The following is a 72,089-nucleotide window of genomic DNA, read 5'->3' on the forward strand; positions in this document are numbered from 1 at the left end:
GAAGCATCGCACTGGGGAGTGTCACCTTCTCAACTTAATGGCTCTGACATGCATCCTGGTTGGGGTGGGAGGTAGGTGGAGAGGAGCCAAAACACTTTGAGAGAAGTCCGAGGATCTATCTTGCTTTCTGAAATCAAAACTGAAGCTGATGGGCTTCCCTGGTGGCGCAGTGGTTGGGAGTCCGCCTGCTGATGCAGGGGACATGGGTTCGTGCCCCGGTCTGGGAAGATCCCGCATGCCGCGGAGCGGCTGGGCCCGTGAGCCATGGCGGCTGGGCCTGCACGTCCGGAGTCTGTGCTCCGCAACGGGAGAGGCCACAAAAAAAAAAAAAAAAAAAAAAACTGAAGCTGACAACATTCAGTTAAGAGAAAAAAAAAAAAAAAAAGGAACATGGCTGTTAAGTGATTTCTTCTGAATCGCTGACGAGTCACAGGTTCTCTCTCACCCCTCCTCGCCTTCAGTTTTCTGGAGGCTGTCTGCTTGTGTCTTATCTCTTCTCCCTGCATCCAGAGACAGTGCTTGCTTTGCGCAATTCTTGACTCCTGACCAAAGCTGGGTGGAATGCATACTGCTGAGAAAAGCCCCTCTTTGGACCTAGGACAAAGCCCTGCACCGGGGATAGGCTCCTCCCCCGGCCCCTGCTACCTGCCCCCGCAAGCCTGAGATGACACTGTCAGCCCCTCACGCAAGTGAGGCCAGCCTGACGGTCCCTTGCTGCCTGCTCCATGGGCCAGTTCTCTTTGCTCTTTCTTCAAACTGCCTCACGAGGTTTGCTATTAAACTCTCCATGATTTTAGTACCACCTGTTGCCAACAAATGTGAGACAGGAATAAAGTTGACCAACAGTTCCAGCCTTTGTCACTGAATTTCAACCAGGAGTTGGTCCCAAGTCCGATGAGAGGTGTCCTTCTAAAAGACACAGAGGAGAGACGGGCACAGAGAAGAGGAGGAGGAAATGTGACCATGGAGGCAGTGATTGGAGTGATACAACTGCAGATCCAAGAAACCACCAGACACTGGAAGAGACAAGGAATGGAATCTCCCCTAGAAGCCTCTGGAGGAAGCGTAATCCTACTTTTTCCTTATTTCCAACTTCTGGCCTCCAGGACTATAAGGGAATCAATCTCTGTTGTTTTAAGCCACCCAGATTGTGGTAATCGGTTGTTCTGATAAACTACAAGTAAAAGATGGTACCGTTGCCCAATCTGAATCCAAGGTTTGAGAAGCTGTGTGGTGCCCCACAGATGCACACATCTCACTAGTAAGTGATGGTAGTTATTTAAGAATGAAATAAGAGTATCTTTATTTGTATTGGTTTTTCAGGTGGTGTCTACATTGTTAGGACCTAAGTACATATTAAATTATTTGGATACAACTACTTAATAAATAGAATTTTTAAGCCTTTCTTTCTGGCCTAGGGATACTGTGAAGAAATCCCTGAGACAGTGTGCTGTGAAACAAGGGGAAGTGTAGGACACTGGGTGCTGGTGTCAGAAACCCAGGTTCCCTGGATTTTGCTGCTTTGCATCCCTAGCAGATTGCCTTCTTACAAATAGTCCAAGGGGTCCTCTACCATGAAAGGGAAAGGGGCAAAGGAGGGCATACTCCTTCCCTTTAAGGGCACATCCTGGCAGATGGACTCATCACATTTGTTCCCAATGCATTGGCCAGAACGAAGTCACATGGCCATGCCTAGCTGCAAGGGAAGCAGGGACATGCAAACTGTCCCCTAGGGGCCATGTGCCAGATAACAATGGGGGGTTTATTAAGGTGCACAAGAAGCAGAGAATGAGTATAGGGGATAAACTTGCAGCCTCTGGCTCTGACATGAATGGAAAGTACGGAGCTGTATTCCTTCTCTCTCAATAAGCGGTGATGTTACCCACAGTAATATTCATCGCTCACTGGTCTGAAAGAGAGCGGGAGACTCTGGGAGCAAGGAAGGGCACAATAAAACAGGTTGGAACCCTGGCAACACCAACAAAGAAGGCACACGGCGTGCAGGTGCAAGTAGTAGGTGCCGTGTAGAGACAGCACAGTAAGAGTTTTATTGCTTTAGTTTTGTTTTTTGTCTTTTAGAAGTTATCAACAGTCTTCCATCTACAGAGGTAAGAACATTTTGGAGAACAGCCCTTTGTTCTCATAAGAGCTACTCTCTTTTTTAGGGCAAGACAGTAATAGATTGTATCTTTGGTTTGACCAGGCTTGTTATTACTATTAACTGCTTCCCTAACCACTTGTTTACACGCCAATTTTAACATAAGAACCAACAATTCCCTTCTTTTCTTTTTTGAGACTTAAAATTATTAAAAATATTGGATGGACTACGATAGCCTAGACCAAAACTTGATGACAGGGTAAGGCAGTGGGTTATCAGATTTTAAAAATTCACTATGAGAGTAGAGGTTGACTGGATGAGTAGGTTGGCTGTTCCACTAGCATTTGGATACCCAAGGGGACCATTTGTCTGGATGGGGGAGGCTTCAACCCTACCACCTGGAACAGGCTTCTCCACTAGAAGAAGCGCTTCAGTCAAAATAGTTGGCCATCACCTTACAAAGTCCCCTCCTTTTTCCCCAGCAAGGGTCCCTTCCTCTGCTCTATTTGTGCCACATGCATATATGTCTGTTCACGTGCCACACCGCTATGCTTCTATATCATAGGCTCCTTCCAGCCTTGGCTTCCCCTGGATTTGCTGCTGGCCTCACAGACGGGTGACATGGGCAAGCTGTGCCCCGTGACCAGCTCTGTCCCTTATTTCCCCACAGCCAGACTGTAGATGTACATAGTTACTAGTGAAGGGTTTGGGAGTGGCTGAAGGACATTACAGTGTAAAAGAACTTACAGCCTGACACAAAACTTGGCCATTTCCAGAGTCCCAGGTCATGAGACCTTTGTTTATGCTCCTGCTACACTCACATCCTTACTAAATAATTTGTCCCTCACTCTAGGGACACTCTCCTACCAATCCCTCACAAGCTTGGCTCAGCAAATCACTCACAGTGGTCATCTAACCCAGGGGAAGTCCCATGTCCCTTTTTTAAATATATATATTTATTTATTTACTTTTGGTTGTGTTGGGTCTTCATTGCTGCACATGGGCTTTCTCCAGTTGCGGCAAGCAGGGGCTACTCTTCGTTGCAGTGCACAGGCTTCTCATTGCGATGGCTTCTCTTGTTGCAGAGCACGGGCTCTAGGCACGCAGGCTTAGTTGCTCCACGGCATGTGGGATCTCCCCAGATCAGGGCTCGAACCCATGTCCCCCGCATTGGCAGGCGGATTCTTAACCACTGTGCCACCAGGGAAGCCTCCATGTCCCTTTTATTTAAGATCACAGAGGCTAGTGTGACAGAAGACCAAGAGGGTGGGACGAGGCCTCTGGCTCCCACCCCACCTCACCCACCCAGCACAAAAGGATGCACAACCTTTGAGCCTTTCTGCTGCCTGATCCTGTGTGGCCAATTCCCCAGGCAGTCCTCCCAAGTAGAAAGCAGGAAGCTCGTCAGGAAATGTAGATCATCATATGACTGTTTTACCTTCTTACAAAGGCTTCAGGTACATAGTCGAAGAAATGTGCCAGCCTCCCAGACTGGCCTGTCTGGCCCAGGAAATACGGTCTCAAGTAACTGAGGCATTTCCACAGCACAGCCTGGGATGGGTCTTAGTACTTGGGGTTTGGTCACCTTCCAAAACAACCCACTCGTGTGAGGAAAAGCTGGGCACCCTCGTTCTTCTGGTGGTTAGCTACTGGAGCACACACATAAACCTCCCAGTTCTAAAGAAGAGAAACATTTTTCCTAAGTGCCATATAATCTGTAACGATTCCCCTACCTGTGAAAAAGCTAGGGACAGCTTTTTATTGTTGTTCTTGCTGTTTTTGTTGATATTTCTGTATCCCAAACCAGCCCCCATAGGCCCTCAGTGCTCAAGAAGCTGGCCCATTATTTTTTTTTAATTTTATTTTATTAACTTTTTATACAGCAGGTTCTTATTAGTTATCTGTTTTATACACATTAGTGTACATATGTAAATCCCAATCTCCCAATTCATTCCACCACCACCCCGGCCCTGGCCACCTTCCCCCGCTTTGTGTCCATACATTTGTTCTCTACATCTGTGTCTCTATTTCTGCCCTGCAAACCGGTTCATCTGTACCATTTTTCTAGGTTCCACATATATGCATTAATATACGATATTTGTTTTTCTCTTTCTGACTTACTTCACTCTGTATGACAGTCTCTAGATCCATCCACGTCTCTACAAATGACCCAATTTCCTTTTTATGGCTGAGTAATATTCCATTATATATATATGTACCACATCTTCTTTATCCATTCATCTGTCAGTGGGCATTTAGGTTGCTTCCATGACCTGGCTATTGTAAGTGGTGCTGCAATGAACATTGAGGTGCATGTGTCTTTTTGAATTATGGTTTTCTCAGGGTATATGCCCAGTAGTGGGATTTGCTGGGTCATATGGTAATTCTATTTTTAGTTTTTTAAGGAACATCCATACTGTTCTCCATAGTGGCTCTATCAATTTACATTCCCACCAACAGTGCAAGAGGGTTCCCTTTTCTCCACACCCTCTCCAGCATTTGTTGTTTGTAGATTTTCTGATGATGCCCATTCTGACTGGTGTGAGGTGACACCTCATTGTAGTTTTGATTTGCATTTCTCTAATAATTAGTGATGTTGAACAGCTTTTCATGTGCTTCTTGGCCATCTGTATGTCTTCTTTGAAGAAATGTCTATTTAGGTCTTCTGCCCACTTTTGGATTGGGTTGTTTGTTTTTTTAATATTGAGCTGCATGAGCTGTTTATATATTTTGGAGATTGATCCTTTGTCCATTGATTCATTAACAAATATTTTCTCCCATTCTGAGGGTTGCCTTTTTGTCTTGTTTGTAGTTTCCTTTGCTTTGCAAAAGATTTGAAGTTTCATTAGGTCCCATTTGTTTATTTTTGTTTTTATTTCCATTACTCTAGGAGGTGGATCAAAAAAAATCTTGCTGTGATTTATGTTCTTCCTATGTTTTCCTCTAAGAGTTTTATAGTGTCCGGTCTTACATTTAGGTCTCTAATCCGTTTTGAGTTTATTTTTGTATATGGGGTTAGGGAGTGTTCTAATTTCATTCTTTTACATGTAGCTGTCCATTTTCCTAGCACCACTTATTGAAGAGACTGTCTTTTCTCCATTGTATATCCTTGCTTCCTTTGTCAATGATTAGTTGACCATAGGTGTGTGGATTTATCTCTGCTTTCTATCCTGTTCCATTGATCTATATTTCTGTTTCTGTGCCAGTACCATATTGTCTTGATTATTGTAGCTTTGTAGTACAGTCTGAAGTCAGGGAGTCTGATTCCTACAGCTCTGGTTTTTTTTCCCTCAAGACTGCTTTGGCTATTCAAGGTCTTTTGTGTCAACATACAAATTTTAAGGTTGTTTGTTCTAGTTCTGTAAAAAAATGCCACTGGTAATTTGATAGGGATTGCATTGAATCTGTAGATTGCTTTGGGTAGTATAGTCATTTTCACAATATTGATTCTTCCAATCCAAGAACATGGTGGCTGGCCCATTATTAATCCTTTCAAATAACAAGGCCACAAACCCCTATGGCCAGGCTCCAGCTACACAAAGACTTGATTGAAACTGAAATCATGGCTTTTTTTACCTTAGGCCAGATGAAACTTTTAGGTGAAGTATCCTCCTCTCTTAGCTCCATAAGCCATTGGGGGTTATATATGGATTGATTATTCCCCTTGATCCAGAGTAAACTCCAGCAATTAGGGGAAGTTCTATTAAAAAATTGTAACATCAGGAAACCAGAAACAGCCTCCCTCCTAGTTGAGAAGGGAGGACAGCTGCTCTGGATCGCCCAGGTTGCAATGGGTTGCCATCATCATGCTTTGGCAGCAGCATGGCTACAGATGAGGTCATCTGAAGCCTGGAACCCCAGCAAGGTGAGTAGATCCAGGGCTAGCCCTTGAGACAAAGTAGGCACTTCTGTATCTCCAGGCTGGTCATTGGAAGTGGGTCCACAGGGAAGGAATAGGAGTATGAATCTCCCTAATCTGGACATGTGGGCCCTCAAGTGGCATATTCAGAGGCAGTGGGTGGAATTGCATTACCTACATACCAACTGGTGAAGTGGGACATATGGTTCTACATAATTTATTTTATTCCTGAAAAATGTTATGAGGTGGTACTATTTTTATTCCCGTCTTACACACAAGGAAAGTACAATTTAGTAAAGTAGCTTGTCCACTGCCACACAGCTAATAAGTGAGCAAAATTAGATCTGAGCCTATGTTGCTGACGGTTCTTAACCAGTATGCCCCCCTGCAGGGTCGTGGCTGTCAACAAGGAATGATTGACATCATCATGACCTACCCCCGCATGTCCAGCTGGACCACACTGAGCCCGTGCAGTAAAGGGAAGACCCAGAGCCAGACCTGCCTCCTGAAATGAGCCCCACTTAGATGCTCAATAGTATTTTCTTTCAATAAGTGCTGATCAAATACACTGAGTGCTGATGCACTCAGGAACATGCTCAGCTTTTAGGAAATAACAAGAAGCCTAACAGGATCCATGCTTTCTAAAATACCTTGCCATCTGGTTGGAGGAAACAGGAGCAGCACATATAATGGTAAATGACACAGTTTACAAGGAAGGACTAAATTGTATGGTACTGACTATAATTTTTATAGCTGTTCAGAAAAGAAAGAGGTGAATTTGGCTGTTTTAGAAAAGGCTTTATAAAGAAGAGACTTGAACCAAACTCTCAAGGACAGATGAGATTTGGAAGGATTGGAAACATAAGCACCGTTACTAACCCTCTCCCCTACAACCAGATATCGTGGCTGGTTTTTTTCTTTTAAAGCCAGTGCTAATAAGTTATGTATTTTGCTTTTCTTTTTTTCAACTTCTAAATAGATTCTACATTTAGAACAAAATGATATAAACACAAAATTTTTAAAAAACACGTTACCATTGAAACCACATAACCTTGTGTCCTGAACTTTTCTAGTTAATGCTCGTGGGATGTCTTGTGATTTCTGACCCGGTCACAAATAATTTCAATTTAAGACACAGGCAACTGCTGCCTTGCCTTCTAAGAGATTTTTGAAAACATAATAAATGATACAGGATTAAGGTGTCTAGTTCCAGGGGCCTGTTCACTTTCCTAATTTTTAACAAGAAGACCAGAAGCTTTGAAAGCTTTGAAAGCAGAGTTTTAGCCATGACCCGAGTTTTACTCCACAAAGCCCTCTACTTCCCATTTCTATGGAGGCCCTGTGCCCAGGCCTCGGCAAACTCTCACAGGCAACCTGAACAATGTGTTGGCTTCCTTGGCTCTCAGATCCCTGAATGATGCCCTACAAAGAGCCGGAAATGGCACTGCCTTGGCAAAGGCCCTGAGCTCAGTCTGGTGAGTAAGTGCTGGCTGGAGGTGATTGTGGTGGTGTCTCTGGGTTTGTCTCTTAACACAGCATGCTCTGCATCTTTAGATCCAAACAGGCATTGACAGTTGGATGTTTTGCTATGTTGGCGATAGTAACTGAACAGAGATTGGGTTAAATAAAACCACGACCACCCGGGCCTTCCCTGGTGGTGCAGTGGGTAACACTCCAAGCTCCCAATGCAGGGGCCCCGGGTTCAATCCCTGGTCAGGGAACTAGATCCCACATGCATGCTGCAGCTAAGAGTTTGCACGCCACAACTAAGAAGCCCACATGCCGCAACTAAGACCTGGCGGAGCATAAACAAATAAATGAATATTTTAAAAATAAATAAATAAAACCACCACCACCCGCATGGAGGACTTTGATAGGGAAGATGGACAACAGATCTGTCTGGAAAAGAGATCCCCAGATGGCCAGCTGCCCACAAGTCTTGCTAGCCTTTACCAGACTTTTTTTGTTGATTGTTGATTGGTGTAAGCAGGAAGCTGCCCATGCACCCCAGTCCCCTGTACAAGGGAGGGAGAAGGGAGCCCTGGGAGCAGGGGGTAAGCCCACAACGCAGAGGAGAGCCTGGCAAGAAGCAGACGAGACATTCATCCTCATTTACACCCAAGTGGACCCAGGCCAGGCCATATTCTTTAAATCTCCCCTTTCAGCATGATGTTATTTTGGAATCTATAACCCCAGAGTGAGAAAGCAATCCGCCAAATTCCTAAAACACTCACTCCTTTCCTAGACAATTGCTCCTAAATGGTCCCCACCGCCCACCTCTAGTGTCTTTCTCACTCTGATCTTCCCTACACAGCGAAACCAGATTCGTCTTCCAAAATATAACTCTATTTATTCGGCGTTTATTCACATTACACCTCGGCACAGAGAGGATATAGAAGAGGACTGAAGTGGACTCTAGGCCATGGAATACAAAGATACAACACAACCTTCATTGGCCGAACAGGCCGCTCTAATCTGGTCTCCCACAATACTCTTTAAACAACCCTCTGCTTCCTTGGGACTAGGGGGTCAGCTTTTTTGATAGGCCTTTACCCTTTCTCTCTGCTTTTCTAGCTCCAATGCTTCCTCAGCATCCTTTCTGAGTTCCACCTCCTCCATTAAGCCCCCTGCATGGCCCTTTCCTGGGGAACTGCTGGCCCCAGCTTCATACCGCTTAGGACAGTCAGTACTCACTTTTGAGCAAAGTTTCCCCCAAAGCAAAAGTCAAAAGTTCTAAGCTATCTTCTACTGTGTCATGGGAAACTGGTTTTTGAATGTCCCCAAGAGACATGTCATACTTCTACCTTGTCAGAATGCTCTGCTCATGAGTTCCCTGCAGTCAGAAGTGCTTGGCTCTAGGAGCTTCAAAATCATTAACATGGGGCTTCCCTGGTGGTGCAGTGGTTGAGAGTCCACCTGCCGATGCAGGGGACGTGGGTTCGTGTCCCGGTCCGGCAGGATCCCACGTGCCGCGGAGCGGCTGGGCCCGTGAGCCATGGCCTCTGGGCCTGCGCGTCTGGAGCCTGTGTTCCGCAGTGGGAGAGGCTGCAGCAGTGAGAGGCCTGCGTACCACAAAAACAAAATAAAGCACACAAAAAAATCATGAACATAAATCATAAATTGTAAAAGTAAGCTCCTAAGAAAAATGAGAGAGCAAGAGAGCAAGTGCAGTCCCGCTGAAAAGCCAATTAGCCCATCACTTTCTTAATCTATAAATTCAGACTTTTTTTATAAGTACCATCCAAAAAAACCCTTTTGAGACCTTCTGCTAAATGTGGCAATCCTTCAAAAATGAATATAAAATTCAAATGTAAGTCCAAGCTTAAGAAGGGGAAATGACAGAGGCTAGCATTTGTTAAAGCTGTACTTTGCAGAGCTGTTCTGTAAATGCTTTTTATTTTATTGACCAGTTTTATAATCCCCATCAGGCAAATGCCTCCCTTGGAACACTGTGTGTGTGTGGTATGTGTGTGTGTGTTTTGTGTGTATGTGTGTTCTAGCCAGTGTAACCTGAGCCAGACTGTATGAACTCGTTAAATAATTAAATGTGTCTACATGTAGACAAACAAATGCATTATTGACAGATGACTATTGAGCCCATCTGGCAAATGCAAAATCATATCTTGTTCAGAAGGACAACATATTTCTTTTGTTCAACTCCTATAGTTAGAAACTACTCTTTCTTTGTTTTTCAAGAAAAATAATTTCTTGAAAGGGAGGAAAATGCACTTTGCAATACTCCTAAGGCCAGCCACACACACACCCTAGCCACACCCAGGACCTTGTCAGTGAGTCCTCTTGGGAACAATCTAAGATTGTTCCCCATCTTTGATTAATTTTCCTTTCCAATCCAGAATCCCTCTAGTTTCTCAGTATCATTGATTGCACTCCTAAAATCCTCACATGGGGACCTTCCTCTGCATCCTAACCAGACCCTTATATCACCTTCCATTTGGGGAGTTGCAGGAAGCTTGAATCGGTTTAGCTTCTCCCAAGCTCTCCAACTCCAAGCCACTCAAACCAGATGGATTAAGTGAACCAGTGACTGATAAATGGATGGATGAAGGAGGGAATAAGTGAAATTTGCATTTATTAAATAACTGGATTGGCTCTTGATTCTGTAATCACTTTCTTTGCTATTTAAGCAAAAAAAAAAAAAAGTTAAAAGTTATTATAATTATTGGCTAAAATATGTCTGATACTGTCCCAGTCACCATTAGGGGGTGCAAAAATTATATATGACATGGTTTTTGACATCAGGCCATTTTCAGTCCAGTTAGAGAGTAACGATGAACAAACTTTGAATAATTAGTAAATAATAAACTGGTTAAATGATATGGTAAGTGAAACAGGACGGGAGATAAGTGTGGGTGTACTTATGAAAGAACAAAAGACATGGAGGTTATTTCAAAGGGATCAATTAGCTACCTTATGTTGATCATTCTTTTTTTTTTTTTTTTTTGCGGTACACGGGCCTCTCACTGTTGTGGCCTCTCCCGTTGTAGAGCACAGGCTCGGGACGCGCAGGCTCAGCGGCCATGGCTCACGGGCCCAGCCGCTCCGTGGCATGTGGGATCTTCCCGGACCGGGGCACGAACCCATGTCCCCTGCATCGGCAGGCGGACTCTCAACCACCGCGCCACCAGGGAAGCCCGATGTTGATCATTCTTGACTCTCTCCAGAGAGCCTGGAATTGCACACAGTCGGCATCAGTAAAGAAAAACATTTGGTTGCAGGAGATAGAAACCTCTCAAGCTCATAGGAATGAGGAGGAAATTATTCTAAGGGTTCAGGGACATCTTGCAGGACCAGAGCAGGAAGTACAGCAAGCCTCACGCAGACAGCAGGGGAGCATCTGCAACCAGGTAACTTCTCTCCATCACCATCTCTCTCCCTGGGGCAGTAGCACCTCTCACTGCTGCTGTACAACGGATTCATTCTGGTCTCTCCGGAGATCAGTCAAAAATGCAGCTTCAGCTCCTTGGCCTACATGGCTTTCAGTTCACTGCTTATCGCTTCCTATTCCCAAGTACACACACAGCTGGAGAATCGGCTGGGCTCCCCAAGGGCTGACCAGCTGCTGCTTTGGAGGCAGGGTGGTCAGGGCCTTGGGGCCTCTGCTGTGGGTCCTGGGAGCAGAGAAGAAATGATTGGCATCTCCAGCACAGAAGCCAGTCAACGCTCTCAGATCCTATCTTCTGTCTCCGGTTTTACAAGGGAGAATGTTTCTGTTTAGAGAAAGGCTTAATTCTCCTTTCTTCTCTGGGCTAACTCCCCTGGCACTTGGGAGGTGGAAATGTTTGTGATGTATCACTGTGCAACGGATGTGTTTGTTCCTAAAGTAAATTAAGTCATCAGACTTGATTAATGAGCTTAGGTTGAAGAGTTGAGAGGCATGGGGCTCACCTGACATCCAGAAATACCGCATTGATTTTCCACCAGCCATAGACCCAGCCCCTCCTGAAGAGCTTTAATTACAGATGGGAAGGAGGTGGGACCCAGCGAGCCTGGGAGCAAAACAGGGCATTTTGTGTAACAACTTGCAGATCTGTGGCATTCTTTCTGCTTTGTGTCAGGCTTGGATCTGACCTAGTTTACTTCACACCATGGGCTCTCAAAATTCATGGGAGTTTCAACAAGCACACATGGTGTTGTAGCTGCTTGCTCAGTTCCTGCACACAAAACCCAGAAGGAGACAACTACGTGTAACTCCTTCCCCTTCCTCCTGGCCTTTCCAGAACTTCAGCCACCCTGTCTCAGTTTTGCACTTGCCTTCAGGAAGGCCAAGCCCTCAGCCCTTACAGGATCCCACTTCATCCCTACATTGCTTTAACCTCTTGCATCCCTTTTCCTGAGTTACTTTGTGCAGCTTAATGTGGCTGAAAGAACAACAAGGACTTAAATACAAATCCTAGCCCCCCCATAAATTAGCTGTGTGACTATGGGCAAGTTGCTTAATCTCTCTGGGCTCCAATTTTCTTCTCCATAAAAATGAGGCCCTACCAAAAGCAAAGTCCTAGCCCTAGGATTCTGCTCTGTCTCCCCTGAGCTAGTTTCGATTTGCCCTTTCCAGAATACATTGCCTCTTAAGTTTTCTCCTGCCATTGCTAGAGCAGTAGGAGGTGGGAGAGGGGCAGAGTCTATTTTAATATGGATTCACGAAACATCTAAATGTTCCTCATCCTCATACTAATTCTGTGCATGGGTTTTCTCATCTCCCTTCTTACAGATGGGAAACACTTTCTGAGAAGATGAATGACTTGCCAAGGTGTCCTGGCTTAGCCTTGATGGCGTTAGAGGACTGAGGTTTAAAATCAAGCTCAGAATCGAATCCTCATTTAGAACAACACAGATATTTGCTCCACACCAAATAAACACCAGGCTCCAGGGCTGCTGTGGCCCCATTAGGAGGAAGGGGAATGATCCTTGCATCGTTCAGCCATGGTTTGAAGTTCATGCTGCTACTCTGATGAATTAGATGCTACTCTGAGGATCAGAAAGGGAGGATGGCGCTGAAGCAGCCAGAAGTCGTCAACAAACTGTTCTGTCCTTGGTCCTCACCAGTACCATCAGGGCAAAGGCTAATGATCCCAGCGGGCTGAGGTCTATTCTGATTGAACCCAGCTACCTAGTCCAGATGGGGAATCAGAGGCTGTGAAACTCTCCAGGGACTTCATTCCCACTGGCCACTCTGCTGAGAGGAGTCCAAACCACTACATCCCAAGGACTCCAAGCCTCAGGGATACCTGCAACCCACAGTTGCCTTGTGTTCCAGTCACTATGGTTACATAACCCATCCCCACAGAACTTAGTGGCATGGGCCAACCACTCATGAGGCCCATGGATTCCATGGGTCAGGACTATACACGTGAGGAGGTGGCTTGTCTCTGATGTACCTTGTTTACAGCCTCGACTGGCAGCCTCGAAGCAGGGGGGTGGGTGGCTGGAATCATCCTAGGACTCGTCCACTCAGATATTCAGCACCAGGACTAGGGAGACTCAGACAGCTGGGTTCACTGGGCACCCCTCTCTTTCCCCCAAGCACAGCGGCTGCAGGGTGGCTGGACCGCTCACAGGACACCTCGGGACTCCAAAGGCATGTGTCCCAGGAGAACCAGAGCCAGGTGGCAGCCAGAGCACCTTTCATGACCCTGCCCCAGGAGTCATACAGGATCATGTCCACCGCATTCAACTCATCGAGCAGTGACAAAGTTGGAGGGGCGGCGGCGGTGAGGGGCTTGAGGAGCAGATAGGGCTGAAACTGTTGCTGAGACCAGTCTTATAAACTACAATCTGCTTTCCTTAAGATCAAGATTCTTCTGAACAGTTACATGGCCACCTCTACAGGAGACTGGCAACATGAATAAATCAATCACCTAGGGCTGAACAGGTTGTCATCTCCATCCACCCACACACACATAAATTAGGGCTCTATTAGCAAAGAAAGGAAACTAGATCTTGGGGAGGCACTTAGTGACTTCCCTCCAGCTGGCTTGGTTATCTGTTTGATCCTAGGATGTGATACAGAGTAGGGGCCCAACAAACACTCAGCTATCATTTGCAGGGGAGTAGAAAGGGCAAGTGTGCAGCACCCAGTCTCCCTCCTCACCCTCCCACCCCACCCAAACACGGCCTCACAAGGAGGGACTTCCGGCCTGCTGGGAGCCAGCACAGTGGTGAGCCACAGGAGAGGCCCTGCCCATCCAGACACAGAACTCAGCCTCCGGGAGTAGCAAAAAGAACCCTCCATCCAGGTAGCAGATACGTTTCCATTTGCCCCGAGGGAAATGGGGAGGTCTCTCTGGGGGCATTTCCCGAGGACACCACCCCCCAGATATTCAGAAAATGTGAACATTTCAACCCATTCCAATCAGGTAGCCCTCAATGAGCACCTACGTGTGCAGCACGATTTTCTTTGGATTTCCATACTGAGCTAAGGATTCAGGGCAGTTTTTGTTGCGCTCCAAACAGTTGTCCAGACCGTTGTGTTCAGAGAAGCTAAAGACTTTTGGAAAATAGCAAAAGCACTGCCAAGCATCTTAGAGTTAAAACAGGCTTTATTTTTTTTTTCCCTACAGGCACTTTTGCAGAAGACTCGTGGTCTATGGAAGAAAAGAAAAGAGGAGCTTGGAAGGGCCTGCAGCCTCGTAATTTACAGAAATAAGCACTCCACCTGCTGCTCTGACTTGACACCGTGAGGGACAAGGAGGGTCACCGTGGTTCCCTTCCAAGTTTGCCCCGTGCCCGCCCTTCTGCGTAGAGGAAGTCACAAATGGAGCTAAGAAACAAACAGAGAACTGAACTCGAGAAGGAAAACACAGGAGGCCTCATCCAACCCAGAAGTCATAAAGAAGCAGCAGAAAAGGTCTAGAATGCACAGGGTACCTTTCTTTAGTCGTCTGCCAGGATTACATTTGAGTCATTTCTTAACACTTGGCAAAGAGGCTTAGATGTTTAAAACTCCTTTTGTGGCTGGGGAACTGGAAGGATCACATCAGTAAAGAGCAATGGGATTTAACCTTTTCGTACTACAATCACTTTCACTTTAAAATATTTGATGTTTTATAGGAGTGCTCTGTTAGGTTGAAGCTTTAACCTGTTCCTCCAGTCACCTAACCAAGCAGTTTTCCAGAAGGGACAGGACTTTCCTGAAATCCTTAATATCCTTAATATTTGGAATCCTTTAATATAATACTTGTAGGTGATCAAACTTTGTATTTTCTGGTACTCTCTTGCTGGTGATTACAAATTAATTGATATGTATTGAATGCTAGGCCCCTGTGGAGGAAACAAAGTAAGTCTGTGAGAGAGATTATGTCACCCACTTATTTGCATAGACTATAATCTCATGCTAATTATTATTATTATTTTTTAACTTCATTGGGTTTTTTTTTTTCTATTTTTATTTATTTTTGGCTGCGTTGGGTCTTTGTTGCTGCAGGCGAGCTTTCTCTAGTTGCAGCGAGCAGGGGCTACTCTTCATTGCGGTGGCTTCTCTTGTTGCAGAGCACAGGCTCCAGAGCACAGGCTCAGTAGTTGTGGCGCACGGGCTTAGTTGCTCCGCAGCATGTGGGACCTTCCCAGACCAGGGCTCAAACCTGTGTCCCCTGTACTGGCAGGCGGATTCTTAACCGCTGCGCCACCAGGGAAGCCCCATGCTAATTACTGAACGAAATTTCTTAGACCTATCAAAGATTGATTAAGTAAACGATGATTAAGCGTTCTATGGTTACTGTGCAACTATGAAATTATGATGCAGATTTATGTCGATATGGGTAACTGCGTTTTCTTCCTAGGGCTGTTGTAACAAAGTACTTGTCATAAACTTTGGTGGCTTAAAACAACAGACATTTATTCTCTTACAGCTCTAGAGGACAGAAATCCAAAATCAAGGTGTCAGCAGGAGCTTGTTCTCTCTGAAGGTTCTAGGGGACGGTCGTTCCTGGGCTCTTTCCAGCTTTTGGTGGTTGCTGGCAATCCGTGATATTCCTTGGCTTATAGATATATCACCCCCATCTTTGCCTCCATCTTAACATGGCATACTCCCCCTGTGGCTGTGTGCCTGGGTCCAAATTTCTCTCTTCTCATAAGGGCATCAATCATTAGATTAGTCATTCGCTTCAACTACCCTGCATCTATCATGTTGTGAGGAAGCGCAAGCCACATGGAAAAGTCACATGTACGTACTTTTGTCAACAATTGCAGCTGAGTTCAAAATCTCACTGAGCCCAAACCAGGTGCTAGCTCTGTGAGCGAAGAAAGAAGCCTCTAGGTATTTCCAGACCCCAGATGTTCCAGTTACCCCCAGCCATTTGAGTTTTCCCAGCTGATGCCCTGGACTTCATGGAGCAGAGGCAAGATATCCCAGCTATGTCCTCTCCAAACTCCTCACCTAGAGAATTCATGAGCTGTAATAAAATGGTTGCTCTTTTATACCTCTAAGTTTTAGGCTGGTTTTGTGTGGCAATAGATCAGATGGTTTACAAAACATCATGAATGGTACAGTCACATTTTTTTTTAAGTATGAATGTATGTGCATGCATAGGAAGAGCCTAGAAAGTTTGACGCCAAACTGTTAACCAAGACTATTTGAGGGCAGGGGTGGGGATGGATACCCTCTTCTTTACACCCTTCTGTATTTTCTCAATTCTTTTTACGATGAGTTCATATTACTTAGACAATCAGGAAAAAAGAAGACACTTTTTGTTTAGAAAAAATGTACCACTTAAATATGGGGGTTGTGTTTCCAGCCACAAGTAATGAAGGTGGAGGCCTCTCTGTACCATAACCATAATCAACACCCAAATTATTTTGCAAGCAAAGCTCGTTTTAGCTAAGTCACTTGGCACTCCCACGGCTAAGTCTAGTCTCTTCAGGGCTGGGTTATACAGAAGTAGCAGGAACTAAAAAAGAGGTTTGGGCACTTTTGTGGGCACTGTCCTCCTTCAGACCCAGAGCTCCCCCTCCTTTGGGAGTGGGGAGGGCAGTGGTTGTGCAGAAGTTTGGGGTGGAGAGAAGGTGGAAAGGACAACAAGAGAAGTGGGAGTGTCCACTGAGGGCCTGCCGATGGAGACCAGGTGATGTGGCAAGGGCACAGCTCATGCATCTCCATGGCTCGGCATGGGGTTGCCCACACATGCCACGGAACTGGGCCTGTGTACTGCTGTTATTTCTACCACTGCCAACAAAGTCTCTAACATAAAGTGTGTCACTAGAGCACATCCATTTCCTTCAGAGATGTAGTATTGAAAGGTTAACAAGAAGTCCTGCCAAGAGCACAGACACAAATCTTGGCTTGACAAATGAGGCCTTGGCCCTCTTGAATGGTCACACTTTGGAGACCGAGGGAATGTGGGGAGAAGCAAAAGGCCACAATTAAAAAGAACAGTTCTTGTGACTTCCACAAAAAATGTGTCAGGATGGGGCCAAGGGTGAGTTCAGTATTATATGCATGGTTTCTAAGGAAACTTTAAAAGCAAATAGTACATTAGGGAGGAAGGCACTCATTACACACAGGAGAAGTTCCCAAACCGAGGGACCAACACTCCCTTCCAGCAGCAACTCCCCACTTCCACAGAATATTCCACGCAGAGATCCCAGGCATAACTGGCACCCAGAGGCCTCCACAGAGCTGGAGGGAGCCCCAAGACACCAGGCAAGAAGTGGGTGCCAAGGTGCTCTGAGAGGCTGGGCCAGCATGGGATACTTCCTGAGTATCCTCCAGGGTGCCATCATTCTGTTTACAGCCAATAGCCGCTTCTGCTAAATCTGTGATCTTGTCTGTACTCACTTGCCTATTAGCAGATACTCTGGTGGTTTAGAGTGAACTACTTAAGTGGCTCTGGTTTCTATAAAGAAAGTAGGACATGCAGTGCAAAGCAAAACACATCCTCCCAGCACCTTCCTTTTGTTCTTCCCTGCCTTTCCTTTTGTTCATCACATTGCCCTGATGTTTTCATAAGAACAAAGGGAAACATCCTCATCTCCCAGCCAAGGCAGTTTAGGGCTGGGGAAAGCCCTAAATCTGCCTACTTCAAAATTTATATGATACTCTCTGCCTGCTTCAGGTCTCCCTCTGTTTGGCCTTCACTGTACATACAGCTCCGACAGGATCCTTCACACTCTACTCTTCCCCAACCTTTCCTGGGCCAGAAAAACCTCACTCTAGTTCATTTCCCAGTGACCTTTGTCCTCACACACAATTCCTGAGGACCAAAGCACACCATACACACACACACACACAAACACACACACACTAAAATCCATGCTTCTGCTTAAAAAAGGCTAAGTCACCTTTGTTCCCAAGTCAGCAAAATTGGATTGTACTTGCCCAAGTTTGACAAATCTAAAGAAAGAGTGTGGGGTGGAATGGAATGTTTTGTCAAATCCTAGAGAAGAAAACTAGAGAAGCAAAATTATTTCTTTTCCCAAGAGTATAACAACATTCCAGTAAATGTTCATCTTAAATGTTGATGGTTTATGTTTTGTAAATAAATCTGATCGTAAGGATTTATAATTTTTTAAGGATTATAATTTGGTTTTTTTCAAACAGGAAGCAAATTGGTCCCAATTTATTTATGAATAATGATATCTTTTCTGCAATGATTTGAGGACCTTCTTTTGCATCTACATGTTTCCTTTAAAATTAAAATCTATTTCTAGACTTCATATTCTGTTCCATTGATCTGTTTAGTCCTGTCTCCGTATCATACTATTGTAATTAGTGTAACTTTATAATAAGGCTCGATATCTAGAAGTAGAAGAAATTTCTTTTGTACTCTTTTTCTCTAGGATAGCACACTTTAATTACTAGATAAAGTTTAGCATCACTTTAATAATTTTCTTCAAAAATTTACTGGAGTTTTGATTGTGTTTATATTAAATGTAGAGATCAGAGGAAAGTTGTATTATTTTTAAGAGTCTATACTTTAAAAAAATTATATCTCTCCATTTATTCACCCTCTTTAATAGTCTCATAAAACTTCATAGCTTATTTTTATGTGTTTAATGTTTTTTCCTATGTGTTCAATTTTTGCTACTATTGTGAATGCTGTATTTTTTCTCTCTGTTTTATAACTGATTATTATTTGAATATAAGGAAGCTGTGTTGAATTTCTTTGATAATAGGTTTTTTTCTATCACAACTGTTATCTTCCAAACCACAGTTGGGGAATGCTACAGAGAGTTTCAGAAAGAGATTATTAGATGTGATGACAGTATAATTCTTTATAAAAATATGAATTCATAGTAGAAAAATCTGCTTTATTACACATTTTGATACATTACACTATAAGTTTCTCTGAGCTTGAAACAGCTACTGTTTTCTTATTACAGAACACACCATCCATTTTCATAGTGTAAACACAACATTAAGATCTAATAATGGAGTTGCATATCTCTTTAGAGACTGAACTTCTTTCAGTATGCCTTTGCACCTACAAAAAACGGAATCCTAATGCACTCATGCTTGTAAGTAAAAAAAGAGAGGGTCTCTATATGGTCCATAATTCACTAAAATAAAATAAATCTTAATTGTGGCTATTTTAGAACATATAGAACTTCTAGATCAGAGATAGTATATTTATTTACCCACACCAATCCTATTTCAAAAACCTATGAGGAGATCAGAAGAACGTGCATAGTATACTACCATTTATGTAAAAAGGAGGGACACATCTGCACATGTGCTTATAAATGTATGGAATATCTCTACAATGATATATAAAAAACTGGCATCAGTGGTTGCCGCTGGAGGATACAGGTAAGCAGGAGACTATTTTGCACTGTGTACTCTTTTGTACCGTTTGAATTTTCTATCACATGCGGGTGTTGTATTTATTAATCTCCGATGTTGGAAAGACATTGAGGAACAGTAATACTCCATGCTAGCAATACTGTGGTGAGAATGAGATGGGAATTTTTTAAATTTGTAAATGGGATATAAGTTGGTACAATTATATTCGACATGTCAGAAGCTTTAACATTTTCCTTTATCTGCATCTCTGCTTCTTTCTGCTGGATGGACTCCTCAAAGCAGAATTACTGCATGTGGTAGGCGGAATCATGTTTCTCCCAAATGGTCCCCGCACATCCTAATTCCTAGAACCTGTGAATATGTTATGTTACATGGCAGGGAGTCAGGCTGCAGGTGGAACTGAGGTTGCTGATCAGATGACTTTGAGACAGAGAGATTATCAAAGGTTACCTAGGTAGACCCAGTGTAATCACTAGGGTCTTATAAGTGAAAGAAGGGGACAGGAGAGTCAGTGTCAGAGTTATGCAGTGTAAGAAGGATTCAATCAGCCATTGTTGTCTTTGAAGATGGAAGGGTCCAGAAGCCAATGAATGTGGGCAGCCTCAAGAAGCTGGAAAAGGCAAAGAAATAGATCCTCCCCTAGAACCTCCAGCATGAATGCAGTCCTGCCAACACCTAGAATTCAGCCCAGTGAGGGTCATTTTGGACTTCTGGCTTCCCAGACTTCAAGGTAAGTTTGTGTTGTGTTAAGCCATCAGGTCTATAGCCATCTGTTACACCAGCAATAGAAAACTAATGCACTATGTCAAAAAAAGTACTCATTTATAAGTGTAAAAATATGAAAAGAATCTAAATGTCCATTAATAAAGGAATAGAAGATAAATGATGCTACATTTATATGAAGGAATATCATACAACTAGTAAACACTTAATTGTAAAATTTGTTAAAAGTTATGAGAAAACAGTAAGTTGAAAAAAGCAATTTGTAAACCTGTATCTGCTTTCAAGTATAAAAATTATATATGCATATAACAGATATGTCACATAAGTCCAGGGTTCAGCTCCAGAAAAGAGAATTTATTCAAGCTATTTCAAACAGAAAGGGAAATATAAAGAATCAGACCCATACAAAATCATGGGGGAAACTGTAGGAGTGGACTTGCAAGGGGTCTCCTAAAAGGTCAAACCAGCCCTGCCAGGGTTAGAGCTACCTCGACATGGATCACAAAGGGGGAGCATCAGGTGGAGTCCTAGCCTGAGATCCTGCAGCCAGAAGACAGGGGAGGGACTTCCCTGGTGGTCCAGGGGTTAAGAATCTGCCTTCCAATGCAGGAGACATGAGTTCAATCCCTGGTCAGGGAACTAAGATCCCACATGCCGCGGGCAACTAGGCCCACGTGCCACAGCTAGAGAGAAGCCCACACGCCACAACTAGAGAGGAGCCCACGCACCACAACGAAAGATCCCACGTGCCACAACTAAGACCTCCTGACACAGCCATAAATAAATAAATAAATAAATATTTTTTAAAAAGGCAGGGGAGAGGAGATGGTCCCTTTTCTTATCGCTCCCTTTCTCATGACCATTCTACTCAAATGGTATAAAGAATATTTAAATCTAACACAAAATTTTTCTGACTTTATAATATTTTTAGAAGACAAGCCAGAAAGAAACACCAGAGACTCTATTATCATTAAGAACACAGGTTCTGGAGTTAGATGACCTGGATTTAAATCCCTCTGGCCAGTTACCTCACTCATGGTGCCTGAGCACCTTTGCCAGTAAATGGAGTAATATTAGTGCCTACCCCGCAGGGCCGTCAGGATGGAATGAGCTCATTGTTGCCAAGCACTTAGCAGGGAGCTTCATCTGTAAAGGAAAACTGCTCAATAAATGGGAGCGATTGTCTTTATAATACTTATACTTATCAGGTATTACTTATCATGTATTAATTTTATCATCAGAAAAACAAAAACCTCATTTCAGAAAAATCCAAGCTGGATGTTAAGCTTCCCCAAATAATCATGGTCTGATGAAAAAAATACATAAATTTTAAAACTTGTTGCCTTGTATCAGGTTCTTTCCTTTGTATATCTGCTTCCTGTTGATAAGGGGAAAAATAAAGACCCACAAGGTCTATTTAAAAGTCAAGAGTCAAAAGACCCTGAGTATTTTCATTCTCAAGGCCATTAATTCTATCCAACAAATGTCACTCTATTTGTTGCATTAAAAGCACCCTATTTCAGCATTTGACAATGAATGAATAAGTTTTGGGGGACAAAGGGAAAATTTCTGATAATCAAAGGGGGTAAAGGCGATGATCGGTTTTCAGTGAAGGTTGATTTACTAGTTTGACTCTTGATCATAGAGCCATCTAACTATGGACATTTATAACTGATTAAATGTAAACTTCTTAGAGGCCACCCTCTTGGTAGTGGCTACTGAATAACCAGCCTGGTCTCCTAATGAAGAGCACAAATTCGGGCACCACTATCCCTCCTTATGGGACAGGGACCCTGAAGGAATATGCTTGATGGTTTACACTTTCACATAGAGATTTGTCACTTGGTGCCACGGCCTCCCTTTGGGAGAGGCAGCTCCAGATTCATGAGTAAGTAATCCATGATTCTCACTGAATTTCAGCATGTCATGTTTAATGGCTTGTTCTTTTTCTACATCACACAATCTCATGGTCCCCAGGGACAAAAAAAGCGTCCAAGTACATGAACTTTAAGGGACCTAAGCGTAAACTCCAATAGGAAGTGATTTTACTTTTATTCCTAAATTCCATTACACACAAGTAAAGGAAGTAAGGCTAATAATTTAGTCAGAATTAGAGATAAGGACCAAGCAGGAAATGACTTTTTATGTGATGTCATCCAGGGCCCACATTAGGGGAGGAATGGGCAGGGCAAGCCCTTTGTCCCTTACAGATATTTCCAGCCCTCTCTGAATGAAAGAATGGTACAGGCAGGGGCAACTTTAATGATAAGTTACCTCAACATAGGTTGTACTGCTCTGTGTGACCGTGATATAGACATTACTCTAATACTGAAACAAAAAAAGAATGAAAAGAGGGAAGGAGGGAAGAAAGGAAGGGAATTAAAATCCTAATCGTTTAGTAAGATAAACCTCAGCTGGGGAAGCCAGTGAATGTTTCTAGGAATTTTATATTCCAGTTAAGTAATTGTGTCCTTGTGTCACTTTTAATATGGGCATGTCTACCTTAGAGAATATTTGGGATGGTGTTCACAGTGCAAAACACTTTCATCTCACTCACGCATCTTTAATTATTGGGCATGAGGGCGCAGGAGAAAGATAAATCTGGCTCAAATCCCAGCTTGTGTGACTTTGGGCAAGTTACTTAGTCTTTTCCCCTATGAAATAGATCAATTAATACCTACCACAGAGGGCTGTTGGGAGGATTAAACAAGGTGATGCATGGAAGTGCCCAACAGAGTTGGCACTCAATAAATGTTTGCAGTAACTTTCTCCTATGACTGCTTAGTAGATAACTATTTTTTAGATTTTTTAAAGTTGTGGTAAAATACACATAACATAAAATTTACTGTCTCGGTAATTTTGGAGCGTACAGTTTAGTAGTATTTAGTACCTTCCCCTTGTTCTACAGCTGTTCTCCAGAACTCTATTCATCTAGCAAAACTGAAACTCTATAACCATTAAACAAGTCCTATTTCCCCCTCTCCCCAGCCCAGCAACCACCATTCTACTTTCTGTCTCTATGAATCTGACTACTCTAGGTACCTCCTATAAGTGGAATTTGTCTTTTTGTGACCGGCTTATATTAGAAAATCAAGTTTTTAGATTATTTTTTGAGACAACAAATTTTTAAGAAACAGAAGTTTTGGCAACTGCATGTAATATTATATATTGCCTGAATATCTATTTAGGTAAAATCATAAAGTTTTCCAAAATAAAGGTGATCTCTTATAATGTTAAATCATAAATTGCAATGGATGAATTTTACACAAGTACAGTCAATTCTCAAATCGTCTACCATGTACTGGCACTTGTGTCTTATCCTTTTTACTGTTTTGGAAATTCTTGGAAGTCAGGTAGTACCTGGCATGCATTAAGAGTATATTAAATACTAATGGACTAATTAATAAATTAATAAACCAATGGCTTCAGATCCTATTTTATGAATTGCTAGCAAGAAAATGTCCATCATAGGGTATTTCCCTTCCCATTGATTCTGTGCCACATCTTTACTCACTGACTGATGGTACTTAGAGAATGCAAAATTATTTAAATATTAACCTAAGTAAAACACAGTTTCAAAGATGAAGTAGATGAAAACACCTGCATTAGTCCTTTGAAATGCAAACTCAATCAACTTTTGGATCAAAAACACTTTTGTGTCCCATCAGCTTCTTTTCATTAAAAAAATTTTTTTATTTGTTGGCTGTGTTGGGTCTTCGTTGCTGCATACAGGCTTTCTCTAGTTGTGGCGAGCAGGGGCTACTGTTCACGCAGTGCACAGGCTTCTCACTGCAGTGGCTTCTCTTGTTGCAGAGCACAGACTCTAGGTGTGCGGGCTTCAGTAGTTGTGGCATACGGGCTCAGTAGTTGTGGCTCGCAGGCTCTAGAGCGCAGGCTCAGTAGTTGTGGCACACAGGCTTAGTTGCTCGGTGGCATGTGGGATCTTCCCAGACCAGGGCTCGAATCTGTGTCCCCTGCATTGGCAGGTGGATTCTTAACCACTGCACCACCAGGGAACTCCCCATCAGCTTCTTAATGTCAATGCACATGCCAGATATGCTCAGTTTTCAAATTCTGGAGTACTAATTGATTTTTAACAGTAGGATTGGCAAATATTTAAAACAAAATATTCAGGCCTTGGGAATTCCCTGGCGGTCCAGTGGTTAGGACTCCAGGCTTTCACTACCAAGAGCCCAGGTTCAATCCCTGGTCAGGGAACTAAGATCCCACAAGCTACATGGCACACAGCCAAAAAAAAAAAAAAAAAAAAAACAGTACTGGTTAGAGTGAGGGAAATAAGGGCATGCTAGGTGAAATCTAAACCTTTAAGAGGGCAATTAAAAATTTTTGTGCATTCTCCCCCCACCCTGCTCCCCCCAGCCCTGCAAGTTCATTTCTAGTTAATTTATTCCACAAAGACAGTCATACAAATGTTCAAAGATATGTAGCTGTAGTAAGGTAAACAATGGTCACCCAAAGATGCCTACAATTTAATCCCCAGAACCTGAGTACCTGTGAATATCTCATGTTCATGGCAGGAGGTGATAAAGACTGCACATGGAATGAAGGTTGCTAATCAGCTGACCTTAATATAAGATGCTCCTGGATGATACCAGACGGGCCCAGTGAAATCCCAAAGGTCATTTAAATGTGGATGAGCGGCAGCAGCAGAGTCAGTGTAGGAGTGAGTCGATGCTGGTGTGGGAAAGACTCAATCAACATTTGCTGGTTTTGAAGAATGGAAGAGAGCCAGGAGCCAAGGAAGGAAGCAACTTTTAGAAGCTGGAAAAGGCAAGAGAAAGGATTCTCCCCTAGAGTCTCCAGAAAAATGCAGCCCAGCTGATACCTTAATTTTAGCTCAATGAAATCTGTTTTGGGTTTCTGATCCCCAGAACTGTAAGGTAATATATTTATGTTTCAAGCCACCAAGTTTGCAATAAATTTGTTACAGCAACAATAGGAAACTAATGCAATGACTAAAGAAGCTCACTGCAGCATCATTTGTGACTACCCCCCCCCCAAATTGTAAACAACCTAAACACCCATTAATAAAAGCCTGACAAAATATTGCATCATTACCACGGATGTTGAAAACTTTAGGCTTTCATAAAAGAGAGAGCTGCGGGAGATAACCTCTCTTTCTGCTTTCGTGAGGGCTTGCCAATCAATTTAAAGTAAAAGGGAGGGAAAATATAGCAAAGAGATTCCAGTCAATAAATTATAAAGGCATAGCAAATAGAACACAACACTGAGATTATAGTACTTTGGGGTCACCCAGTCTTATTTCCTTCTCACCATCAACCTATAAATATGCCAAGCACTGTGCTAAACATTGGAAAATATAGAGAAAAGCAGCTCACTGACTAGAGAAGAAGAAGCAAGAGAAGTATACCAAGTGCAAGACATGGCAAAGCAGAGGAAAGCATGGGTACCTCGCACAGGGAGCTTCTCATGCGGGAAGTCAGGGTGGGAAGGCGGGACAGGACAGGTGCCAGGAGGAAATGCCTGAACCCAGTCTCAGGGGAGAAGCGGGATATTCAGCCAGACAAAGAAGTCTTGGAAGGCCGTCGGGGGGAGGAAACAGCTTACACAAGGCTAGTTGGTATGATGTCCAATGTGGGTGGGGTAGCATCTGAAAAAACCAGAAAACTTTAAAACCCTACACAAGGACTTTTACGTAATTAGCTTTTTTACATTCTCTGAACCTCAGTTTCCCCACCTTCATCATAGAATCATAACATCTTCTTTTCAGGAGAGAATGAAGGGATCAGCGTCTCAGGGCCAGAAAAGGAAGACCTGGCTCCTGGAAGTCCCTGCCCTGTCCTCTTCCCTCCAGGCCGAAGCCCCTCGGCCTCAGGTAGGCTGGAGCCACTTCTGGTTCTTTAAAGCCCTGATGCATTAAAGAAGGAAAACCATTTTGTGGTATATTTTAATCATTTATATTTAACAGATCGTTCCTTTTAACACATACAAAATACAATGAAATAAAATTATGTATTCATTCAAAGTTCAGGACAGAGTATGTGTTCTGGGACTGGAACAGAGATTTGAATTTATATAATGAAGGTTTTCTTCTTTCAATCCCTTCCCTGGTTATGACTCTGTAAGACCTCATGTAGAGGGAAACTTTGAGTGCCTTGGTGAATGAGAAGCTGCAACAGCCTGCCGATGCCAGGCCCTGTTTATGTTGACGGGAAGAAAGAAAGCCAAGTTGTGCATCAAAATCATCTGGGGAGCTTTTAAAACAGGCCGAAGCCTGTGCCCCACTCTCTAGATTCTGATTCATTTGGTCTAGAGTGGGTCCAGGCTTCTTAACATTTTTCAAAGTTCCTCAAGTGATGATAATGTAAAACCAGGGTCAAAAAATACCATAAATGAAAGTAGGAGAGACTGAGACAGGAATCCCTTAAAGTTTTATCAACTCATTTACAGATATTTATTAAAAGACAAACAATGGTAAAAAACGAAAACAAAAGACAAAGGAACAAATGGGAGCCAAAGGAAGCTTCAGTAAAAAGGCTCACCAAGGACAGACAGTGGTACTGCAGGGGCACCCTGGGCACCCAGTGGGCAGAACACAGAGCACGGTGCAGGCCCAAACATGAAGAGCAATGCATCTAGTGTTTGCACATAGTTGCATAGTGGGAAGGAATCCAAAAGAATTGTGAACAGTCTGTTAAAGTTTGTCAATTCAGTTTGCAAATATCATGTAGACAGCATCCTGACCAGGCAGTTAGGAGATCCCCAGGGTAGATGGAGAGGCAAGCGCTGGGTCCTCAACCCCTATGTTGGAGACACCAGCAGTGGTCAGAGGTAGCCACCATGGTGACCAGGCAGACAGCACGGTACCAAGAAAGAGACAAGATTCTCAGGCCGTGACCAGGATAGCCAACCTACTGCTGTAATACAGATGCATGCACCCAGAATCATGGAAGTCAATTTTCTGTGTCAGACCTCTAGTCAGGTTCTTATACCTGGGGACAGTGATGGAGGGGCCCCTAGGGACTTAAATAAGAGTGTTCTCTGAGAGCTGAGTTACAAAATCAATGCTTAATAGAAGAGCCATGCTAAGGAGAATGAACGGTCCTGAAATCAGAGCAAGGCAGATGGTGAAATTATAGAGTAAGCAGTTATCTAATTAGGAGGGGTCGTCATCCGCCATATGGGGGCATAGGAAACAAGGAAGACACTGTTCCTGGGCTTGCTAAGCTCTGTACTGGGGATGTGGCGCCCTGGTCAGGAGACTCAACCCAACTGTCCTCAGCCTCCGCTGCCTCCACTTTACTGTGGCCCCCAGTGTGTCTGGATTATCACAAAGCCTCCTAACTGGCCTCTCTGCTTCTGCTTTTGCTGGCCCCAGCGAGCAGCTAAGTTACCCTGTCAAAACATGAGGCGGATCATGCTCTCTTCCCCTCAAACCCTTCATTGGCTCCCATCTCACTCAGAGTAAAAGCCAAAGTCCTCCCAACAGGGCTTCCCTGGTGGCGCAGTGGTTGGGAGTCCGCCTGCCGATGCAGGGGACACGGGTTCGTGTCCCGGTCCAGGAAGATCCCACATGCCGCGGAGCGGCTGGGCCCGTGAGCCATGGCCGCTGAGCCTGCGCGTCCAGAGCCTGTGCTCCGCAACGGGAGAGGCCACAACAGTGAGAGGCCCTGTTGATGCTCTGGAATGTTCTTCCCCTGCGTATCCACAGGGCTCACTCTCAAGTCCTTCAGGTCTTTGTTTCAGGTTGGGAGGTCTGTCCTGACCACCCATATTTAAAATAACAAATTCTCCCACCTCTCACGACTCATTCCCAACCCCACTTTTTCTTTCTCCATGCCACTTATAAACATCTAAATATCCTATATTTCACTAATACATTTGATTATTATGTCTCCCCCACTAGAATGTAAATTCATGAGCACAGGGATTTTGGATGGTTTTTGTTAACTGCTGTATTCCCAGTGCCTAGAACAGTGCCTGGAAAATAGGCATTCAGTAAATATTTGTTCAAACAAATGAATAAGCATCCAGGATATCTCTATTGTACCAATGGCTTCATCAAGTTTTCGAAGGTAAGTGACTCAAAGGTGTGTTGATGTTGGGGTAACTACCTTTTTCACAGCAATCTTTTGATGATGATTTGGTTTCCCACAGAGTAAAGGAGAGAGGATGTGCTGGTCAGAAGGCATGTGGTCTGGCTCCATTCAAAATTTTCGTATTGAAGGAGTGAAAGAAACAGCATGGCAACTGGTGACTTGTTCATCTTATTTAGGGCTTCAGACTCCCAACAGCTTCCATGATGGTGAGTTCCTGGTCTTGACCTGTGAGACCCCCTTGGCCATCCACTCGGAGGCCAGCTTTCCTCTTGATTCCTGGAGCTCAGCTTGTGCCTTTCAAACTCTGCCAGTTGTGTTTAGGGAGAACACACAGCAGCAACCTGGCATATGTGGATTTGACAGTCAAAACGATGGCTGATCACAAAGGGCTGGGTAGGGAGTGACGTGTGACCGTGGGTCCTGCTGCCCAGGTGCTGATTTGAATTGGGCGGGCTGCGTGGAAGCAGGCCCGCAGCTGAGCAGAGCCGGTCCTCCTGCAGCCGACACTTCTGTTCTCCTGGAACCAGAACACAGGTCTGTCTTTGTGGAAAACAGCCCTCACAAGAAGGCCCACTGCTTGTGCTGGTGGTGCGAACGCAGAGTCTTGGCCTTTCGTTTCTTTCATAAGATGAAATTTAGTGTGATTCACAAACCTGGCGAGTCCCAGAGGTCCTGTTCTCCAAGCACAGTCCTCCTGCACTTACTTCCCAGGCCTCGATCACGGCCGGGTCCCGAGGCAGTGAGGACAGGGGACAGGGCTGGTCCTCAGAGGGAATATCACCGCCACCTCCTCCTCGGCTCAAGCACTTGTGCCTCTGTTCTCAAATAGGAGTAACCCAAGCTGTGGGGTCAGTTGACCTGGGTTCAAATCCCAACTCTGCCTCTTTCTGGCTGTTGCGACTGTCACGGAATGTCTGGAAGCCTCAGTTTCCTTGTTTGTAAAGTGGTTTTGTAATTGAGTTCTGTAGATAAAATAATGTACGTAACGGCCAGTTATAGTACCATACCTAGAGCAGAATACACACTTGAAATCTAAGTGGTAGGAAAAAGAAATCCATCTCAGCCCAGGATCCATGCGTGCTTAGTTGCTAAATGTCATCACAGAAGTGACAGGGGTGCAGAGAAGGGAACAGACACAGGGATCAGAGCATTGTGGAAGGTTTCACAGGGCAGGGAGGAAGACAAAAGAGTAACCTGTACCACAGAAAACAAGACTATGGTTTGGTCATACATTTCTCGACAGTCAACTTTACCCATTCTGGTAACAGTACACTTCCTAATAATGCTGTTGGATTTCAACAAGGAATAACACAATGAAGATTGATTTGCTCACTACTGTGAGTCCACTGTTCACATGAGATCGTTCGTTCTACGTTTGGATAACCTGCTTCCGGGTCTCAGAGGCGCTGACACAGAGCTATGGCTCTATCCTACTTTGTATAGCTTTTTTTTTTTTTTTTTGGCTAGTCCCTCTGTCAATTTTTAAATTTATCCTTATTTTTATTTTTAAAACAAAAAATACATTCAATCATTCAAATTCAAACATATACAAAGGCATGTAAATAAAAATCTCCCTCCCGCCCCTAACCCCCTGCTGCCCAGTTCCCAGAACCCAAAGCAAACAATGTTACCTTGTTACCAATTGTTTGTCTCTACTTTTAGAAATAATCCAGGCATATATAAGCAAACATAATTGTTTTCTCTTTTATTCAAAGGGTAGCATATAAAATATGATTCTGCCCTTTTCTTTTTGTCATGTAATTTTTCTTGGGAAAATTCTATATTGGTATCTGAAGATCTTTGGGTTTTTTTTAGATGATTGACACCTACAGTTTTTAATCCTTCAGATAACTGTGCATTTTATCATGGGATCACCCGTCAGCATGGGTATCTAAAAACTCAAATTTTCTTCCCATGGATTCTAGAATAGGAGCTATTACAAAGCACCACATGTTAAGAAAACTGCCTTTTTTTCCCAGGATTACAGGTTTCGCTTTCCCCATGGGTATTTTTGTTCAAATACAGGACAGCAGACGTCAATAAAATCATTATTAATTTGGTAAGTAAAAACAGAATTCCAAGCTGTCTTCAGATATTCTGGTAGAGAACAACTTCCTGAACATACTGGTATTTAAACTCTTTAAGGGCAAGTTGGGAGCCTTATGGAAAAGGGCTGACCTCTGGAGAGCTGAGCCCCTGCTCACCCCAGCAGGAGAAACCTGGTCGGTCTGAGCAGCAGTGAATTAGGCTTCGAGTCAGAATATGCAAGGATGCTGTGCCAGGGTTCTGGAACCAGGATGGGGGTTTGGACCTGAGGCCGGGCTGGATGGGGAGAGCTGGCCAAGACAGGTGCCAAGGTGAGAGCGCCGTGGCTGACAGTGGGACCTCCCGCCTGACGGGGACTGGAGCGTGGATTCCTTACAGCTGATGTGAAGTTCTTATTATTTAAACCCTTCATCTCATCCCTTCTCACGTAATCACAGGGGATCTTTATTGTTCTTACTCTTGCCATGCATTGGGCTCAGGGCGTTTCATATGTCATTCAATTCTTGCAGTATTTCTGGGCAGCAGATACTCTATCCCACTATGGATAGAAAACTGGCTCAGAGAGATTAAGTGACTAGCTCAAGATCACACAACGTTTGGGAACATTGCTATCATTTATTAAGTACCTACTTCTGGAATTTTTATCCCTTCCTATGGTTATTCAGAGAGGGAGTACTGCCAAATAGTTAAGGACTGTACATACTAGTTAATCTAATACTCTCTAATAAAATCTAAGTAGGCCTATCATACAAATGAGGAAACTGAGGCTCAGAGATGGGTTGGTGAGTTGCCTGAGGTCATTCAGAGAGTAGACAAGCTAGAATATGACCCCTGGCTCCAATGTGTTGCCTTTCTCACTGATATGCTGGGTCAGCTTCCCCACTATGCTCACAGAGAAGTCCAGCAACTCAGCAGTTAGTTAAGTCCTGAAAGCCATTTCCTCGAGTGACTGAAAATTTAAACCACTAGAAAAGATCTGATGCGTCTGACCATTCCAAACTTAGAAATCATTTCCAGATAGGCTGATGGGACCCACAGCAAAGGAATACCATACACACACCTTGTGTGTTTCTAAGCCTCTTTTCACCCAAGGAAGTTGAACTGCCTTTAATAAAACAGGCCACTTTTGGAAGCTCCATCTCTGCCACTGGAATGATGGGATTGGGACATCCTAGGGTCAGGACCAAGTAGGAGGAACTGATGATCCCTAGAAAGGCTTTAGCTATGATCCAATCCTAGATTAACTGCCCACCAACTCAGAGGCCTGGGATAGAAGTGAATCCTCAGCTGGGTTTTTCCATGTTCCTGCCCCCAGACCCCTAGCATAGCACCCTTCTGTACTCTGCCTAGAAATCTACTCCACCCACCTCAGACTCACCAGAGCCTACCACGTGGAGAATTGTTAGAATTCTAACAATTCTCCACGTGGTAGGTAGAAGCAACCTGTGACCAAGGGGAACTTGTCATGGCTGATTCTGACCCTGACCAAGTGGAATTAAACCTTTGACTTGACATTAGCTCCTGTGGTTTCCTTTCTTCCCTCAAACACCCTCTAAGAGAACCTCTCCTTCTCATGCCCCACCCCCTAATCCCAGGCCACAGCTGATTTGTCCAGCTTGGGTCAGGTGTCCACCACTGGCCCAAGGAAACTTATGAACTGCAAGATGGCTTGGCCGTTTTAGATGTATTAGAAGGTGCTGAGAAAGACTAGCCACAGGAAAAGAATAAAATAGACCCATAAAGAAAAGAAATTGACAAATTAAAAAGCCCACGTAGAGGGCAAGCTTAGTTCTTAGTCCCAAAAGATGGGACTTTTGGCCCCGTGTGGGGTTCGCCAGGTTCCGGTACCCACCCGTGACCCTTTACATTCTGGATCAGGCTGGTTTGAGCTGGCAGCCAACAGCATCAGTTTCCAATGGAGACAGCGTGTGAAGTGCTTTCCGTAAGTACCTACTATGCGTCAGGTGCTGGGCTCATGACAACTATTATTTCAAAACATCTCACTCACAATTTATTGCTATAAGCTTAATAGTTACTGAAGTTACTAACATAAGCAGATACTCAGTGGGACCACCCAAATGGCTTATAGTTTTAAATTAATCATATTTACTACAGAATTTCATGAACAATTTATATGGCAACTGCAGATGGAAGCTTAAGACAGTGAACTCACTCTTCTATCTTTCTGTTTAAGTCTTTCACATTAAATAAATGCCTCCTTGACTACTGGAGAAAAAATAATTATAATATTCCACTGAAGCTGAGAAATAAAGCAACCTTTGTTTATTTTTAAAAGATAAACATGGCTGATCTGCACTAATCATAATATTTTGAAGGAAAAAAACAATATTCAAGATTTTTAGCCTGTAAATAAATAGTATCCTGTTTTACTTATTCTGTTAGCCAAAGATAAGGTTGGAAATGAGAAAATTGGATAATGCTTATGGATTTAAAAGTATCAGACATGGTATTCGATTCTGAGGAAATAAAGGCATAAATGGAAAAAGTGGCTTAGTAAATGAATAAAAAAATGAACTTAGGAAAGAATGACATTTAAAAGTTTATACAATAAACTTTACATGCTTGACTTGAGAGACTAAAACATTTTTTCAAGTCCTTAATGATGAGAGAACAGCAGCAAAATTCAAGACAATTAAAAATCAGCATTTAAGAATCTGCTGTATTGTCATGAATAAATCTAAGACAACTGTATCAGTGAAGCCTAAGAAAATCCCAATTATGACTCTATTCAAGCCAAGGAGCACTGACTTTCCATTTCATTTTCAAATGTGTTCCCTTATTCCAGCTTTAAACTGTACCTTCAGATACAAAAGCCTAGAAGAGAAACAGGGTTCCAATGCACGGCTGTAGAACCAGTCTTGCTGCATTAGACTTGCAGCATATAAACGACTCTGTCTCTAATGAAAATAGCAAAGCCAAGCTCAAGTGCATGCCCTCCTGTTCTAAATACATCATATATCTGAAGTATAAATTATAGAAATAAAGACAAATCATGGCATGAAGGGCATGATAGTTTATTTTAAAAAACTGTACCACACTGATCATAATGACCAGCATACACATTATGATGGCTTTTCTCTTGGGTATTAACATTGCAGTATTTTTGTATACTGAAATGTTTCAATAGGACCAAGAACGTTAGAGATATAAAGATCTTAGATGAAAATGAACACTAATAATTCCGGTGTCCTACCCCACAGAATTAATTTAAACCCCTTATGAATCAGTGGCATTATAATGTTATATAGTTATGAAGGATGAAAGTTCTCTTCTAAATAGGCAGCATGAACTTATACTTCCTTTTTCTTTAATCTTTAGTTTTTATAATTTAAGCTATGTCCACCCTGGCCGAAGCACAATCATACAAGACACCTCAGATAATTTCAATGCTACCTTTGCAAAGTTTAGTGATTTTTACTTAAACAAACAAACAAAATCAAACCACTGCCAAAAAAGGAGGCAAGTAAAACTGATTTTCCAATCATTTGAAAAGCATAGTGCTTATTTGTCCAATACAGACTCAAACTTAAATTAAATGCTATCATTATAATCTCCAAACTTCTGCAATAAAATTAACATTTATATATATATATACACACACATATATATATATATATACACACACATATATATATACACACACATATATATATATATATATATATGGGTTTTGTTTATAGAACTGTATTTTGCAATCAACAAGAGAAAGTTACTTTTTAAAGAACAATGTATTTGGTTACAGTTCCACATGTTGGTAGTAGAGACAAAGCCACATGATGTTAAACCTGGCTCTAAGTTACCTAAGGTATAAAATTTTGATCAAAATTATGATACTCTGATCTTAAAAATTCAACCCATGTGAGATTACTTTTTAGAGTAAATGTGCTGTTGAGTAATCATTTCAATAACCTTCTCTTTGTATGACTATCTGCAAATTGACCCTTTTCTTTAATCAATGTGACTCACCAGCATTTCAAACTGACCTCTTTACTTCTGTGTTACCATTTTTATACCCAGGGATTTCTGAGGCAGCGTAAGTTTGACTTCATTAAAAACACTAAATACTTTAACCTTTCAGTGACAGTTTTTAAATCTGTAAACTCAAGAATCACATTATTGAGTCAGCAACTACAAAAACATTGAGATTTTGGCATTTCTAACCAGAATCTCTTTGTGCTTTTTAAATTAAGCTGCTTTTGAATCGTTTTGGTATTTATCAGCCATCGTATTTCCCTTATAATAATAAAAGAATATACTTAAGGTAATTTTTAAGGTTAAATGTTCTGGGGGCTTATCAATACTTAAAAACAGAAACAAAAACAATTACTTTTTTCCGTCAGCATTTGGAATAGTAGAAATTATTTCTGGTCCCTCCTTAGATCAACCAACACTACTTTTCATCACGTATAACACTGAATTTTACAGACATCCCTGAAAAGTTTTTGATAAGTAAACGAGTGAATCACAGTGGAGTCTCCATCAGTTAACAGTGTAGATCCAGTAACAAAACAAAAATTACACTGAATGTTAAAAGAAAATCTTCAAGCTAAAAAAAAAAAAAGAAAAGAAAAGAAAAGAAAATCCTCCTTAGAATTAAAACCGAGTGTGTGTTGTCACTGATTCTGTGCTCGTGTCTCCAATTGATTAGACTCCTTCTCTGGGTTATAAGACATGTTCGATGAAATCTCCACACCAAGTTTCCAGGACACTTGAGTGAAGAGGCTATGCTACTGTAGCATCTAAGGGAACAGAGTGGCACCGTTTTCTTCCCTAACAGACATCACATTCAAAGATGAGCATGCGTGTCCCTCCACTGTGCTCACCAGCATGTATCAGGAGACAAAACTTGCTGGGCAAACTGATGACAGCTGATCCTCCCACCCCGCCCCCAGCATCAACAGGAGGTTCCCAGCAGTTTGTCATTATGTGCACTGGCCTTTCACTCTTTCAGTCAGAAAAGTTGTGGTTACTTTAAAAAGGGGGTGGGGGGGTGGAGAAATGAAAAAACCAAGAGTCTAAAGGCACAAAGTCGCATAGCTGCTCTAGTTGGAGTTTGTAAACAGAGAATAAGTTGAATTTAGGTAATCCCAATCTGTGAGAGTAAAAAGGCATCCGCAGCAGGCTTTTATCCAGCCAGCTTCTTTGAGACCCTTCATGGGTTTTGAGGTCTACAAAGTATGCACTAAAATACCCATACTTCAAAAAGCAATAAGGCAAATAGTATAATCATTATTCCAAAAGTTACAATGGTAGTGTAGGCATACATAGTATAATTTAGTTACAATGTGTGGTACTGTTTCTATTATATAACCATATTAACTGCTTCTTTCCTACATAATTATATATTCAGCCGAGTTTCAGTTGAACACAAAACCATCCTTGTACCACTGCTGACAGTTGGCAATAGCTCTTTGATAGCAGTTTTTATTCTGCTGTAGAAATTATCCTTGAACTGAAAAAAAGTCCATAATCCAACCTCCAGTCATTAAACACTATCATATTTGTGAAGAGCCTCTTCCAACTTCTGCGTCACTTTTTGGAAAAATATTATTTGCTGTTGTAAGAAATGCTGCATCTGTGATTTAAAGTCTCTTACTCGAATTTGATGGAAGTGGTGAATTTCTGCCAAAGTGGCAAAAGAAATAGTGTTACAACGATCCTGAATGCCATCAGCCTTTTGGATCTCCATCTTCCCTTCTTCCACGTGTCGCCTACTCTCCTTTACTTTGGTAAGAGCTCCTGTAGTTAAGACAAAAATTAATTAAAAAATATATATGTATCCCAGTGGTACAGCTACATAGTAAACAGAATGCTGGGCATTATAAATACTTGCCTGAACTATTTTAAAGTCCTTTGGCGTTTAAAGGGTTGACCATAATCACTTATTAAAAAAGAAGAAATCTGGTAAAGTTTCTGAAAACACCTCCATTGCTGCAACTTCAGTTATCAAAACCAGCTTTTGCCATTGACCAAGTAGCTATAGCATGTTTCATCTCTTGCAGGTAGAGAAACTATAAACGACAGATACCAAACTCCAAGGAATTGTCCCTAAAAAGACAAACTAAGCAACTTTGCAGTTTTAACATTCTTAAGAGAAAAGGTGTGACACCATTATATATGCATATATTAAGAGAGACATTTATAAAGGGGAGAATACTGCATGCATGCCTGGTTTTGACTCCACATTCTATCAGGAGACCCATACCTGCAGCATAATGGCCCTGTGAAGTAAAAATTTGCCTCTTTTTTTTTTTTTGGCCACGTGGCATGTGGGATCTTAGTTCTCCAACCAGGGATCAAACCCGTGCTCTAAGCTTCATTAGAAGCTCAGAGTCCTAACCACTGGACTGCCAGGGAAGTCCCTCGCCTCCTTTTCTTTAGGAGCTGTAAAGATCAGTGAGTTTTGAGTCTGCCCTAGTGATGATCTGGGAATGAAGCCAGAAGGTGTCATAGCCTCCAGTCAAGAAATGTCTCACCAGAGGGTGCGTGCAAGGAGGAGGGAAAAGCACAGTCTCTGTGGCAGGTGCCACATGAGGGCAGACCCTCCCCTAGAAGCACAGTCATATGAAAACACAAAAGGCTGAGGATGCTTAGGGGGTAGGAAAAATAAAGACTATTCATGGGTTCGTAAAAATGATAAAGCTCAGAGCACTTGAGCACAGCCAGCTCAAGAATCCAGAATACCTGACTCCACGTGGCACCCATTCTACTAAACCATGATGAAAGAGAGAAACGTCTAGGACACCTGGCTTGGAGGTCTGCGGACATGGTGATGCTACAGGGGGGGAAAGGTAGCCTGTTTAGAAGGCAGTGGGAAAGCTGAGCAACTTTGTTGTGGAAATGTTCAGTTTTAGCTGACGGTGAAATACACAGGGGAAAAGCCCTATATCTAAATTTCTTCAAATCTACAAAATAATATAGAGTAAACCTAGTATTAAATACAACGCTTAGAGCCTAAACAGCGTCTTTATTTTTTGGCACAGCTCAAAGACCCGAAAAATTAAAACCCACTGACAACAAATGTTATAGCTACGTATGTATTTATGTATATTTTCATTTATTTATTCTAAAGAAGATCTTTACCTGAAAAGCAGGTGAGCCCTGGAGTAGAGAAAATGCCCTGCTTCCCCTGTGACCACACAGCGGAGATGCCGTTCGTGTTAGCAGAGCTACAGGAAGACCCCTGACCCATTCCCCTAAGAAGCCATCGCCCTGAAAATACAGCGCTGTTAACATTTTCCCCATGGCGGACGGGACTCGGGAAGCAGTGAAACCTGCCTGCTTGTGGTCTCAGTACTAAACAGAGAAAGAGCACTCCCCCTCAGAGAGAGAAAATAATTTTTTGTAGCAAACTTATGTTCATTATATTTGTACAAGTGTCCTGTCCCGGTTTATATGTAAAAATTGAAGTTGAAGAGACCAGGAAAGCATGAGACAGAAAACTAAAAAAGAAAAGAAAAATATTTCAAAAAGATGGCTGAGAATATGAAATTTATGTTTCAAGTGGTTGAGAGTGAGAACAAGAAGTCGAGAGAGCCAAGTCTCAGGGGATCTGACTGTTCATGTGATTCGGGGCCGAGGTGCCGGGCCCACCATGTGAACACAGAGGACAGGCGCCGGCGCCCTGCTCCCGCAGACCCCCGGGCAGCTGTGCAGCAGCTGTGGCCTGTCCTGCGAATATGCTGCAGGTATTACTTGTTCTAGTTACTAGAGTCCAGCACAGAGGAGCTCGGAAACCTGGCCCTGAGCTGTGCCAATGTCAATGAACCTGCAGCTTGTCAGACTCCAGATGAGATCGCCATATTCTCAGAAATGACATTCTGTTACACAGAACTGCAGACGTGCATCCATAAAACCAACTTACAAATGAACAAGACTGAAGTTTTCACAACTTGAATCACATCGGCATACATTTTCAAAACTCCTGGACACGGTACAAGTATTAAATCTCTGCAAGGTCTGAAGGCCTTTTGGCATTTGACACCTTTAAGCTTTCTGAGTGTACATACTAAAGGAGCCGAGAATTTAAGACTCACTTTTCTCCCGACTATAAGTTTATTTACTAAATAACACAGAGCCCCAAACAGTTGGGCTCTGGGGCTAGAATCTCAGCTTTACCAACATTTATGGAGGGTCTAACGTGTAGAGCACAGAGCAGGCACACGGAGAAACTCACAAGAAATGTTCAAGTCCCCACCGTCCGGAAGCTCTCGAGGAAATCACCTCGCAAAGCACACTGAGGACAGGCACACAACCATGACATGAAGTGAAACAGGACCACAAAGCACAGAATTCTGCATAGGAGCTGAATATGGCTTTCTCCAAGATAACGTGATTGTGTCACAAGGGAAAATGCTCGGAGGGCCTGCTACGTGCCAGGCAGTGCTGTGGACAAAGCAGGGAGGAAGGGCGAGAGGCAGGGAACAGGCGTAGATAACAGTAAATGGTAGCAGCCAAAAATAGTCACAATATAGGCGAGGCACTTTCCGTGTACCAACTCTCACCCTGCTGCTACTTTGCAACAGACATTAGTACTATTTTATGACAAGGGAACTGAGAAAGCCACCCAACCTCTTTGAGCCTCAAAGTCAGCGGTAACCCAGTAAGAGGCAGAGGAGATGGGATCTGAGTGTACAATGACTTCAAAGCAAACACTACAAATATTCAGAAAAGAAACTGGAGCCTGAACAGGCAAAAAAGCAAGGTGGGCACTGGTGAGCAGGGTGCAGGGGATAAGGGCTGGGCCACTGAGGATCAGCTATCCCCTCTCCTCCCCTTGACCCCAGGCCTCCCCACCCCCTGCCCCAGAGCTGGGGCTCCCGCACTGCCCTTCTCCCTTCCCACCTTCCTTGCAGGTCCCGGACTTTTATTCTGACATGCAAGTCAGAAGACCTTGTGAGTATGTAAAATAAACCATATAGGTTTTGAAAATTTCCCTCTGGAATCTTACGAACCTCATTCAATTCACTAATTGTACCTGCAAAGCCTTTTAATATTTGTAAGATGTCTGATTTTAATATTTATAAGATGTCTGATTTTCTTATCTTTGTAGCATATGATTAGGATGCCACAAAACATCGAAAAAGCAGCACATATTTCATTATTTTGAAAATGTAAGCTCAGACCTACATGGGGGAGGGGGGCCTCTCTTCCCCTGCCTCTCTCCCCGACTTAGATCTTACTGGAAAGTTATATAAATTAAGAACTACCACCAAAAATAGTAACATACAACCCCTGGATGGGCTTTGCCTTTGTTTGCTCTAGTGCAGTTGGACATCCCAGCAAAAGATTATTTTGCAAACTAGGAAGGACAGAAAAAAACACTGAGGAGGGTAAGCACCCAAAGGCCAATTTTACTTGGAATTTTGGTTTAACGCACTTAATGCAATTCAAATCCATTAGCATAATGCATCAGGATTGCAAGTAGCAGGGAAACAGGAGGAGATATAAGATATGTTTTTTTTGTTTTGTTTTGTTTTGTTTTTTTGCTGTACGCGGGCCTCTCACTGTTGTGGCCTCTCCCGTTGCGGAGCACAGGCTCCAGAAGCGCAGGCTCAGCGGCCATGGCTCACAGGCCCAGCCGTTCCACGGCATGTGGGATCTTCCCGGACCGGGGCACGAACCCGTGTCTCCTGCGTCGGCAGGCGGACTCTCAACCACTGCACCACCAGGGAAGTCCCAGCAATATACTTTTTGAGAAATCATAAGAGTTCCTGAGTTGAAACAGCAGTCCAGTTCTTCTCTAAGCAGCTGGCTGTTAAAGTTCAGGATGACAACTCCAAAGACCTTCAACGCCAACCCCCCCAAAAAGGAAGTTATCTTTTGTAAAATATTATTCAAAGTTTAAAAAATTATTTCCTTTAAGAAGAAAACCATTCTGCTTTTAAATATTCACCTTACAATCCTCTAGTTAGTTCTTCCTATACATTTTAACAAACACTAAGGGTTTACTGTGTTTGCTTTCTTATGAGAAAGATAAAGTCAAGTCCTTCAGTAAGCTAATTATGGAAGTTAATTAACTGGTTTACTGTCTGAGAGTGAACAGGAAAAAAAAAAAAAGTGACATCCTTTAAACAGCTCAAGCTATCCATCTGAACAAATAGCATGGGTGTTTAAACACTTGGGGACTGACAAACAGAACTATTGGGTTGGGCAAAAAGTTCACTCGGGTTTTCTGTAACATCTTAAGGAAAAACCCAAACGAACTTTTTGGCCAATCCAGTACTTTCTAGAGTTTCCCTTGAAGCTTCCCTCTTACCCCCTTCTACCCACTGCATTTCTAAATTCTGGGTTCTCTCAAGATCAAAGTGGGTACATACTTTTCCAATAGAAATTATATTAGAAACATTGGTTAGATGTAAGAAAAATAGTTTAAGTAATAGAACTAGCACTTGGGTTTTGTTACAAATGGCATATTCTCGCAGTTTGCCGATTCTCAAACTGGGAATTATCTGTACACACTTCTACGCTTCACGTATTTTCATACTTAAAATATTAAGTATCACAAGGAAGGCAGAGATAGCCACATTTTCAATCAGGTTTAGCTTCTAAGGAGTGAGAGCTGGAGAAAGAAAACTACTGGAGCAGAGTTAGATCACTACAGACTTTCTACTTCTAACATAGCTTAAAAAATTAATTTGTAGCTTAAGAAACAACTGCAGAGGTACAATATAACCAGCTGTAGAGTTGTAACAAAGCATTACAGCATATTTTTAAGTACTCTCTCAGCCGTACTACATTTTTTACCAAACCCAAGAGGAGTGTAAATAAAAGCTAAAACCATGGCCCAGAATCTAAAGAGCAAAGGGAACACACATTTTTATCATGCAATTGATAAAAAAAACAGGCAAGGGTTTTCAAAACCTGTACTTTTTATGTGGCTAATTTAGAAGATATCTATCCCCTGCCAGGTCTCTCCTCTCATAAACATCACATTGCTATCTTGCATTCATAACAGAAAAGGAAAAACAAAAAATTAAGGGAGAGAAATGATAAAATAAAGCCTAAGATGAAAAGTAGTTGCTGTTGTATTAAACAGAAGTCCCCATAACACTCATGGGTAGGGCAGTGATTTTAAAATGAAAGAAAATTAGTGTCAAACACATAGCTAGTGAGAAGCAGCCACACAGCACAGGGAGATCTGCTCGGTGCTCTGTGACTACCTACAGGGGTGGGATAGGGAGGGTGGGAGGGACATGCAAGAGGGAGGGGATATGGGGATATATGTGTATGTATGGTTGATTCACTTTGTTATACAGCAGAAACTAACACACCATTGTAAAGCAGTTATACTCCAATAAAGATGTTTAAAAAAAATGAAAGAAAATTAAAAATAGGAGAGATCAGAGGGAAACACATTTTAGAATGGGAACCTAAGTACATAACTGTAAAACTGTCTCTCGGGCTAAAAGACAGACGTTATATGGAATAATATATGGGCAAAATAAGATTTTACTATGAAAAGAAAATGGTGGAGGCAAGTATTAAATTCTGACATTAAATAAGAAGGGGCTGACGACACAGAGCAGTATTATATTCTTCATTTAAAAAAAATAACAAGACAAAATAACAAGAAGGTAACAAATGAAAAATGGTGCAGCCTCCCCAAGTTACACAACTGAAAATAAACTCTTAAAGTGTATTTGAAGTACAGGAAAAAGTATTAATGAAACTGGGGCAATATGTTTCCACCACACCCATGACTTTGCTTCCAAACAGGCAAAAGCAACCCAGCTCCCGTTCAGGACACCGGGCTGAGCTGGACACATTTCAGGTGTTTCTTCCTCAGAGGGTGGCTGAAAGGAACACAGAGACAGCCCCTCCTAAAAAGGCTTACAGGCTGAGAGGGAACCTTCAGCTGAGCACTCAATCTAATTATTAAATCAGTTGGACAAATTATTTAAATTTCTCCACAGGATAGAAGGTTCACCCAGGAACTGATCACCCTAAGCCTTTATTCCAAAGGGTGGAGCAGGAACCCTGAGGACTTCATTCTCATCCATCACTCTGTCCTGGCAAGGCACCCACTGGGGAAGCCGGGAGAGCTGATTCCTCAGTAAGAAGGGCAGAGTTGGGTCTCAGATTTTCTTTTTAATGCACAATAAGGGCTTTAGATGAGTTTTTGGTACAGTTTTCTCAGTCTGTCTAACAACAGGCTAAGTGACTTGTCCAAAGTCCCACAGCTAATTCCTGGCAAAGAACCCACCCTTCCTACTGCCTGCCACCCCTGCCACTTCCCACTTAACATACCAGGCAGGGCCTCTGCTCCACTCTGCTGAAAAGGGTCCTTCCTTTTCCATGTCTGGAGAGGTAAAAGGAAAACTAAACCAGTATTTCAACTTTGCTTTAGGACCTGCTATTAACAAAATCTCCCAGACTCCTTTGGCATTCTTAGCTGACTCTGTACATGCAAAATTCCTAACAGGTTCATCTGTATACTTATCGCAATTGCCCAGTCTCAGGGAAAGGCACTTTGCCTGCTTCACCATCACCAAACCCAGCAGAACGCATGTCCTAAATTCACTCCCAGCCCTCTCCTACCATCTGCTTGGTATCTTACAATGTGAGCACAGTTTTAAAGCATGCTCAGGCTGGAATGAGCATCCTTCTTCATAATCCGCATGCACTCAATTTCAGAGGAATATCACACGTTTGTGGTGAACATAAAAACATAAAGAAATCAATCATATGACAAAGTTCATTAACATTATAACCTTAAAAGGCTCAAACTCAAACTCATTTTATAGATTAATTACAATCCAGGAAGTCAGCACCATTTTTTCTTTTTTTTTTTAATTTATTGATTGATCGATTGATTGATTGATCGATTGATTGCGTTGGGTCTTCGTTGCTGCGTACAGGCTTTCTCTACTTGCAGCGAGCGGGCGCTACCCTTCATTGTGGCGTGTGGGCTTCTCATTGCAGTGGCCTCTCTTGTGGAGCACGGACTTCAGGGGCGCAGGCTTCAGTAGTTGTGGTACACGGGCTTAGTTGCTCCGCGGTATGTGGGATCTTCCCGGACCAGGGCTCGAACCCACGTCCCCTGCATTGGCAGGCGGATTCTTAACCACTGCACCACCAGGGAAGTCCCAGCACCATTTTCAAAAGCATCATGTTATTTACACAGCATGCCATTAAATTATGTACATCAGTAAAACTGTTTAGGAAGCATTTTATTGCCATTTTGGTTTTTCTAAAATGAGAGCAGTGAAGCTCTGGTGTCATCTAGTCAATTAGCACATTTTAAGAACCCACTACCAGCTGAACTAAAGCAAATTAGCAAATACAGTCACACTACATTAAACTCTGCTGTATCGTTTGCTTCTGATTTGCAGAAAGAAAGCACTTTCCTGGCAACTTCTGACCCAGCAAAACTAGACAGGGGCAAAAAACCACTGCAGTGCCTCAGGCATTTTAACCAGGGAGGCCCTAAATTCAGCTGAAGAAGTTGTCCAGCTTCCTTTCAGTTTCCCTGGTTAAGGCCTCTACTCCACCTCCCTCAGGCCCCCCAGGGCTTGCTGGCTGCTCCAAACGCTCCCAACCCACCAGTTTCTGCACCTGAACTTTGCCTTCCTTTCTTCAACCAAATCTCTTATTCTCAGTATGCTTTGTCCCTCCTCAGACCAATTATACAAAAGGCCCAGTCACTAAGCAACAGGGATCCAAAAGCTACATTTTCTCCCTTAAAAAAAAAAAAAAAAAAAAAGCAAGCATTTTATTTAATTTTGAAATCATGAATGTGCCAGAAACATTAACTAGATTTTCTGTCTTCCCAGGGCCCTGCCCCAGAAAACCCAGACTTTGGTGTGAGGGACAGAACAGGAGACAGGCTGAAGGGCACAGGGACAGCTGCGCAGAAGTTGCCTGAGACTGGACTAGACCTGTTTTTCTTCATTCCCTCGTATGCGTAAAATGTTGAAAGAGAATGCTAATTTGGTCAACGTGGCCTACTTTGCTCTTATCCTCTCATCACTGGTACCCACCCCTCTGGGTCCCTGCTAACGCCCCATTAACTCTTTCCCCTCCCCTTTCCTTCCTCCTTTTGGTCTCCACCCACCCACTTGTTGATTCCTCCTTCCCTTCTCTGCTCCAATATTTACTTTTTGATTTTTTTTTTTGAGTAAAACGGCTCAAAAAACAAAGGCTGGCATTATGTAACAGAGACAGGACGGCCGTCCACCCAGGCAAAACAGTCCCACGTGAGCACCTGCTCTATGCAAAAGCTGTGGTCTGCACCTCGCGGGGTCTCGTTTTCTTCTCTCAGAGGTGGCCAGGAAACTTAGACAAGGTAAGCAACTTTATGAGGTGTCAGCTGCACATGAACCTGGGCTGCCCAACTTCCCAGCCCAAGCAGTTCCCTGTACCTGCCCGACGGGGGCTGCCTCCTCCCTGAGATCTCAAAGCTCCATGGACCAGCCCCGGTACACAGCACGCCACGCCAAGCCCTCCAGAAGCCTCATCTCAGGGATAAGCAACCCCTGACCTGCCTCCAGGCCCTCAAACTTCTATTCCTGAATCACAACCTACTAAGTGGGCTCCAGATTTGGACCACATTAGTAAACTCTGGAGGGCACGAATAGTACTACTGAACTCAAGACAGTAACAGCAATTTTTTGAAGGGATTAAGTGTCCTTAGAGCCAAGAACTATCAAAATGCAAAGATATAATTAATTTAAAATTCACTTTCAATTCATAAAGAGAACTTTTGAGTCATTTTAAAAGGAGGGAAGAGGCTCTCGAGACAAGGATCATAAATTGCAAAAAGCAGTAACAACAAAAACCTGGTTGCCTGATAATGAAAAAATTAATCATTTAAAGAACTCAAGCCTCTAGGCTTGGTTTGGTCCTGAAGGTACAAGAAGAAGTCGTTTGTTCTAGGTAAAAGCCTTATTATATCCTAATTAAGCAGCCCTTATAGCTTCATTCAGCAATCACCACAAGTGTAAGGGCAGAATGACATTTCGTATGAATGAAAGCATTCACTTGAGTGCACCACATCTTAAAACATTTGATTACTTTTACTCACTATGTACATACATTCACACAGCTCACCTTGTTCCAAAAATGAAGAGGGAAATCACATGATTGTATCTCTTGTGGCTCATTTGGTAAAATAGGCTGTTCATCGCTAGGAAATTTTACATATAATAAACGTTATGTTTCAGCTGATACTGAATATTAAATCTGTGATAAAGATACTAGGGTGATAGATTCAAGAGAATTCTGCAAAACAGTGCCTTTATTTCAGCAGCGTCTGGATACAATGGTGAAAATGTTGATTTGCCTATGGCCAAGCAAATATAGATAAAGACTTTAAAATCTGAGAATAAGAAAAGCATGTATCATTTTTTTCTTAAAGGTTTTATACCCAGAAAATCATAATAATATAAGGTAGAAAGAATATCCTTGATAATCATGAACATACAATAAAACTTGAAAAAACAACTGATGTTGTAAATATATAATGGTTTAAATTCAGAGAATACAGTTGATGACTGAGGTCCACTGTTCACAGTTCCTAATTTCCTAATTCTTTTGTTTCCTGATATACATGCATGAATATTGGTCTGTACAAATAAAGCGGCATTAGATATGTTCGCAAGCTGCCAGCACTTTGAATTGAAATGACCTTTGACATACAACAAAACATACATGTACCTAAGAGAAAAGTGAACATTGGAAACTACCTTTAACCAAAGGTAAACCTTAGTTTCTTTTTTTCCAGGAAGATAAAGGGAGGCCCAAGCTAAAATAAATCTAATAGAAGCTGCTAAACAGATAGGCCCCTCTACGTGGGGCAGGAAGAGAGTGAGGTGGCACCAGCCCTTTAGAATGGAAACCAGGGAGATGTGAGCTACCCGCCCAAAGCCAGGATCTTTGATTGCCACGACTGCTTCTGAGAGGGCTGCAGTTCGTACTACAGTTAGAGTAATATTTTCAAAGAATCTTTCTTTCAAGTATTCTTCTCAAATAATGTCTAGTTTTTCACTTTAGAACTGTAATTGTAAACCCTGGTGTTAAACAACTGCTATTTAAGCTATGGTGGTACCAGTGGTGAGCAGCTAGCCCAGCATTAATCGCTTTCCTTAGTGCCGTCTGCTGTGGCCCTTATGACTGGAACTTCACATGGCTTTATAATCACTAAGCTTTGGAGACAATTTCTAAATCAGCTGTTGTAAACTTAGGAACACTCTTGACCCTGGGGTTTTCCTGCTTCCTGACACTGGCAGGGACCAGGTTTCCACTGGCTCTGAGTCTTTACTCTGGCCACATCTGGACTTCCTGAACTAGTTGTAAATAACCAGCTGAAGCCAAAACAAAGCAGCTAGAAATATATCATTTTAAGATAGACATGAAATACAACTCAAAAAGCATGAAAACTTATAGATTACCCATGTTGACATTTAGTAGTTTTTAAAGATGTCTCACTGCAGGCAATAGGTGGGCTTTTGTGAAAATCACAGATGTCAATATAACTAAGTATAATTTTTAAAAAACAGAAAATAGGATTTCTAAGACTCCCTTCAGCCCCATTCCTTCTCTTTCCCTCTAATCCTTCTCCTTTTCTTAACCTGCCTATTTCTATTCCTGGCATCACTACTTTCTGTCACCCAGACGGAAGACTTCAAAGCCCGCCTCGAGCCTGGTCTACTAATAAGCCTCTTCCGGCCTGTACTCAGCCCACAGGAGCAGCTTCTTGGGGACCAGGCTGCACTCGCTGAGGGATGCCTGCAAGAGCTCACAGTTAAGTTTCTGTGGCTCACTTCCTGTCTGCCAAGTGGGGATAAAGAGAGAATATACCTCAAAATCTCCCATGAGGTTTAAATGGATATAATGCATATAAAATGTGAAGCATCATGCCTGGCACACAGGAAGCCCCCAAAGTATGTTCCCTACTTTTATCACAATTCCGATGTCACTCTTCAGTTTCAGACCTTTAGTGGCTGTTGACTGCCTACAGGATAAAACTCAATTTTCTAGCAGACGTACTACTTACTGTAGCATCAAGAGTACTGACTAAGGTCAAGGCAAAAAGTGAACTCAAATGCTGGCTCCTTATTAGCTGTGTGATCCTCGAAATCACTTCACATCCCCGAGCCTCAGCGCCCACAGGTACCCATCGGAGGAGTTAACAGCTGTGCTGGGTTCAATAGTATCTACCCCCCCCACCCCGCCCCAACAAAATTCACATCCACCTGGAAACTGTGGCTGTGATCTTATTTGGAAACAGGGTCTTTGCACATGTAATTACTTTAGGTAAGGTTGTACTCCATTAGGATGGGCCCTAAATCCAATGATTAGTTAGCATCCTTAAAAGAAAAGGAGACAAAGGGACACACAGGGAGAACGCCACGTGAAGACGGAGGGAGACCCGGAGCCAAGAACAGCAAGGAGTGCCGGCAACCACCAGAAGCTGGAAGGAGCCTCCCCTAGAGCCTTTGGAGGCAGTGTGGCCCTGCCGACACCTTCATTTTGGACTTCTAGACTCCAGAACTGTGTGTGAGAGAATAAATTTCTACTTTTTTTAAGCCACCCAGTTTGTGGTAACTTGTTTCAGCAGTCCTGGCAAACAAATACAACAGCTAACAGTTAATGCTTAAAGACATTTGCCATAGAAATGGCAAATGGTCCACCCAAAGAAATGGAGGCTGAGAGGAGCTGCTGGTGGGAACTCAGCCCCACGCAGTTGTGCGTCCAGGCGCACTGCCACCCTGCTGCTATACCCACTCCTGAACAGAATGAGACACAGTGGATGTGACTGCCCGCAATACTGCTGCTCACAAAGCAAACAGTCCAAACCGGCGGCCACAGCTACACATACACCAGCTACCTAACCTGCTGGACCTCCAAGTCAAGGGTCAGCAAACATTTTCTTTAAGGGTCAGATAGTAAATATTTGATGCTTTGCAAGACGAGGCAAAATCGAGGCCTATATAACCATTAAAAATGGAACCTTTAAAAAATGTAAAAAGCATCCTTCGCTCAAGTGCTATAAACAGACAGGCACCTGGGTGGGTTGGACCCGCAGGCTGTAGTCTGCAGACCCCTGCTCCATCTCCAAGCATCTCCACTGATGGCTCCACAGGCCCTAGTGTGCAGGTCATTTTACACTCCTTCCTGTCCCTTGCCCCACTCCTGTTGGCAAACAGCCCCTTGTGTCTCCTCCTCCCCACTCCCACAGACACTGCCTCAGTTTAGGACTGCAACACGTCTTGCCTGAATCACTGCAAGAACTCCCCATCTTGCCCCACCCTGAGCCACCCTTCACACCTGTCTCCAGGACCTGCGCATCTAAAGCGCCGGGCTGACCACATCAATACCCTTGTCTGATCTTGCATGATGCTCCCCCCATCAACTCCAGCAGCACATCAAAATCACGTGAGGACCTTTCTTAAGAACATCAATGTCTAGGCCACACATTCCTGACATTCAGATTCAACAGATCCAGGGTGGGGCCCATGTACAGCTAGCTGCAACCACTCCAAGGCTGACTGTGCGAGGCACCCAGAATTTAATCCCGGATTTTTGTACATATGGTTCCCTCTGCCCAGAATGCCCTTCCCTGCTCTGCCTACCAGGCAAACTTCCAACTGCTTTTCAAAACTCTTCCTAGACTGAGACTGGGAGAAGCCACCCCTGAACTCTCCCATTCACTCTGCATAGTTAACCATGCCTGCCTCCTCTGTCCTACTTCACACCATGGCACGTGCCCACGACTGCATGAGTCACGCTGTACAGTGACAGCTAACTCACCCTGTCAGCCTCCCTCACTGACCTGAGCCCTGGGCTTGCAGAGTATCAGCTTTCATATGCTTATCAAAGCTAGCCTAAAGCATTCTCAAGATCAACCATGCACCTTCCATCAATGTTCCTCCAAAAGTCAAAATACAATTACCTTTCAAAGGGAAAACCAGTGCTACCACCCAAACCTCTAACACAAATGACAGCAACTCTCCATCCTCCTGACTCCCACGCACTCTTATTATACAGGCACTAAGTTAGATCTACCTCCTATTTCAATTTTCTGCACACACATCCTCCCTCCCTCATGGAACTGCATCTTCCCTGAGGGCAAGTACCTCCTGCTTAAGACGCTCCGTGCTTTGTGTATCCAAGTCACTCAACAAGGTGAATGCACTCACTCTGGATCATATGCTTCGAATGAAGCAAAAGGGACCCCAGTAAAAGTATTATCATGAAGGCTTACCGAAGAGGAAAGAAGTGTATGATATACAAGTTTAAACACCAGGAATCAATATAAAGTGAAACCTGAGGTACATAATATTAATTTTTCTGGCACATAAAGCATTCTCAAACTTCCTCCCCGCCGTCCCAATGAATTATGGAAAGTCATTTCGTAGATACTTAAGTCTAAGACTTTTAAATCGCTCACGTGTTAATGACCTCATCCATAAACCATAACCAGATCCTATCTTTATTTCCTGTACACTTTTAAACCCTGTTATCCATCATCATATAAATTGAAAAACAAAAACATTCTATGAATCACAGAAGAAATCTATTTCAAAATCAACCAAAAAATACTTACGGGAGTGACTACTTCATTAATTCAACAAGCATTCATTAAGTACTTACTACGCATGCACAAAACAGTGGAACTTCATACTAGAGGAACGTAAAAACTCCGATCCCCACACACTAACCAAGCAATGTATAGTCTCTGGCACACCAGTCAGCGTTCCATCAGCGATGGTGACTTGGAAAAGGGCTGGGATACTCCAAGGAAGAGAACTCGACCTGAGGCTTGACTGTGCACATGTTGGGTGGGGGAGATGTGGAACAGAACACAGGAGCCTGTCAGTCTCCAAGCGTTACACTCACGTCCTGACGGCCCATCCCCACCTCTGTGCCACTCACGGCCTTCCTCATCTCAGCTGACGGAAACTCCATTCTCAGTGTTGGCCAAGCCAAAAACCAGAGTCACCCTTGATGACTCCTCTTCCTCTCAGGTGCCACATCTGATCCCTTAGGAAAACCTGCAGATTCTACCTCCAAAACATACCTACAGTGGGACCCCTCCTCACTGTCTCATCATCTCTCACCTGGATTATTAGATTATTGGCTCCCTGCTCCTGCCTTTGACCCCCTCCCCCCTCCCCATCCTATTCTCAACACACCAACTGGACTAGGTCTCTTCCAAGGTCTATTGGTACATCATTCCTTCGCTCAAGACCTGCAATGGCTCCCTTCTCACTTGAGCTTTTACTCCAGATCCTGACAATGACCTCTAAAGCCCTATAAGCCGAACCTTCTGGGACCTCATCTCCTACTCAGACCCTCTTAGCTCCAAGCACCTGGCCTCCTCCTGCCTGGCCAGCACACACCCATGCCAACGCCTTTGCTCTGGCTGTATCTTCTGCCTGAGAAGCTCTGCCCCCATACCTGCTTGGCTAATGCCCTCACCTCCTCCAGGCCTCGGCTGAAATCTCACCTTCTCAGGGAGTCCTCAACGATCACCCTTTCCATTCTGCCCCATCCCCACTTGAACCGTTCCACTTTAATTTTTCCCCCTAACCCATATCATCCTTTGACGTACATTATAATTACGCACTGTGTGTTTTCCCTTGTGGCTCCACCCTGCTAGAATGTAAACGCCACAAGGGCAGTGACCTTTGTTTTGACTACTGATGCAACCCTAGCATCTTTATAGTGCCTGACCTATGATGGGCACTTAAATATCTGTTAAATAAAATCAGGTTTATCTTTCAGAGGATCCCATGAATAAATCGAATGATGTTAAGCTCCCCTCCGTAACCACTGTCTCCCTACCCGCTAAATAACACATAAAATTTCTTTATCAGAAGAGAAAAAGAGAAAAGTCACATCACAGTAAGAGATGTAAAGTTCTAAGAAAAGGAGCAGAAATGACGTGGACTAAAACTCGTCCACACTGAAGTTTAACCAAGCTACAAATCCAAGACCAACAATGCAAGACTGGTTCTACTTCCGGAGAGGAGACAGCACTTAGAACTCAAAGCGAAGTACAGTTTGTAGGAGGGAAAAAGCCCGTCACACCTTCTCTTTCTCGTGGCCCTATTAATTACAACCTCATTGGGGTCGGAGGGAAGCTGCTCCAGCACCCAGCTCACCTCGGCTTCGGAACACCTGGGAGCTCTCGCCCGCAGGCAAGAGGCCAGGTAGTCATCACTTTCACATCCGCAGCGCCTGGCAGGGCAGGCCCTGCATGCATGTTTGCTGATCCAAACTAAACACGCATGACTCTTCTTTCACGTCAACTGATAAAGGATTTTCACACTCCTAGATTACATAGTCTCGTAAGCAAACAGAACGCTACTGAAACTAGCCTGAAACAATGTCGAAATGTTCATCATATAGTTAGGAGTATTTTATTTTCAATGCAGGAACAATGCTATTAAAGTCAACCAACAGAACGATACCTAGGAAATCGTGAACCTCACATTTACAGATGAGGGAACGGAAGCTCAGAAATGCCAGTGCTTGGTGCAGGCCACAAGTAATTTGGAGGAGGAGAGGGACTGGCGCCAGCAAACTGGTGACCCCACTAACACTGACGTTTATTCCTCTGTTACCATTTCTTCTGGTGTGCAATACAGGACAGCTGAGTTAAAATACAACGCTCAACTGCTACACCGATGCTCCCTTGGCGTTTCATCCTTTTGCCTGCAATTCTGGTGGCAAAAGGCCACCAGGAGGGATGATAAGATCCCTGGAATTGCCTTTTAAGGGACAGTACCTCCCATTTTAAAGGTACCATTTTACTTTGCAAAAATAAAGCATTTAAGTGAGCAGTTACTAAGAACCATAACTTTGATCCTCATGATAACCTTATGAGGAAGTGTTCCCACTTTGTCAATGCGAAAACAAGGCGTACAGAGGTTAGAACAGCTTGCCCAAAGCTCCGCTCACATCACACACTGGTCGCCCAGATGCCAGGCTGGCCCACAGTGGTGAGACTGTGCCTGTGGGGCTCTAGAGCTGACTCAGCTCCCTGTCAGAACTGGGCCAGCCCCATCTCCTCTGTGTAGCCCTGAGGGCTCTCAGCAACCTGGCACACAGCTTCTCCGCCACTAGTCAAAAAACTCCATGAGGGGACTTCCTGGTGGTCCGGTGTTTAAGACTCCATGCTTCCACTGAAGGGGACACGGGTTCGATCCCTGGTCGGGGAACTAAGCTCCCACATGCTGCTTGGCGCGGCCAAGAAATAAAATTTAAAACAAACAAACAAACAAACAAAATTCATGAGGATCAGAGTCCTGCCTGTCCCTCCTACAGACACGAAGCGAGTCCCTGTAAACGCGGGATGACAGACAGTACAGGTCTTCCGGGCACTGTCTCTCTAAACAGATCTAAGCATTATGGTACTGTGTGTGTGTGTGTGTGTGTGTGTGTGTGTGTGTGTGTGTGTGTGTGTGATCATCATAAATTGATGGCAAATCAAATCTAACTTGATATTACACTTTGGTTTTAAAACACTTTGAGAGACAATATAGCAGATTTTTATTCGGCCTGAAAAGAGGGAATGCAGTTTAAGAAAAATGTCATGTTTGTATCGGTTGTTTGGGTTCCACAGTCTTTGGAAATCCAAAGATGACCAGACAGGAGCCTGTGAGGAGGATATTTCTGAATAAAGAGTAAAGTCCAGCTGAGTCCAAGAGTCCTCAGAAGACCATGGGTGGGAGTGTGGGTCCCCGCCTCCTTTGGGCTCTGTGGTGACCAGCCTAACAGACTGGGCTTCCCGGTGTGATTCTCACGAGGGCTTCGTGGCTCAAAAAAGAAGTCAGAGAAACCAATGACAGGGTGATGTGAGCGGTATCCCCATCTAGATCGTGACCAAAACTGTTGGTGGCCAGTCATGCTGACATTTTTTTTTTTTTTTTTTGCGGTGCGCGGGCCTCTCACTGTTGTGGCCTCTCCCGTTGCGGAGCACAGGCTCCAGATGCGCAGGCTCAAGGGCCATGGCTCACGGGCCCAGCCGCTTCGCAGCACGTGGGATCTTCCCGGACCGGGGCACGAACCCGTGTCCCCTGCATCGGCAGGCAGACTCTCAACCACTGCGCCACCAGGGAAGCCCCATGCTGACATTTTAACCAAGGAATTCAGTCATCTATAACAAAAGCCCCAAAGGTAACCTCATCTTCACTAAGAAAATACAGTTGGACCAAAGATTAAGGCCTGGAACTGAAGTTTCCTTAAAAAGTAGCTGGGAGGGCTTCCCTGGTGGCGCAGTGGTTGAGAGTCCGCCTGCCGATGCAGGGGACACGGGTTCGTGCCCCGGTCCGGGAAGATCCCACGTGCCGCGGAGCGGCTGGGCCCGTGAGCCGTGGCTGCTGAGCCTGCGCGTCCGGAGCCTGTGCTCCGCAACGGGAGAGGCCACAACAGTGAGAGGCCCGCGTACTGCAAAAAAAAAAAAAGAAAAAAAAGAAAAAAAAAAGGAGCTGGGGATGGAAGGACGGGAGAGGAGAAATGGGTGCAGTTAAGACAGGGCTAAAGCAAAAAAGATGAATGACCTCGGTTTCTAGCCGAGGTTTCAAAATAAGGATGAGCTTGTAAACAGCCCGCCTATTAGACCTTTTCTCTGTATTCCTGGCACCACCCTCTCAGGGCTATTTTTAGCTACAGGAGAAAGGGGAGCAGAGAGGGAAGGGCTCACGGTGGCCCAGCCTCACCTCGTGTGCCCTGCCGGGACTCCGGCTATCTTTAATTAATGTCTGAGGGACATAAGACCGACCCTCCCTGTGCTGAAAGGAAGCACAATGGTGAAATTCTACCCCACAAGACTGATAGGCCCACTACTGGTGTACCATTCCTGAGGTCCCGGGGCTGTTTTCTGTTCAAAAGAAGGCTCCATCTGGAACGTTTACAGAGGGTAGTGAAGTAGACCCTGCCTGCATGTTTAATTTACAAGTACAGAAAACAGGACTGCCTTGTTTATATATCTAGTTCTGCATCCTCACTTCACACACTAAGACTACATTTTACCAACCAATCACTTTTACATGATTTTATACCTTTTCTCTGGAATACAATTTCATAAATGACTCCCTCTGGCTATCTAGTCCAGATTCATAAACAAAGATGAAACCAACATTTCTCATCATCTAACGTTACAGGCTTTCCCTTTCGCAATATCCCCCAAGAGATAAGCCTAAAGCTTTTAAACCACCACAACTCACTGCCATTCAGATTAAGCTTCATTAAATATTAGAGGTTAATTGTATCTTTGGAAACAGAACTGAATATGCTAGGAAACTGATAGTGAAATATATTCTATGTACCACCCCAAACTCAGCAAGGCTGGCATTATAAAGACATACTGCAGGCAGGGGCGATAAAGAGGGAAAGGATAAAAGGCTGCCATTTCAAGAAAAGACAACCAAGACCACAGGGTTACAAAGCTCACTGATAAGACCTGTGTAGACTGCTTAGTCAGTGATCAATGAACTGCCCATGAACAAAGAATTTAAGGGACTCCTGTGAAGACAAAGCAAAATATGAAGAAAATTCAAACAGGTTCTGAATTCCACCTACTGTACTTCAAACTACAGCAAACTGTCTTCTTCCCACACTGAACTCCATTAACAGAAATAGGTCTGTTTATTTAAGACTTCCTCAGTTGATGAAAAAAATCAGAATTCTAACCATTCCCTTTTCGCTGAAGGAAACACAAGGCTCTTTTCACTTTTGCAGAAAGTACTTATACTAAAACCATTATTAAGTTTAAGCGATGGTTTCAGTACTAAGTAGAGTCAGAAAATCCCAGTCCACCACATTTGAGAGTATCTGAGTTTTCCACCCTCTTTCTGGAGCTGGTTCCTCACCAGCCTCAGATGTCCATCCTGAGACCAGTTGCATTTTCTTAATGGGACATGAAGGCAGGCTGCAAAGCAGGTGGACGTCCTCACACTGCAGAAATATTACTCACTGGTTGAGTGCCTGGGAAGTTCTGTAGAGAGGGATCTAGCAGGACCTGTTTCCCCTCCCATTTTTTATCGCCTAAGCCTATATGGAGAGGAGATGCCAGGTGATGACCAAGAAAAAAGCAAACTATCCGGAAAGTATGTGAAAAGATCATCAATTTGCCGGGCAAACTTATGACAGGACTGACAGTTAAACTATGGCCAACAGTCCAGCTCGACACTCTCCAATTAGAACCTGCAGCGGGGATGGAAATATTCCTCACCTCTGTTGTCCAATATGGTAGCCGCTAGCTATAAAACACTTGAAATATAGCTAGTGTGACTAAGGAACTGAACTTTATTTTAACTAACTTAAATAGTCCCACGTGGCTTGCAGACCCAGCATGGAACAGCACAGGTTCAGGACGCCAGGAAAGCTGGCTGATGGCAGCAGTCTCCTGGATAAGAAAAGGGCTCAGAGGAGCCTACTGTTCCTGTCCTTTCCCCCAGAATCAAGCAGGGAAAAAACTAATTAACTCCCCTTCTTAACTGCTTTAGTAATTGAAAAGCACTTTCTAATCATTTTCTGACTCAACTGAACGTGGGTCTCTTAATATATGATTAGAACATGTAAAAGTGGTGAAACTGTTTTTCTCTTACTGTAAACAATGAAGACTTCAGACTTGAAATAACTATTTTGAAATTTTAAATTTCTCCCAAGTTGAAATATAAACTTTGGACCAAATACTTACAACAGAAGATTGTATATGCTGCTTAAAGATTTTCACTTTTTTTTGTTTTTTTGGCTCTCCTCTCAAAAGTCACAGTAAGGCCTCTGATATGATTACACTTTGAGGCCTTGGAGGAAAAAACAACTTGCAAACAAAATCCCCAAGTGCTCAGACTAAGAACGATTCATTCCAACAGCAACTGTGTACAGGGCTGTGGGGGGAGGTGTCTGAGCTGCTCTTTACAACCACGTGAACATCCAGAACGTGTTCAAAAAGCTTTAGCCTGGCTAAAGCTCATCTGCATTCCTAAAAATGCCAGCACTAGCATCCTTGATAAACGCTGGCTGTAAACAAATGCTTTTAGCCTTATGTACTGCACACTATAGCTTTAAATGGCAGTACATTCTAAAGACACGTCAACTAGGGACACAGGTTCCCTGTACGTTACACACCAAGGCTACACCAGAAACAAACTACGTTGAATATCAACTGGTGTTCTTTACCGAAGTTCCTAAAGATTATGTTTAGTGCCCTTGAACTGTTTAAACAACGTAAAAATGGTACTGGTTTTAATGAAGGAAGTTTCTCAAATCCCAGCAGGAAACAATTTTAGTTCTAGAGTTAAAAAAATAAACTATGTATATGGTTTAACAGGCTACATACAAACTCAAAATAGACCTCAGAGCAAACATCACACCTTTTCTAATAAATAATTTCAACGGCAGAGCACCTGACAAGACTGAGTGTGTGGTCTGATGACAGTATAACCAGTGAATGGATGGATGAAACCCTGCAGTAGCCAGTCACCTATGTGTGGCTGCAGGAGTCTGTCCTGGCTCCACCCTTTCAACTACTTACCAACAATTTGCATAAACTTACAGAAACAGTTAAAAAGGCAGCCAGCACTGATGTAACACAATGGAATTTAAATGTAAGGTCCTGCATTAAAGGCTCAAAGAGCCAGTTGCACCAGCACCATCCAAAATGTCAAGGGTTCACAGCAATTTATGCAAAAAAGCACAAGGAATGTAGATGCAGCTTCAACGCAGGTCCAAAGCGATATGGCTGCTCAAATAGCTAATTCAGCCTTACACTGCACTCTAGTAAAACTAGTACTGCAGATGTTTGGGGTGCATTTTATCAGGGGCAAAGCCAAGATCAACGTGTCTGAAGGACCCCCCCCCTTTGGTAAGTTAGAAGACTGTCACATACTTGGAAGGGGAAGGACTGCAGCAGAGGGGAAGGAAGCTGCTGTCCCCAAAGGTCTGAAGGGCTGACATGTTGGTAAGGAACAGACTTATTTTGTGTGGTTCCAGGGAACAGAAAGAATCAAGAGAGGCAAGTTTTAGTTCAATACCAGGAAGAATAGGTCAAAGATCAGGGCTGTTCGTAAAGGGACTGGCCCACAAGGCAGGGCAGTGAGCATCTCATTACTGAAGGCGAGACCTGGTGGCCCAAGGTTTCCACCACCTCAGGAAGGTAGTTAGGTGACTCCCTCTTCCCTCTCCACACTGAACAGAAGACATTCACAGGCAAGGCTGCCTCCCTAACTCCACCCCCTCCCCATTCTCCCTCACTCGAGGCATGCTATCAGAAGTTAGTGACTAACGTTAAGACAGGAATTACTAATTTATTTATTGCAGATTGTAAAAAAAACAATCTGCAAACTTCAGTGCTTTAACAATAGTTAGGGACTCTAACAACTACTAACACAACAAGCTCTGACAGGCAGCTAGGCAGCTAACTCACTGGGATACCAGAAACACTGCTCTCAGACACAATACACAGAGATTCTATACGTTCTACATAGCTTCCCTGCATCATTCTCCTAAATAATGTTCTTAATTTCAGTTAACAGACTCCAAACTCAAAATGACCAAACCTAAAGAGATTAATTTTCTTAAAACTTCCTGAAATTAGAGTGAGTCTTTTACCTCATCTTACAAAGGTTGCAAGCAAGAAGCCTGTGCAGACAATTCCTAAGCTGCCCCAGCCAGTACCTCAGAGAACTGACCCTAATGTCTACCAACGCAGTGACTGAGTGGTGTGCAGGGCGAAAGCAGAACTTACCTTTATTTGCAGATATCCATCCCCCCCCCCCCCCCCCCCCCGCTTATTTCCACACTTCCGGAAACCCACGACTAAGTGACACTGCCAGTGTCCAAATGGATGCCTAACATGGTTTGGGTCCCCTTCTAATTCTACCCTAGACACAAGATTACAGATCCCAGAAGCTCACTGCCCAACTATTCAAACTCTAAAATGACAGCACTGTCATCAAAAGTACTCTCAGAAACTCCTCTGAAGAGTACCGGCGCCCTGTCCGCAAATATTTTAAGGAGGAAGCTACCGGCCCCCAATCCGCCCTATGCTCAGGGCACCACTTGGCTGTCCACATCCCTGCTGTATTCCCGACCTGTGGGATATTAATCTGAAACAGACGATGGTAGTTCTGTCAAAGTCACCCTTTCAGCCTGAACAACACATTCCACACCACCTGCTCTAAAGGCCAGGCTTTACCTTTCTGAACGTGGATGATGTCGGGGAAGTTGGCCAGGTGCCCCTGATACAGCGCTAACAGGTCCATAACGGGGTCCAGGTCCTGCCTGGGCTGGTCGGCGAAGAGCTCGCCGATGGCGTCGTAGGCATCTCCGGTGAAGGCGATGGCCTGGTTCAGGCCGGCCGAGAAGGCCTGCTGGTCCAGCTCAAAGGCCTGGCTGAGGCCGCGGAAGGACTGGCCCACCTTCTGATACTCCTTCTTGAAGCCCGTCACCTGCTTGCGCGCGAATTCATTGGCCGTGTGGTTGAGCTGCAGCGCGCTGTCATCCATCTTCTTGGTGAAGCACTTGAAGCCGTCGATCTTGCTCTCCACCTCCTGCAGGTCGAGGGCGGCGGCGGGGGGTGTGCTCAGGGTCAGGAAAAAGTTGGCGCCCACCATCTCATCCTTCTCGGCCTTCCTCTTGCCCTGTTTCCAGGCCTTCTCGTCGGTGCTGCTGGGGCAGGTCAGGAAGTGCTGGAAGACGTCGCACTGCGCCAGCACCGGGTGGCTGGCCATGTGGTTCATCCACCAGATCAGGCCCTTCCTGCGCTTGGAGATGAAGTCCTCCTCGAAGCGGCCGGTGGCCTGCTTCTCGGGCAGGTGGGGCACCGAGATGACGGGGAACTTCTCGGCCAGGCGCGCATACAGCCAGTCAAAGTGCTTGTAGCGCCGGTGCACTGGCACCTGCGTGTGCGTGGGCACCAGCTTGTAGGAGATGTAGCTCTTCATGCCCTTGAACTTGGTCTGCTTGGTGGGGTCGTCGATGGTGCACTGGAAGGGGTAGGGGTTCTCCTGCCACTCGGGGCCATAGGGCCCCAGCACCACGCACAGCTTGTCCCCGTCCTTCACGAAGCCCGACGCCTCGCCCAGCACGAAGGCCTCCCCGCCCGACTTGACGAAGGTGGAGAAGCGATTGAGGTTGCGGCTCACGGTGGCCGAGCTCTTGGCCCCCGACGGGTGGTGCTGCGGGGGCGCCGAGCCGCCGCGGGAGCCCAGCGACAAGTCGGTGCGTGTGGACAGGCGGTAGCGGCCCGCAGCGCCGACGCCCCCCAACGACGAGCCGTCGAGGTCCGGGTACGCGCCGCTGCCCAGCACGCCCGGCTCGTCAGCCACCGTGGAGCTGTCGTCCCACTCGTCGTCCCAGTCATCGTCGCTGGCCTGGTAGCCGCCGCCGTAGAGCTGCTGCGGCGACGGCTGCAGGGCACCCCCGCCATACGAGAAGCTAGCGCCCGGCGGCTGGAAGGTACTCGGCGGCGGCGCCTGCTGCGGTTGCAGCAGCGGCTGGAAGGCGTCGGGCGGCGGCTTGAAGGAGGCGGGCGGCGCGGCGGGCAGGGGCTCGAAACCGCCGGGTGGCACGTTGGCGTAGCGAGCCGGGGCGCCCGGGCCGCCGTCGCCCGCCGGGCCGGCCTCGGGGGCTCGGATCACCTGCACGTACGAGGCCGGGAAGAGGCCGCGGTCCCCACGGCTGTTGATCCCCTCGAGCCAGCCCTCGATGTCCTGCTCGCTGCACAGGCTCAGCACCTCGTGCTCCCGCAGCGAGATCTCGCCCGGGTTCTCCGACCTGAAGTCGTACAGCGCCCGGGCGCGCAGCGCCATGGTCCCGGCGCCCCGGAGGGCTGCCCCCGACTCCTGGCGCCCCGAGCCTGGTGCCGGCCCCAGGGGGCCGCGGCGGTGCCCGCGCCCTGGCGCGCGGAGAGAAGCCCCGAAGGCGGCGCACACTCCTGTGCCCCTGCCCGCCGGTCGCACCCTCCGCGCCCTCCGCGCCGCTCGGCTTGTAGCGCTGAGTGCCGCGCTGGGCGGCCGCCGCGGCCGGTTGGGGGCGGGGCCCGCGGCCTCCCACGTCCCCAGCTACGCTAATCCACGGCCGAGAGCCGCGCGCCAGGCGAGAGCAAGCGATAGCCGAGCCGCCGCGCCCGCCCCCGGGTCCAACTCCGTAGCTGCCACTGCCGCCTTGTGGCCTGTGACGCGCAGTGAGGCTCAGGGGTGAGAGCTGCGGGTGAAGGATTCTATTCAGAAGTGAATTGTCTGAGACTTTTTTAGGCTTTTAAGTTTAAAAACGTATCCTAGAAAGTAAGTAAATGTTTGCATTGCTGATAAGCGTTCCCACTCTGAGCGCTCATTGAATACTCCTACAATGACTTAACCCATGCGTCTGTTAAAGGATTTTCAATGAATATTCGCGTTGCGCTAAAAAGAGAGACAGGATGCCTGTGTCGGGGCTGTAGACGGACGGAGAAGCTCCCTTTCATCTTCTCCCCACTGGAGGCTTTTGGTCAAAAAAGGGAGAATGACAAGAGCAAAGTAAGGAAAGGCGCTGTGTTTGACCAAATAAGAGGCTAAGGGTGGTGTGGGGAAGGAGGCACTGGAGAGTTTACACTAAAAGAAGTGTGCAGAGAGAGCTAGCATTTTGCATGTGTCCCTTCCCCTCCCTAAGCCACATGAATGAGACCTTGAGCTTCCGCGCCAGGCTGCTGGGTTCAATCGGCCTCCTGTTAACACCTATCTGTAAGACCTTGAGCAAGTTACTTACTGGACTCCTAGGTTTGCTGTGGGGACTTGATAATCATGTAATCCCTATTTATAGATGAGGAAAATGAAACAGAGCTTAATATATGACTAGCATTATTCGTGGTAAGCACAGTTTAAGTTTTTGCTGCTGCTGTTGCTGTTGTTATTTTGGAAAGCAAAACCTCTGTCCTCCTTCATAAAGATAATGGGCGTCCTAAATTACAATCTTGGGGTATATGCCCCAGGAAGGGTACCAGTGTTCACACCCCTGCTCCTAGTCTGAGATCAGTGACCATCCCTCTTTATTCATCTCTGTCTCACTATATTTATATTATTTTTAAGATAAGTAGATAAAAAATCACTTCCTGAAATATTAATCAACTCCAGTCTCCTAGAGTTGCCTTGTTTCACATCTTCTTTTCCTTCAGTGTATAATTTACCTAAAGCTTTTTCTTCTCAGAACCCCCTCTTATTGTCTAGCCTAATTATTCTTTTGAAGACACCTCTGATTGGGTGTTAGCATTCATGTCATTAATTTCATCCTGTCCTCTGACCTTTTTCAAGCAAATCTGGGAAACAAGCCAGAAGAGTATACAATTATTGTAGGAGCTGTGGTATTCTAAGCATTCTGTACGAAACCACCAACCCAGTATACCAGAATCACTCCCATAGTGTTTATCCCTAATGCAAAACCTTAATTCAATGCAGTAAGCAAATTCTGAATTACACCATTTTGTAGCTGAAAATTCTGGGTTAGGACAATTCTCACAGTAAGTAACAGAGGTCATTGAATTTCGGCATCAACAATTTATGTGGTCAGAAACATGAAGGCAACATTTGTGAAACATCTAGAATACAATTTATTTTACTTAGTAACTTCTGAGAAGCTAATCTAGAATATTTAAGATAAATACATTTAGTTTCATCCTTACTATTCATCTGGTAGTTACTCCTTAGGTTAAAGAGTTAAAGTAGCAGGAAACTTGCAACGTTTCAGGCTTTCAAATAGAGAGAGAGACTGAAAATCTATTTTGGGTGTGAAACTTCCAGGAGTTTGAGAGTATGGCATTTACAGACAGGTTGGACTGCTCTGTAGAGCAGTGGTTGAGGAACCGTTGGGATTCGGAGGTTGTTTGCAGCGCCAGTGCACGAGCAAATGCTCGGCGTTCATGAGGAACAGGGACGTGATACCTGGCCCTGTGGCACCCTAATGGCAGGAAAGACCCTACCACTTAAAGGTCTTGGATATCTAGAAAATATACTCCAGTATTAGAAACTTAAAACTGTTCACTCACGGAAGTAGATACAGTAATAACATTTTTAAAAGATTTCTCTAGAAAATGGAGCATAGTATTCATAATTCAATTTACAGAATCATCATTATAGCCATCAACTATTTCTATTTCATTACACTTTTATAAAGACAAGTCATTAGGGGACACTAAATGGCTCCAAATAACTGCATTTTCACACTTCTTCCCTTGGCCTGAGAGGTGGCCAGGCCCCTGCCTCTCTTTCCATCCCTCTCTTCCACTAAAGAGAAACCACAGTGGTTTCTTTGCTATTTCTGGAACAAGCCAAGCGTGCCTTTCATTTTTTTTTTCTTTTTTTAGTAGACTTTTTTCTTTTTAGAGCAGTATTAGGTTCATAGCAAACTGAGGAGAAAGTACAGAGATTTTCCATATGCTCCCTCCCCGCCACACACACAGCCTCCCCATGGACACATCATTATCACCCGAAGTCCATAGCTTATGTTAGGATTCACTCAGTGTTGTACATTCTATGGGTTTGGACAAATGTATAATGACATGTATCTACCATTATATTATCATACAGAATAGTTTCACTGCCCTAAAACTCCTCTATTAATCCCTCCCTCCTTCTCTCCTAACCCCTTGCAAACACTGATACCTTTTCTAACTCCAAAGTTTTGCCTTTTCCAGAATGTCATGTAGTTGGAAGCATACTATGTAGCCTTTTCATATTGGCTTCTTTCATTCGGTAATATGCATTTAAGGTTCCTCCATATCTTTTCAATGGCCTGATAGCTCACTTCTTTCTAGCGCTAAATAATATTTCATTGCCTGGGTATGTCACAGTTTATCCACTTACCTACTGAAGGACATCTTGGTTGCTTCCAAGTTTTGCTGATTATGAATAAAGCTGCTGTAAACATCCCTGTGTGGGTTTTTGTGTGGCTATAAGTTAGCCACTCCTTTGGGTGAATATCAAGTAGCACGATTACTGGATTGTATAGTAAGAGTATGTTTAGTTTTGTCAGAAAATGCCCGTGGTCTTCTGCGGTGACTGCACGACTTTGCACTCCCACCAGCAATGAATGTGAGTCCCTCTCGTTCCACGTGCTCACCATCATTTGGTGTTGTCAGTGTTCCGGATTTTGGCCATTCTAATAAGTGTGTAGTGGTATGTCACTGTTGTTTTAATTTGCATTTCTCTGATGACATACGATGTAGAGCATCTTTTCATGTGCTTATTTGCCATCTGTATATCTTCTTCAGTGAGGCGTCTATTAAGGTCTTTGGCCCATTTTTAAATTGGGTTGTTTGTTTTCTTATTTTTGATTTTTAAGAATGTTTTTGTATATTTTGGATAAGAGTCCTTTATCAAATGTGTCTTTTGCAAATATTGCTGCCAGTCTGTGGCTTGTCTTCTCATTCTCTTGACATCATCTTTCACAGAGCAGAAGTTTTTTGGTTTTTTTTTTGTGTGTGTGGTATGCGGGCCTCTCACTGTTGTGGCCTCTCCCGTTGCGGAGCACAGGCTCTGGACGCGCAGGCTCAGCGGCCATGGCTCACAGGCCCAGCCGCTCTGTGGCATGTGAGATCTTCCCGGACGGGGACACGAACCCATGTCCCCTGCATTGGCAGGCGGACTCTCAACCACTGCGCCACCAGGGAAGCCCAGAGCAGAAGTTTTTGATTTTAATGAAGTCCAGCTTACCAATTATTTCTTTCATGGATAGTGCCTTTGAAGTTATATCTAAAAAGTCATTGCATACCTAAGGTCATCTAGGTTTTCTCCTATGTTATCTTCTAGGAGTTTTATAGTTTTGCATTTTTACATTTAGGTCTCTGATCCATTTTGAGTTAATTTTTGTGAAAGGTGTGGGGTCTGTGTCTAGATTCATTTTTTTGCATGTGGATGTCTAGTTGTTCCAGCACCATTTGTTGAAAAAGCTATCTTTGCTCTTTTGTCAAAGATCAGGTGACTCTGTGAGTCTGTTACTGGGCTCTCTATTCTGTTCCATTGATTTATCTGTCTCTTTCACCAATACCACACTGTCTTGATTACTGCAGCTTTAGAGTAAGGCTTGAAGTTGAGTACTGTCAGTCCTCTAACTTTGTTCTTCTTCGTCAATATTGTGTTGACTATTCTTGTTTTTTACCTCTCTGTATAAACTTGAGAATCAGTTTGTCGATATCTATAAAACAACTTGCTGGGATTTTGACTGGAAGTGCATTGAATCTATAGATCAAGTTGGGAAGAATTGACATCTTAGCAATATTGAGTATTCCTGTTCATGAACATTGAATATCTATTTGTGTAGTTGTTCTTTAATTTCTTTCCTCAGTTTTGTTGTTTCCTCATGTAGATCTTACACATATTTTGTTTGATTTATGCCTAAATATTTCATTTTGGGGGGTGCTAATGTAAGTGGTGTTGTGTTTTTAATTTCAGTTCCACTTGTTCATTGCTGCTGGAAAACAGTTGTCTTTTGTATATTAACCTTGCATCCTGCAACCCTGCTATAATGTATTATGAATTTCAGGAGGGAGTTGTTGTTGACTCTTCCGGATTTTCTGCATAAACAATTATATCATTTGCAAACAAAGACAGGTTATTTCTTCCTTCCCAATCTGTATAACTTTTATACCCTATTCTTCATTGCCTTAGCTAGGACTTCCAGTATGATGCTGAAAAGCAGTCATAAGAGGGGGAAGGACAGGGACAAGCTGTGTGGTACTGGGGGTCTACAGCCACAAGTGGAAGGAGAACCCCTTTTTCCAGTGTACCATAGATGACCCCACCAAGCAGACCAAGTTCAAGGGCATGAAGAGCTACATCTCCTATAAGCTGGTGCCCACACACCCTTTCCTCAGTCATGTGCAATCTACTATAAATTCATCAAAGGCATTCTTCATTTCTCTTACAGTGTTTTTGATCTCCAGCATTTCGTTTGGTTCTTTCTTAGAATTTCCTCCTCTCTGTTTACACTGCCCATCAGTACTTGCATGTTGTCTCCTTCATCCATTACAGCCCTTCGCCTATTAATCATAGTTGTTTTAAATTCCTGATCATTCCAGCATCCTGGCCCTCCATGAATCTGGTTCTGTTGCTTGCTCTGTTTCCCTCTTCCAACTATGTTTTTTTGCCTTTCAGTATGCCTTGTAATACTTTCTTGATAGCCAGGCATGATGTACTGGGTAAAAGGAGCTGCTGTGATTAGGCCTTTAGCAATAGACGGTAAGGTGTAGGAGGCTGGGAAGCTTTAATATAGGCTACGATTAGGTTTCATGAGCTTGTACCTCTGCGTTGTAAACTTCACGTGTTCTTCTCTTAGGTGGGACTGGATGGCTAGAGGGGACTGGAGTTGAGCCAGTTCCCTTCCCCTAGGTCAGCTGGGCTCTGTTAAAGCCCAAACAGGTTAGGCTCTGGTTAAATAGTTTCTCCTGAGGGCGGGCCTTGTTAAGAAGAACAGAATACTCTGGCATATTTCAAAATGGTTCCTTTTTCCCTGCCAGAATATTTCTCCAGTATGCACTGTGAGAACCTTGTAGAGATCCAAGAGGTAAAACGCACACAAGTGTGGGACGCCCTGATGACTGGGTCTCCCTGGAGTTTGTAACTCTCGGAGTTGTCCACGCTAAGCCTCCAGCAATTCCTGAATTACAGTTCAGGTTTTCCTACCCTGGCACTGGTTCCTGTGGAGGTTTCTCCTCTTGTAAGTTGTGATTCTCTATATTCTCCTGTGGGTCTCTCCAGTTTTGGAGGGTTTGTCCTGTGACCTCACTTCTTTTATGGATCTAAGAAGAGTTGTTGATTTTCCACGTTGCCCAGCTTTGCTGTCTTTGCTGTTTTCTCTTTCTGGATTCCTCTTCCCCCAGAGATCCACCATGCTGCACCTTCCCTTCAGAGTCACTGTGGCTCCTCCATCTCTCCCTTCTTCTCCTGCCTTGGAGAACCCGGAAGTAAGATGGAGGGAGCCTGGGCCCCTGAGTCACCAACCCCAGTTGGATTTTGTGAGAGAAAAAGCCTTTGTTTGGTAAGCCAGTGAGATTACATGGTTTGTTTACTGAGGCAGCGGGCTTCAATTACTCTAATAAATACCATTTCCCTTTTCCTCATCTCCTTCCATCATCCAGTGCCACTTTCCTTCATACACTTACTACCTAATATAAACACATCGATATATTCACTGTCTCTCCCTATTAGAATGTAAACCTTTTTCAGGGCAGCAAGTCTGGGGGAGTGAGAATACAGCAATGAACAAAACAGACATGGTAGGAAACCCACAAATATTTGTTCCATGCATGAATGAGGGAATGCCCACTTATTATCTCCCTGGAGGTCAGCTCTTCTTAGTATCTCCTGCTGTGTCTGGCTCTATTTGCCTCAGCCTCTCGGCTGCCAGTTATAACTAACTATTTCTAAAGACAGCTAAATGACACTTCTCTAAAGCAACAACCTCGGGCTTCCCTGGTGGCGCAGTGGTTGAAAGTCCGCCTGCGATGCAGGGGACACGGGTTCGTTCCCCGGTATGAGAAGATCCCACATGCCACGAAGCGGCTGGGCTTGTGAGCCATGGCCGCTGAGCCTGCGTGTCCGGAGCCTGTGCTCTGCAACGGGAGAGGCCACGACAGTGAGAGGCCCGCGTACCGCAAAAAAAAAAAAAAAAGCAACAACCTTTAAAGCTAACTCAACCACCCGGAACACCACTCGATATTTTCTGAGATTACTGGAAATTTCACAGTTGGCTAATTTATATTTGGCTATTTGTATACTATTATAAATAGCACTATATTGACAATTTACTTGAAAGCTCTTTGTTTACTGTATCAAGAATTACACAAATATATACATAGGATTTTACAAGCACTTCCATCTTTTAAAATCTTATTTGCTGCTGTATTTTCACAGCAGCTCTTCCATGGGCAGAGCAGTGTCACAGAGAGCGGAGAGGGTTCTCTGCTGAGGTCGCGAGGCTGGGGAGAGGGCCAGCGGCTACTCAGTTGTCCTGAGAACTTCCACTGTCTGGGGCGCAGGTCTTCCCCCTGCTGGCGCCTCAAAACTGCTGTTATGAAAGAATAGTGACCACTTGCTAGAAGTTTTGTAGCTGAGATTTAATAGGAGGACTGGGTGCAAGGGCAGCTTTGTGTCTGAAAGGAAGGCTATTTACTGTGTCTCTGTGTCTACCTGGTTTCACCAGGACTAGTAGCTCCATGAGGGCAGGGATTTTTGTCTGCTTTGTTCACCACTGTATGCCCAGCATATTAAATCAAATAAATATTTGTCAAATGAATGAATGAATCAATGAATGAATGAAGCTTTCTGAACACTAGTTTCTTAGTCTGCAAAATGGGAATAAAAATAACTCACTTCATGGCTTTACAATAGTATTTAATGAAGTACTGAGTTTGTGTAGTATTTTATAATGCTCAAAGTGTAAAAGTAATTTTAATATAATTTAAAACAGTCCAATTTTTTTTTAAAAAATTTTATTTTATTTATTTTTTTATACAGCAGGTTCTTATTAGTCATCCATTTTATACATATCAGTGTATACATGTCAATCCCAATCTCCCAGTTCATCACACCACCACCACCCCTCGCCGCTTTCCCCCCTTGGTGTCTGAACATTTGTTCTCTACATCTGTGTCTCTATTTCTGCCCTGCAAACTGGTTCATCTGTACCACTTTTCTAAATACCACATATATGCGTTAATATACAATATTTGTTTTTCTCTTTCTGACTTACTTCACTCTGTATGACAGTCTTTAGACCCATCCACGTCTCTACAAATGACCCAATTTTGTTCCTTTTTATGGCTGAGTAATATTCCATTGTATATATGTACCACAACTTCTTTATCCATTCGTCTGTCAATGGGCATTTAGGTTGCTTCCATGACCTGGCTATTGTTAATAGTGCTGCAATGAACATTGGAGTGCATGTGTCTTTTTGAATTATGGTTTTCTCTGGGTATATGCCCAGTAGTGGGATTACTGGGTCATATGGGAATTCTATTTTTAGTTTTTTAAGGAACCTCCATACTATTCTCCATAATGGCTGTATCAGTTTACATTCCCAGCAACAGCACAAGACGGTTCCCCTTTCTCCACACCCTCTCCAGCATTTGTTGTTTGTAGATTTTCTGATGATGCCCATTCTAACTGGTGTGAGGTGATACCTCATTGTAGTTTTGATTTGCATTTCTCTAATAATTAGTGATGTTGAGCAGCTTTTCATGTGCTTCTTGCCCATCTGTATGTCTTCTTTGGAGAAATGTCTATTTAGATCTTCTGCCCATTTTTTGATTGGGTTTTTTGTTGTTGTTGTTGTTATTGAGCTGCATGAGCTGTTTATATATTTTGGAGATTAATCCTTGTTCCGTTGATTCATTTGCAAATATTTTCTCCCATTCTGAGGGTTGTCTTTGCGTCTTGTTTATTGTTTTCTTTGCTGTGCAAATGCTTTGAAGTTTCATTAGGATCCATTTCTTTGTTTTTGGTTTTATTTCCATTACTCTAGGAGGTGGATCAAAAAAGATCTTGCTGTGATTTATGTCAAAGAGTGTCCTTCCTAAGTTTTCCTCTGAGAGTTTTATAGTGTCCAGTCTTACATTTAGGTCTCTAATCCATTTTGAGTTTATTTCTGTGTATGATAAGTGTTCTAATTTCATTCTTTGACATGTAGCTCCAGTTTTCCCAGCACCACTTATTGAAGAGACAGTCTTTTCTCCATTGTATATCTTTGCCTCCTTTGTCATAGATTAGTTGACCATAGGTGCATGGATTTATCTCTGGGCTTTCTATCTTGTTCCATTGATCTATGTTTCTGTTTTTGTGCCAGTACCATATTTTCTTGATGACTGTATCTTTGTAGTATAGTCTGAAGTCAGGGAGTCTGATTCCTCCAGCTCCAGTTTTTTCCCCTCAGGACTGCTTTGGCTATATGAGGTCTTTTGTATCTCCATACAAATTTTAAGATTTTTTGTTCTGGTTCCGTAAAAAATGCCATTGGTAATTTGATAGGGATTGCACTGAAGCTGTAGATTGCTTTGGGTAGTATAGTCATTTTCACAGTATTGATTCTTCCAATCCAAGAACATGGTATATCTCTCCATCTGTTGGTATCATCTTTAATTTCTTTCATCAGTGTCTTATAGTTTTCTGCATACAGGTCTTTTGTCTCCCTCGGTAGGTTTATTCCTAGGTATTTTATTCTTTTTGTTGCAATGGTAGATGGAAGTGTTTCCTTAATTTCTCTTTCAGATTTTTCATCATTAGTGTATAGGAATGCAAGAAATTTCTGTGCATTAATTTTGTATCCTGCAACCCTACCAAATTCATTCATTAGCTCTAGTAGTTTTCTGGTGGCATCTTTAGGATTCTCTATGTATAGTATAATGTCATCTGCAAACAGTGACAGTTTTACTTCCTCTTTTCCAATTTGTATTCCTTTTTTTTTCCTTTTCTTCTCTGATTGCCATGGCTAGGACTTCCAAAGCTATGTTGAATAATAGTGGTGAGAGTGGACATCCTTGTCTTGTTCCTGATCTTAGAGGAAATGCTTTCAGTTTTTCACCACTGAGAATGAATGTTTTCTGTGTTTGTCATATATGGCCTTTATTATGTTGAGGTAGGTTCCCTCTATGCCCACTTTCTGGAGGGTTTTTATCATAAATGGGTGTTGAATTTTGTCAAAAGCTTTTTCTGCATCTATTGAGATGATCATATGGTTTTTATTCTTCAATTTGTTAATATGGTGTATCACATTGATTGATTTGTATATATTGAAGAATCCTTGCATCCCTGGGATAAATCCCACCTGATCATGGTGTATGATCCTTTTAATGTGTTGTTGGATTCTATTTGCTAGTATTTTGTTGAGGATTTTTGCATCTATATTTATTAGTGATATTGGGCTGTAATATTCATTTTTTGTAGTATCTTTTTCTGGTCTCAGTATCAGGGTGATGCTGGCCTCATAGAATGAGTTTGGGAGTGTTCCTTCCTCTCCAATCTTTTGGAAGAGTTTGAGAAGGATGGGTGTTAGCTCTTCTCTAAATGTTTGCTAAAATTCACCTGTGAAGCCATCTGGTCCTGGACTTTTGTTTGTTGGAAGATTTTTAATCACAGTTTCAATTTCAGTGCTTGTGATTGGTCTGTTCATATTTTCTCTTTCTTCCTGGTTCAGTCTTGGAAGGTTATACCTTTCTAAGAATTTGTCCATTTTTTCCAGGTTGTCCGTTTTATTGGCATAGAGTTGCTTGTAGTAGTCACTTAGGATGCTTTGTATTTCTACAGTGTCTGTTGTAACTTCTCCTTTTTCATTTCTAATTTTATTGATTTGAGTGCTCTCCCTCTCTTTCTTGATGAGTCTGGCTAATGGTTTATCAATCTTGTTTATCTTCTCAAAGAACCAGCTTTTAGTTTTATTGATCTTTGCTATTGTTTTATTTGTTTCTATTTCATTTATTTCTGCTCTGATCTTTATGATTTCTTTCCTTCTGCTAACTTTAGGTTTTGCTTGTTCTTCTTTCTCTAGTTCCTTTAGGTCTAAGTTTAGATTGTTTATTTGAGATTCTTCTTGTTTCTTGAGGTAGGCTTGGATAGCTATAAACCTCCCTCTTAGAACTGCTTTTGCCACATCCCATAGGTTTTGGATTGTCGTGTTTTCATTGTCACGTGTCTCTAGGTATTTTTTAATTTCCTCTTTGATTTCTTCAGTGATCTCTTGGTTATTTAATAACGTATTGTTTAGCTTCCATGTGTTTGTGCTTTTTAAGTTGTTTTCCCTGTAGTTGATTTCTAATCTCATAGTGTTATTGTCAGAAAAGATGCTTGGTATGATTTCAATTTTCTTAAATTTACTGAGGCTTGATTTGTGAACCAAGATGTGATCTATCCTGGAGAATGTTCCATGTGCACTTGAGAAGAAAGTGTAATCTGCTGTTTTTGGATGGAATATCCTATAAATATCAATTAAATCTATCTGGTCTATATTGTATCATTTAAAGCTTGTGTTTCCTTATTAATTTTCTGTTTGGATGATCTGTCTATTGGTGTAAGTGAGGTGTTAAAATCCCCCACTATTATTGTGTTACTGTCAATTTCCTCTTTTATAGCTGTTAGCATTTGCCTTATGTATTGAGGTGCTCCTATGTTGGGTGCACATATATTTATCATTGTTATATCTTCTTCTTGGATTGATCCCTTGATCATTATGTAGTGTCCTTCCTTGTCTCTTGTAATATTCTTTATTTTAAAGTCTATTTCATCTGATATGAGTATTGCTACTCCAGCTTTCTTTTGATTTCTATTTGCATGGAATATCTTCTTCCATCCCCTCACTTTCAGTCTGTATGTGTCCCTAGGTCTGAAGTGGGTCTCTTGTAGACAGCATATATATGGGTCTTGTTTTTGTATCCATTCAGCAAGCCTGTGTCTTTTGATTGGAGCATTTAATCCATTCATGTTTAAGGTGATTATCGATATGTATGTTCCTATTATCATTTTCTTAATTGTTTTAGGTTTGTTTTTGTAGGTCCTTTTCTTCTCTTGTGTTTCCCACTTACAGAAGTTCCTTTAGCATTTGTTGTCGACCTGGTTTGGTGGTGCTGAATTCTCTCAGCTTCTGCTTGTCTGTAAAGCTTTTGATTTCTCCATCGAATCTGAATGAGATCCTCGCAGGGTAGAGTAATCTTGGTTGTAGGTTCTTCCCTTTCATCACTTTAAGTATATCATGCCACTCCCTTCTGGCTTGTAGAGTTTCTGCTGAGAAATCAGCTGTTAACCTTATGGGAGTTCCCTTGTATGTTATTTGTCGTTTTTCCCTTGCTGCTTTCAATAATTTTTCTTTGTCTTTAATTTTTGCCAATTTGATTACTATGTGTTTCAGCATGTTTCTCCTTCGGTTTATCCTGTATGGGACTCTCTGCACTTCCTGGACTTGGGTGGCTATTTCCTTTCCCATGTTAGGGAAGTTTTAGACTATAATCTCTTCAAATATTTTCTCAGGTCCTTTCTCTCCCTCTTCTCCCTCTGAGACCCCTATAATGCAAATGTTGTTGCATTTAATGTTGTC

General features: G+C 43.5%; 1 protein-coding gene across 2 annotated transcripts; it reads right to left on the bottom strand.

Moving 5' to 3' along the window:
• Nucleotides 1-29,618: 29,618 nt before the first annotated feature.
• Nucleotides 29,619-60,048, bottom strand: SNX18 (sorting nexin 18). Of its 2 annotated transcripts, none has more exons than XM_032626803.1 (2): nucleotides 58,234-60,048; nucleotides 29,619-35,822 (listed from the first exon to the last, which is right to left on the bottom strand). In XM_032626803.1, the coding sequence occupies exons 1-2, from the start codon at nucleotides 59,846-59,848 to the stop codon at nucleotides 35,569-35,571; spliced, it is 1,869 nt and encodes a 622-aa protein (XP_032482694.1). In that variant the 5' UTR covers nucleotides 59,849-60,048; the 3' UTR covers nucleotides 29,619-35,568. The 2 variants fall into 2 exon arrangements, with proteins under 2 accessions (XP_032482694.1, XP_032482693.1); XM_032626802.1 differs by lacking the exon at nucleotides 29,619-35,822 and adding an exon at nucleotides 44,777-45,366 and having other exon boundaries at nucleotides 58,234-59,978.
• Between the last annotated feature and the right edge of the window lie 12,041 nt (nucleotides 60,049-72,089).

This window comes from Phocoena sinus, chromosome 3 (genome assembly GCF_008692025.1).
Source record: "Phocoena sinus isolate mPhoSin1 chromosome 3, mPhoSin1.pri, whole genome shotgun sequence".
NCBI classification, from domain to species: Eukaryota; Metazoa; Chordata; class Mammalia; order Artiodactyla; family Phocoenidae; genus Phocoena; species Phocoena sinus.

Bases quoted from the DNA above. Each gene is read 5' to 3' on its own strand.
- SNX18 (XM_032626803.1), bottom strand. From the start codon at position 59,848: ATGGCGCTGCGCGCCCGGGCGCTGTACGACTTCAGGTCGGAGAACCCG. The intron at 35,823-58,233 runs GTAAAGCCTGGC...TCTTAACTACAG, and splicing joins CATCATCCACGTTCAGAAAG to GAGCTCTTACCAAAGTAAAG.